A 55,057-nucleotide genomic window follows, 5' to 3' on the forward strand; every position below is an offset into this window, starting at 1 on the left:
TTCTTTTAAAAAGCTTCTGTTAATGTCTTTTGCCCACTTTTTTATGGGGTTGTTTGATTTTTTTCTCACTGATTCGTTTGAGTTCTTTGTAGATTCTGGTTATTAGCCCTTTACTGGGTGTATAGCATGCAAATATTTTCTCCCATTCTATAGGTTGTCTGTTCACTCTATTGACTATTTCCTTGGCTGTACAGAAGCTTTTGATTTAATCAAGTCCCATTCGTTAATTTTTGTTGTTGCCATGATTGCCTTTGGGGTCTTCTTCATAAATTCTTTGCCTTGGGCCAATATCTAGAAGAGTTTTTCCAACATTTTCTTCTAGAATTCTTATAGTATCGTTCCTTAGGTTTAAGTCTGTTATCCATGGTGAATTTATTTTTGTGAGTCGTGAGAGGTGCGGATCCTGTTTCAGTCTTCTACATGTGGCTATCCAGTTTCCCAGAACCATTTATTGAATAGGGATTCTTTACCTGGGGTCCTTTTATAAGGGCACCAATGCCATTCGTGAGGGTAATTACTTTCCAAAGGCCCCATCTCCTAATACAATCACATTGGAGGTGAGGATTTCAATGTACGAAATTTGGGAGGACACAAACCTTCAATCCATAACACTTGCCAAATTTGATTTCTTAACAATGAAATTCTTGTGCATTAGGGAAAAGCCAAAAATCAAGGTAGAAGATGAGTGACAGAGTGGAAAATATTTGCAATCCAAATTAATTGAACCACAGACCAACAAGAAAGCAATGCAGATCCCAGGAGGAAATGGACAAAATATATGAACAGGAATAAATAAATGTAATGAAAAAGAAAGTCATAAGAAACAAAAGTTGCTCGATGGCACTTATGTTTCAAGAAATAAAAACTTTTCAAAAATGCGGTGTTGTGCTTTGGCAAACAGATGGCTAAAAAAGAAAGAAAGAAAGAAAAAGAAATAGAGGGAAAAAAAATCTTAAAACCCAGGGCTGACAAAGATGTAAGGAAATAGACATCCCCAACACAGTTAGTGGGCTGTAACTTGGTGCAAACTTTTTGGAGGGAAATTTGATTCTTCCTTCTTGAAATGAAGATATCATGTTTGCCTGGTTTGACTGTTGGGTCAGAGGTGACACCAAGATAGAGAGCAAACACTTTGCTCCTGGGCCTGTGGGTCAGGTGGCTGAATCCAGCCCCGAGGATCCCAGGAGGGCAAGGTTGGTGTGTGCAGAATGGAGGGGGTGGGTAGGTGGGTGGGGGCAGGTGGGGGTCGGGAGTGAAGGGGGGTGTACAGCTAAAGCCCACATCTATTCTTGGCCACTGAATGGGCAAGAAGGGCAGAGCTCTCCTCTTGTCCCATGGTTGAGGGGGCTACCTCTAGGGTGTTTTCAGGAGCACCCACGGAAAGGCCCTGGGACATTGGGGCTGCCTGGGAGGAGCCTTCTCCTTCACAAGCTAATGTTGCAAATGCTGAGACAATTGCAGCAGTCTAAGAGGACAGGACTTCCCTTCCACAGAGGCTATTCACATCCCCAAGTGACTAGGAGGAAACTGAGGCTCAGGCAGGTGAGGACACTTCTGAGGACCACCCACTCAGTAAAGAGCAGACCCAGTCCTGGAGCAGGAAGGGAACCAAGGATGTAAGCTGACTGGAGCCCCCTCCATTCCACTGGGATCGTGCACACGTCCCCACCACACACACACAGGGCCAGGGCCCTGCTGCTCTAGGGGGACTGTGCCCAGGGGTGTGAGGTCCTGGGATCCAGCCTCTCCTCTAGTTCTGAGCTGTGTGCCTTCTCCAGCAGGAGAGGCAGCCCTCGGCTCCCGGCTTCCTAGAGGCCCCTCTGGGAAGAGCGGGGGTCACCGCTTCCCCAGCTCCTTCGGCAGCCCCTGGTCCTGCCCCCCACCTCAAGGCCTCTGTGCCCCTCTTCAGGCCACCCCATCATGGTACCTATGTCCCTCCTCTTGCCAGGAGGTGGGGTGGGGTGGAGGCCTCTTGACAAGTGTAGGTGACCTAAGTCTGTTCTATCTTCATCCCTGCGCTAAGGGAAGCCCCATAACATCCTCCACGGGGCGACCCCACCCAGCTGACCTCGCCCCCCAACCAGGCCTGCTCAGCCCCTCCCGGCAGGTGCAGCCAGGCCTCTCCTCCTCCCTGCACTGAGCTCAGAGAGGCCGTTCTGAATATTCTTTACTCTCCTCTGTCTTTGGTTTTCTACTGGTTCTCATCTCCAGCTGCATATTTCTGCCTCGGAAGGAAGGAAGGAAGGGAGGAAGGGAGGAAGAAAGAAAGGAAGAGGGGAAGGAAGGAAAGAAAGGGACCACAGAAGAAGTGGGTTCGGTAGGGGGTTCCTTAGAGGGCAGGGTGAGGGTGACTTTATTGCTGCTGTCCCCCCACCCCTCTCTAGTGGTGGTCGGACCTGGTTGCCAGGCACAGGTTCAGTTCTGGTTGGAACCAGGGTCAGTGACCTCAGAGTTTGGCCCGGCTGGCCATGGCAGCTGCAGGGGGCGCTGCAACAGCCTGGGAAACTAGGCAGGAGCTTCCGCCAGCCTGGAGCTGTCAAATTGATGAACCCAGGACACGTGGTGGAGTTTCTTGGTAGAAGAAACTTATGATGTGAGATCAAATCTTGCTCTCCGTGGATCTCCCTGGGAGGTGATAATGGTGTCACGGTACGGGGCGTGGAGACAGTTTTCTTGTTTTTGACAGACTTGCTGAACCCAGGAAAGAAAGACCTTCCGTGCAGAGAGACAGGGACATGCTGCCGCAGTTTGGCACTAGTGCAGTGGGATGGAAAGCCCTCGTCAAGCTTCACCCTGGGATGGGTGAGACAAAAGCCCGGGAGTACCCGGTGCCCTGGGCAGGTCCCACCTGTGATCTGCAGCTACAGAAGGTGATTCAAGGCTCTCGAAGGAAACCTGGAGAGAACCGTTTCTTCTTCTCAGAGCCAGTTTCTGCCCCTTGAACTAAAGGCTCATTCATGATGGTTGGTTGGGAGCAATGAGAAGCCTCATCGTCTCCAGACAGGAGCTGCAGACCTGAGCCAAGGAATATGGAAACAGCGATTATCCCTGAGCTTCTAGACGTGGGTCCTCATGCAGCTAATGATCCAGACGGAGCATTTGCCCTCTGACCCCTGGGCATGGGATACAGCCTCCCCTGAAACCAAAGGGCCTCGCCCCTCCCTTTGTACCCCACCCTGGCCGCTAGGCTTTCCTCTGCCCTCCTCCTCCTCCGTTCTCAAAGCCCGTGTTTCCAGCGACCCAAATGTGGAGTTCATGGCAAGGAACCACCCTGCCTCCCGCCCCCTTCTCCTGGAAGCCTGGGTGAACTCCTGGGCTGGCTTCCGTGAAGGGGTCACTGTCTTCCTCATCCTTCCTGGGGGGCTAAACACTCCGACCCAGAAAATGGACATGAGCTACCTCCCAGCTTCAGTGAGCCCCATGTGACCTGCTAGTCCAAATCCCTAATCAACATGCGGCCCTGTATGATTTATTATCTATACTTGTTTTTAGTTAAAAAAAAAAACTTCTTAAAATATGTATTTTACTTTTACTCAAATTACACCCCAATAGTAGTATACACTTACAGATAAAATTTAGTAAATTGTGGTTATTTAAATTGTTCTTATTATAATTTCTAGAAAACATAAAGAGTTTATTTGAGTTTGATGACACGGGCCACTGTTTCCTAAACTGTGCTATTATCCAGGAGCAGCTCAGCCTCCAGAGACATCTGAACTATCAGAACACTTCCTCTCTGCCAGTGCTTCTGTGTTGCTTGGTGATAAGACAACGGTGAAGGTTATTTGTCAGTCTCTAGAAATGTAAAAGAATGGCTTGGCTGTGGCGAGGTACCTCATAGAGGGGAACTACCTCCTGCTCTGGGCCCAGTAGGGCTGCTGCCCTCTGGCTGTCTGGGTCCTGGCCAGGGCTGGACTGAGCTCAGCTGCTCAGGGTGGCAGAAGATCTACAGAGGCTGGGAGTCTTCAGTTCTCCTCTACCTTATCAGAGCATATGTGCCACTGGGGCCCTCAGACTCTTCATCTGGGGTGAAGAGCGTGCCGCAGTGTCACTACCATCCATACAATTCATATTCTGAGAGGCTCAGGGCAGCCTGCGCCAAGCTCTGGAGTATCTGCAGCCTAGGGACTCTGGGTTGGGGTGTGAGAGGTGCTGTTCCCAGCAGCCTGGCTGAGCCAGGATCAAGCATGTCCAGGGCTGGGTGTGGGCGCCTTGTGGGCAGAGAGCAAGGCTGAGCCCCGAGGTTTTCCAATGAGCACTCCTGGGACAGGAGACCTGACTAGGCTCACCTTGCAGAGTGACAGGCCAGGCTCAGCCCGAGCACAGCCTGATCCACAGCTGTGGCCATTGTGGGCAGAGCATGCACTGGGCTCTTCAGGGAAACCTGAACAGAGGAAGACGGACCCTGCCTTGCAGTGAGCCTGGGAGGGATGCAGTAAACAGACAGGGTACAGCTAGTGCCTAGCACCTAGCAGGCGCTCAGGGATGCATAGTGGTTCACATCGGGCTTCTTGGGGACACAGCGCTCAGCTGGCCTCTGTGGACACATAAGGATGGGACACTCAGCCAGAAGAGCCTGACAAAGGGAGGCACACACGGGGAAGACACTGCTCCTATCAGAATCAGGAGCAGTAGGGGAGAGTTTGCACGGCTGCAGCCTGGGACGCTCAGAGAATTAAAATTGTGCCTCCTGTCCTATCATGGCACGGGACACGAAGTAGCCTCCCTGATGTGGAATGAACGGACATGTCTGCACATCCCCTCGGCTGGCTGCAGCTTTTCATGCAGCCAGCAGAGGGCAGAGCTGACCCACACATTCCCTGTGGACGGAGTGGAGGCTCCCTCTTGGGAGCTCTGTGTGTTCCCATGGGGGACAAGGGCAAAGGGGCCCCCATCCCCGGCCATGGGTACAAGAGGCCATTCAGAGCCCCCGAGAGATCAAGGCTCCTTCCCCAACATCCCGTCTCTCTGAAACAGGACAGTCCAGTTGAGACAGATGTTCCTGTGCCAGTCTGACCAGGATTCCTGGGACCTTGGTGGGCCTGTGCCCCCTCTTGTCCCAGGGAGTGCTCCATCTTTTTCCTTTGTTAGGGGAGTATGTTTCTTAGGGGGAACGGATAATACATACCAATGCTATTCCATGCAGTGTACGCAACCAATGTCAGTCAGCTAGGAGCTAGCTGTCTTTATGCCCATTATACAGGTATAAGAACTGAGGCCCATTGCAGGGTCACCGTTATTGATGAGGAGCAGAGCCCAGTAGTACATTGGCTGAAATTTGGGGGGTGTGTCTGTGTGCGTGTGCTCACATTCTCTGTCTTTCCCCTGTGCTGCCTAGGTGTGCCATGGCTGTTGTCCTGGCTATGGGAGGGAAAAAGATGACTGGCCACCCTTCTGGTGGTAGAGAGAAGGGGTGGCTGACTGGCATCAGGCTCTGCCAGCCTGGGAATAGTTGTTTTTGGGTCAGAAATACTCCTCATTTGGGGAAGGGTTACAGGCTTGGAAACCAACCCTTGCATGGGGCCGTCAAGGCCCTTCTGCTCAAGGACACCAGCCCGTGTCCCTGCCATGCATAGACTCTCACTTCCCCGGGCTCTATAATGCCCTGTTCAGGACTGACCTGTCTACCTGGACCACAGTGGACATGTAGGAGGGTGCGGGCCCCATGACAGGTGCAACAGGGCCACCAGTGCTCTCTCCATTACTCCTGGGCAGGACATGGAGGGGTGTGGAATGGCTCTCTGCAGGACTCTTGCTTCCCACATATCAGTGGCATGTGCTCACGTTCCGGTGAGTCTCTGGGTTAGCCCGGTGCTCCGTTCCCTGGCTCATATGCACCTGGAACGAGTGTCTTCCGGTGGCCTGTGTGCTCCTGGAGGACCCTACAGGGAAGGGCCACCTGGCCCTGTGCTCTGTGTTGTCCCGTCTTCTGCATCCCTGTTGCTCCTAGAGCCAGGAAGTTGGCCAGATAAGATTTCACGCAGATTCCTTTTTACCCTGTGGATGTCTGCAGGGCTCGGGGCAGATGGAGCCATGGTGGGCACAGTCCCAGGGACAGTGCTGTCGGGTTGCCTGGACAAGGCTTTGTGGTGCAGCAGACGTGGCTAGTGGTAAGTGTCCCTGCAGTGGTCACTTGCCATAGTTGCTCTCTGGCAGACCCAAAGGACCCAAAGGTCCTCCCTAAAGGTCCCTCCAGGTCTGGCTCCTGGCTTGTGGCTTTGGGCAATGTGAAGCCCATGCCCCGTGTGTCCCTTCAGGTCTACAAGCAGGGTTGTGTGGCCTTGTGTCTTGGAGTTAGAGTCCCAGCTCGAGCAGAGGAGGAGACCTGAGTGAGGTTTGCAGGGGGCTGAGTTCCTTTAGTTCAGGCCACATGTGAGGTGTCCAGTTTTGTTTTTATATTCATAGCTGCAATTTTTATATTAACACTACCCCTCAGGTAACCATGATCATTTTGATCAAAGTTAGTTTGTTTTTTTATTTTTTTTGACACAGAGTCTTGCTCTGTTGCCTGGGCTAGAGTGCTGTGGCATCAGCCTAGCTCACAGCAACCTCAAACTCCTGGGCTCAAGCAATCCTTCTGCCTCAGCCTCCGGAGTAGCTGGGAGTACAGGCACGCGCCACCATGCCCGGTTAATTTTTTCTATATATTTTTTAGTTGTCCAGCTAATTTCTTTGTATTTTTAGTAGAGACGGGGTCTCGCTCTTACTCAGGCTGGTCTCGAACTCCTGAGCTGAAACGATCCACCCACCTCGGCCTCCCAGAGTGCTAGGATTACAGGCGTGAGTCACCACGCCCAGCCAAAGTTGTTTTAAGATGCGTGTTTATTGAAGCTGGGGTCTTTATTTGCTCAAAGTCAATTCCTCCCAGGTCAGCGAATGACAACTCCAGCATCCACCCAACAGGTCCTCTGGATTCAGTCAACTCAAAAGCAACAGTAACACACCAGGGGGTGGTTTCGGAAGACTCCAGAGCTGGGAATTTTGCAGGTGCACAGTGTGAACTCCCCCCAAGGCTCACAAGCCAGGGAACGCTTGCTCCCCGTCATCAGAGATTGGGTGCTGGACTGGTGTGCGGGGAGCTGGGGATTGTCACCCTGTAGATGTGGACATTCCCAGCACGGACTGAGTTTTACCCACACCGGTCACTGTGCCAGAGGCCCTGCCTGAGTTGCCGTAGTTAATTGTCTCTGTACCCAGTGAGTTAGATACTCTGGGCAAATAATTTCTTTTTGTTTTGTCTTGCCCTGGGAGCTCACAATCTTCCTGGGACAAACAGTCTGATGAAAGAGATGACACCAAAAGACGAGTGGGGGAGAGGGAGAGAAAGGAGACTGCAGCAAGCGAGTGCCGTGAAGGCCCAGTGCTCACGTAGGTCCCAGATGTGCCGGGTGTTGACTGAGTCAGCGTGGATTAGGGCATGACCCTTTTTCCAGACAGAACCCTGATGCCTGGATCATTGCAGGGTTGGGATAGTTGGAGTTTAAGAGGAGGGAGATGGGCCAGGCGCGGTGGCTCACGCCTGTAATCCTAGCACTCTGGGAGGCCGAGGTGGGTGGATCATTTGAGCTTGGGAGTTCGAGACCTGAGCAAGAGCAAGACCCTGTCTCTACCAAAAATAGAAAGAAATTAATTGGAGAGCTAAAAATATATAGAAAAAATTAGCCGGGCATGGTGGCACATGCCTGTAGTCCCAGCTACCCAGGAGGCTGAGGCAGGAGGATCGCTTGAGCCCAGGAGTCTGAGGTTGCTGTGAGCTAGGCTGACGCCACGGCACTCTAGCCCGGGCAACAGAGTGAGACTCTGTCTCAAAAAAAAAAAAAAAAAGAGGAAGGAGATGGAGCCCCTGAAAGGGCCCTTGATGTCTTGGTCAGGAATTCCCATCCCCAGCATTTGAGGAACCCCTGGTACCCCTTGTGGTGACTACAGGAGCATATACTGGATTGTCTCCTGGCATCACTGTCCCTGATACCCTCGTACTGGAAAAACAATAGGGAGAGGAAAGCCAGGTCCTCAAGAAACTGGAGATAAAAGGACATTTTGATGAATTTCTCTTGGAATTCCCTTCATGCATCTTTTTGTCCCCTTTAGGTCTCTGTTTCCAGCTGAAAATTTCTGAGAGTTCATCTAGGGGGTCTTCTGCCCTGTGGCATCCTTAGCTCCCTTTGAATCCGTCGGGCAGCACTGAAGGCTCTTCTTACATCTTCTAGAGAAACATACAATTCACTTTGTGCAACAAATAGAATTTCCAGCTGACAGAGGAGCACATCCTCAGCCCCTAACTGTTTAGTATATTTACAAATTGTGTGACCATCACCATGATCTAATTCCAGAATATTTCCATCACTCAAATAAGAAACCTCAGACCCATTTACAGTCACTCCCTCCCCTAGGCCCTGGCAATGATTAATCTACTCTCTGCCTCTAAGGATTTGCCTAGTCTGGACATTTTGTATAAATGGAATCATACAACATGTTGCCTTCTGTGTCTCTCTTCTTTCGTTTAGCACAATGCTTCCAAGGTTTATCTATGTGGTAGCGTCTATCTGTGCTTCATTCCTTTTTATGGCTAAATAATACCCACTGTATGGACACACCACATTTTGTTTATCCATTCATCAATGACCATTCATGTCGTTTCTACCTTTTCGCTATTATTAACAATGCTGCTATAAACATTCATAGACAACGTTTTGTTTGAACACATTTGCAATTATTTTGAGTATAAACCTAGGAGTGGAATTATGTTTCGCATCTTGAGGAATTGTCAAACCATTTTCCGACGATCTTACAATTTTCACTTCAGTAGCCATGCGTGAAGTTCCCAATTTGTTCACCTGCCCTGCAACACTTATTGTCCTTCTATCTGCCTAGAGTCATCCTAGCAGATGTGACGTGGTACCTCTTTCCGGCTTGGGTTTGCATTTTTCTGATGGCTAATGGTATTGAGCCTCTTTTCATGTGTTTATTGACCATTTGTATATCCTCTTTGAAGAAATATCTACTTAGATCCTTTGCTCATGTTTTAAAATTGGGTTGTCTTTTTTATTGTTGAGTTGTAAGAATTCTTTATATATTCTGGATACAGAACTTTTATCAGATGCATGACTTCCAAATGTTTTCTCCCATTCTGTGGATTGTCTTTTCACTTTCTTAATTAATCGAAATGCCCTTTGATGCACAAAAGTTTTTAATTTTGATGAAGTCCAATTTATCTATTTTGTCTCTGTTTATGCTTTGGGGGTCATATTGAAGAATCCATCATCGAATCCAAGGTGACGAAGATTTACACTTCTTCATTTAAAAAAGAAATTTTGTAGTTTTAGTTCTTACATGTAAGTCTTCAATCCATTTTGAGTCAATTTTCGTACATGGTGGAAGTCACATACAAAAATGACTTGGGGAAGGCGTTGGTGGTATAGTGGTGAGCATAGCTGCCTTCCAAAAATGACTTGGGGTCCAACTTCACTCTTTTGCATGTAGATATCCAATTGTCTCGGCACAATTTGTTGAAAAGACTATTCTCTCCGCATCAAATGGTCTTGGTGCCCTTACTGAAATAAATTAAACATAGATGTATGTGCTCATTTCTGGACTTTAAATTCTATTCCATTGATCTGTATGTCTATTTTGTGTTTGTACCACACTGTTTTGATTACTGAAGCTTTGCAGTAACTTTCGAAATTGGAAAGTGTGAGTCCTCCAAATTTGATCTTTCTTTTCAAAGGTGTTTTAGTTACTCCTGAGCCCTGCACTTTTAGATTAACTTTATTAATAGCATCAGCTTGTCGATTGCTCAAAAATGGCAGCTGGAATTTCGATAGCGATTGCATTAAATCTGTAGATCAATCTGGGAACTTAATAATACCAAGTCTTACATTTGTACCCCCATAATATGCTGAAACAAAAATAATAATAATAATAATTCCAACTCTTCCAATCCATGCACATAGAATATCCATTCATTTATTTAGGTCTTCTTTAATTTTATTCAATAATATTTTGCAATTTTCAGTGTACAAGTTTTGCTCTTCTTTATTAAATTTATTCCTTAAGTATTTTATTCTTTTTATATTATTGCAAATGGAATATTCTTAATTATCTTTCTGAATTGTTAGTTGCTAGTGCATAGAAATACAATTGACGTTTGTATATTGATCTCGTATCTCGAAATATTGAAATATTGTTCATTAGCTCTAATAGTTTTGTCAATTCCTTACTATTCTCTGCATGCAAGTTTATGTCATCTGCAAATAGAGATAGTTTTACTTCTACTTCTTCAATCTATATGCTTTTTACTTCTTTTCCTTGCCTAAATACCTTGGCTAGAACCTACAGTAAAATGTCGAATAACAATGGCAAAAGCAGACATCCTTATCTTGTTTGTGGTCTCAGAGGGAAAACTAAGTCTTTCATCATTTTGTGTGATGTTAGCTGTGGGTTTTTCACAGATGCCCTTTATCAGGTTGGGGAAATTCCCTTCTATTTGTAGTTTATTGAGTGTTTTTTTAAAATTGTAAAGGGATTTGTTAAATATCTTTTCCATATATGTTGAACTGATCAAATGTTCTTGATCCTTTAGTCTATTAAATTAATTGTGCATTACATTGATTTTCAGATACTGAATGAACTTTGCATTCTTGGGATAAATCCCTCTTGGTTGTGGTGTATAATACTTTTTATATATTGGGGGATTTGGATTATAAACTCTTGAGGATTTTTCTGTCAATATTCATAAAGGATATTGGTCTGTAGTTTTCTTGTGATATCATTTTATGTATTGCCTTTGGTATTGGGGTAATATTGGCCTCAAAGAAAGAGTTGGACATTTTTTCTATTCTTGGTAGAGTTTTAGAAGGATTGGTGTTGATTATTCTTTAAATGTCCATTTGGTCAGCTATTAATATAACCACTCCAACTTTGTTTTGGTTACTGTTTGTATGAAATATCTTTTTTCATTCTTTTACTTTCAATATAAAGTGTGTCTTTCAATCTAAAGTGGGTCTTTTGTTGACAGTATATAGCTTGATCATGTTTTTAATCTATTCTGCCAATTTCCATCTTTTAATTGGAAAGTTCAATCCATTGACATTTAATGTAATTACTGTTAAGATAGGATTTATGTCTGCCATTTTGCTATTTACTTTTTTTTTTTTTTTTGAGACACAGTCTGACTCTGTTGCCTGGGCTAGAGTGCCGTGGCATCAGCCTAGCTCACAGCAACCTCAAACTCCTGGGCTCAAGCAATCTTACTGCCTCAGCACCCCTAGTAGCTGGGACTACAGGCATGCGCCACCATGCCCGGCTAATTTTTTCTATATTTAGGAGACGGAGGTCTCGCTCTTGCTCGGGCTGATCTCGAACTCCTGAGCTCAAATGATCTGCCCGCCTCGGCCTCCCAGAGTGCTAGGATTATAGGCGTGAGCCACCACGCCTGGCCCTCACTATTTACTTTCTGTATGTTGTGTTTTTTGTTTCTCATGTTCCATTATTGCCTTCTTTTTGTTAACAGAATATTTTCTCAAGTACCAGTGATATTTCTGCGTTTTTTCTTTTACTATATTTTTGAGTTATTTTCTTAGTGGGTGCCCTGACAATTACAATAGCATCTTAATTTATAACAATATCGTTTGGATTAATATCAACTCAATTTCAATTGTATACAAAAATTTTTGTGTATAATTCTGCTCCTCTTTTATGCTGTCATTGTCACTAATTACATCTCTATACACTGTGTGCCAATCAACATGGATTTATAAGTGCTGCTTTGTGCAGTTGTCTCTTAAATCAGATAGGAAAAAGAGTTACAAATAAAAATACATTTACACTATCTTTAAATATACCTATGTAGTTCAATTTACCAGTATCCTTTATTTCCTTTTGTGGATTCAGGTTTTTTCTAATGTCCTTTTATTTCAATCTGAAGAACTCCCTTTATTTATTGTAGGAAATTTGTTATAGGACAGGTTTGCTAGCAATGGACTTTCTTGCTATTTGTTTATACAGGAATGGCTCAATTTCTCCTTCATTTTGTGAAGGATAGTTTTGCCATATACATAATTCTTGGTTGACAGTTTTTTAATTTAATATGTTAAGATCTTGAACATATCCTACCACTGCTTTCTTTATAAGAAATCAGCTGTTAATTTTTGAGCATCTCTTTTACATGATTAATTGCTGCTCTCTTGCTGTTTTCAAGATTCACTCATTGTCTTTTGCTCTCAACAAAACTGAAACATGACACTAATTACAGAAGAGTATCTACAGTGTGATCTTATTTGTGCAAAGTGAGAGAATGTGTGTGTGTTTGTGTGCGTGTGTTTCTGAGCATGTTTCTTTGAAGACAGTTGCTGCCACCTGCCAGTTTCAATCCTTCAAGGTGGCAGAATGGGGAAAGAAAGTTGTCTCCCTCTCCCCAAAGCCTAAAGCATGATACGTTTCTCTGGAGTTTGGAAGTCACACAAGACAGTATTCAAAGTGCTCAGGGCAAAGAGGGCTGTGTTGGTGAAAACTGAAATAAAAATGAGTTATGTGAATTTTAAAACAAATTGGATGTCATTTCAAGGTAATAGAAATAGATTCATTGTGGTTTTTTTTTTAAAAATGAAATGACATTTATTGGTGAGGTACTAATGTAATATATATGCCTGTGTGTAAATATATAATACATATGTGTGTATGTATATGTATATACTACAAATATACGTATTTATTTAGTCTGCTCACTGCATTGGAGAAGAAAAGCCTCGGTTCCCACTCCCTTCGTGTTGCTGAGCTGACCCCTAGATTTCCGGAATTAGAAGTGACCTTGAAATATATATAAATTCATAAATTAATTTGGACATGCCTTTGTCTCTGGGTACAAATGGAATCCCCACATCCCTCTGACCTTGGGAAGATTATGTCAGAGGATTTAAGCTGGCATAGAGGAAATTTGGATAATTTTGGCAATCCATGCAACCCTCTCAACCTCAGCTGATTGGATTATCTAATGAGGATTTATTTGCTTTCTGTACATGTCATAAATGTTGTCGTGACAATCTAGAAAGACAGAAAAGCTCCAGGCATCCACATACAGACTCCTTATCCAGCCAGGACCCAGAGCAGCTGGGCACGGAGGAAGGGGGAGAGCCCCTGAGGGCTAAGACAGAGGTCTCAAATCTGCAGAAGTCCACGCCTGTCCTCGGAGTGCGCGTGACCTCCACTCGCCACCTCCTCCGTCTGACTCCACCCACGTGGGAGAAAGTGTCTTTCTTCTGGTTCCCATCACATTGAGTGAGGAGAGCCACAGGGGGTAGGACTCCAGGTGGAGTGAAATTGCGTCCTCTGAGGTGGTTTGGTGTGGGCTGCCAGAGCCCAGAGGATGTCCCCATGGAGGAGCCATCCACGCAGGGAGATGGCCCAGCATGGGGCATAAGAGCCTGAGGAGGGTGAGGAGGGCACGGAAGGAAAGCTGCCTCTCAGGGGTGTCAGAGCCGAGCAGGGCCAGGAGGGTGTGGAACTAACTACCTGATCTGTTTGAGTTGTTTCCAAAGATGGCGGATTTCTGCAAGACAAAGGAGTTGAGATTCCGAAGCCCCCGTATGCAGACTTCCTGACACCAAGACCTGTCCCTCACTGACGTGTCCCAATGCACAGAGCCCCTCATTAATTTCAGCACGACCTGCCCCAGTGCACACAGCCACTGGTTAGAAGCCCCTACTCTCCCTCAGTTGGGGGGATGGACTTGAGGCTGCTCACCCTGTTCTCCCAGCTGATATCATTGGCATTAAAAATTCCTTGCTTCCTTGGCAATCCTTGCTGTCTCAGCAATTGGCGTATGTGTGGTGAGCAACTGTACCTAGGCTGGAACCCGCTTGTGGTTTTGGTTACAAGAAGGCTCCGCGGCAGCACTGCCTGGCTTCCTGCCCCTAGGGGTCCATGAGCTGAGCTCCCACTCCCTAAAAGATCTCCACACTCCCCGAGGATCTCACGATTTTTCAAACCACGTCCAAGTAAGCATGGGGATGTCCCCTTGTCTTGGTCCCCCGGTGCTACCGCCCCCACAGTTAGAGAGTCTCTCCTAATCTAGTGGCTTAAGTAGGGGGTCTCATCAATTCGGGCTTCATATATCATTCGACCACTTAAAATAATCCCCGTTGCGGGTTGCCAGACATCACCCACGGCCAATGACAGAAACTGCTGCTCTCCTCTGGCCTTCCAGGCGCTGCCCTGCCTCCCGCAGCTGAGCCTCCAGGGCAGAGGGAAGGGGGACCTGTGGTGCGTTCACCTGGCCCTCCGCCCATGAGCCCACCGGCTCGGGTGCAGGCTTCGGAGGCAGGGGCCAGAGGTCTGGGGGCTCAGTGGTGAGCCAGGTCCCAGGGCACACTCTTGCTCATCCTGACCACACTCAGCTCGAGCCACAGCCTCTGCCCCTTCTGGAAACAAACCAGGAGGCAAATGCACCTCCCTGAGTGCCTGGGTGAGGGCTCTCATCTTTCACTAAGGACGAGAGTTAGGGGCAGGGTGGGTGCCCTCAGCCAGTGGGAGATTTCCCTTCTTACAGACCTCAAGTTTCTCTTTAGCAGGCTCTGTGCTCCCCTCAAGGGTCCTAAGTGTTTCTCCAGCCTGAGTGCTCTGCGGGGAAATGAGCTGTGTACACGAGACGGCTGCTTCCTGCCTTCCCTCCCTGGAGTAGAGGCCCTTATGACAGGGGCCTCTCCAGGTGGCAGGAAGCCTGGCAGTCCACGTCCCTATAAATGGTGCTGTCCACCTCGCCGCTCTGATGTGGAGCAGAGACCCACGTAGCCTGGGGGCTCTGTGTGAGGGTGAGTGTGGCCCCATCCCCCGGGTCTTCTCCAGCGCCGGGGTCGCAGGCGGTGAGAACCAGCCCGGCGAGAACCAGCCCGGCAGCCGCTGCCCTGACTGCAGCCTGGGCTGGGAGGAGGAGGCCTCCCCCTGCACCCTGGGAGGGGTTCCATAGCATCATAAATGTGGGTGCAGGAAGACGGACTTGCAAATATCCTTATACTGTGTTCCCTGGCCAGGTCCAGTCCCACGGGGGCTCAGCGGGGCCTGCATGGGGAGTGAGAGAATAGCCCCCCAAGGGGAAGGAGGAGGGGCTCCCCATTACTGACCACCTTGAGGCTGTGGGTCCTGTCCACGCTTTTTTATTCTCAGGTCCATGATCCCTTAGGACCTGAAAAGAGGGTCACTGAGAGTAGGACGGACAGACAGAGTGAGCGAGTGAGTGACCACATCCCTTCTAACAGCCTGGGAGGGACAGCTCAGGGTTGTCTCGAGAGCACAGAAGACTCAGCTGAAGTCAGAGAGGTGGAGCGAGTCTCCTGGGGCCTCACAGTGAGGCACTAACAGAGAAGAGGCTCCCTTAGAACCAGGCCCTCTGACCCCCTGAGTTCCTTACTCTGCCCCTCCTCAGCTGCGGGGGACCACACCACCTCAAGCCAGAGCGAGAGGGCATGAGACCTGTTGGATACCAGATGATGCTGGGAATTTCTGTGGGGAGTTTGGGTCTTCCCAGCAGTCTTGTCTAGACCTGCCCTGGCTCTCTGCCCTGCTCCTGAGTCCCCACAAAGCATGGTGGGACAGACATTGCAAGTGCTGCAGGTGGGCTGACAGCCCCTCCCTTCTACAGGAGAAGCGGCAGGAGCTGAGCCATGCTGCTGTGCCCGCTGGCCCTCACCCTCGCTTTGGTGGCAATTTCCAGCACTGTGTGTGATGTGAAGGATGTTTGTGTCGGAAGCCCCGGTGTCCCCGGTGTTCCTGGATCCCATGGCCTGCCGGGCAGAGACGGGAGAGATGGTATCAAAGGAGACCCTGGACCTCCAGGTACTGTATTGGAGACCCCACCCTCAGCGAAGGGACAGAGACCTATTTTCAGGAGGCCCATCTGTCCAGGACTCTAGGCTGCGACCAAGAGTCCGCTGGGTAGGACAGGGTGGGAGTGTCCTGGGGCCCTTAGGTTGAAGCATCCTGAGGAGTCCATCCTCAAAGTGCCCACAGAGCGACAGGTGAGTCAGCCCAGGTGATAATGGAGACCCAGTCTCATTAGCCCCAACCCAGTTGTGGGTGCCAGATCCCACACATCCCTGTCCCTCCTCTCTGCAGGTCCCATGGGCCCCCCTGGAGGAATGCCAGGTCTCCCTGGGCGTGAGGGGCTGCCTGGAGCCCCTGGTGTCACTGGAGAGCGTGGAGAAAAGGGGGAGCCTGGAGCGAGGGGCCCTCCAGGTGAGCAGGATGGGACAATGGGCAGTGGTAACATGGACATGGCCCCCGTGCAGTCACATGGGCACAATGGGGATCAGACAAACGGTGTAGGTCCCCAAGGACATACGGCTCATCCCAAGTCAGAGAATATGAGATTGAGGAGAGAAATCAGAGGTGTCTGGGTGGCATGGTCACAATTCAGGGATGGACAGGTACACAAAGTGCTCCATGCGTCGTGACTGTGGCCATGGAGACACCGTGCCAGGTGTGGGAAGAGGGCAGCACCGGGGCAGGGGCACTTCCTGGGGCTTTGGCACCGGGGCCATTCTGAAAGGTGCACAGGGTTTGGTGGGTCAGGGATCCGGGGAGACGGGCGATCAGGAGCCCCACACGCAGAGGGGAGCTGCGCAGCTCTGAGCGGTAACCCAGGTCCATCAGGAGAGCGCAGAGACAGCCATGTTTGCCCTTGGTGGAGGGTGGGGAGGGGGCCTGCCCAGAAGCGAGGAATCCCCACAGAGGTGGGCAGACAGCCATGCAGGGGACATAGCCGGAAGGAGGAGCCAGGAGGGACTGAGCAGCTGCAAAGCTGCCTTAAAGGATGGGAGTGTAGGGAGTGTGGAAACACACTCCAGCCTCGTGGGCCCTTTTACCCTGGGCCTAGGCAGTGGGCATGGACAATGAAAAGGCAGAGTTCCAGCTTGCAGCTGGCAAAACCCCTGCTTGACAGCAAGTGGCATCTGTGATGGCTTGGCCCTCCTCCGGGCTGGGGGTCTCTCCACAGGGCTTCCAGCTTATCTGGATGAGGAGCTCCAAACCACACTCCAGGACCTCAGACATCAAATCCTGCAGTCAGTAGGAGGTAAGGGACCCCTTGGGGACCCCACGGGGAAGGGGGCTCCCACAAGGGCCCCTCATCCTCAGCACCAGCCTCTGGAATTTAGAGACCTGACCAACTAGTGTGGGCATGCAGGAGCCGGGGAACGGAGTGAAGATTTCCTTTTCTTACGTCTTTGAATGGCCCAGAGGAGACAAGCAGACGTGATGCACTCCCGACGTCCTAGGAAAGCACGTTCCCTGCCCATCTTGCTTTGTATTGAATCCCAGGACACTGCACCATTTCTGGCAATAAGTAACTGTCAAATGGGTGCATGAATGGGTGAGAGCACAGAGGGGAAATTAGAAACTAGGATTGGAAGAGGCAAGACAGAGAGAGGCAGAGATGGAGAGAGGGAGCCAGCCTGATGGCAGAGAGCCCAAATAAGGGAGATGGACACAGGGACAGAGGTCAGTGGGCTCAGGCAGACCCTCTGCTCTTAGTCCTCGCTTTGCAGGGGTCCCTGCTGGCAGTGGGAGAGAAAATCTTCTCCACCAACGGGCAGTCGGTCAATTTTGATGCCATCAGAGAGTCATGTGCCAGAGCAGGCGGCCACATTGCTGTCCCGAGGAGTCCGGAGGAAAACGAGGCCATTGCAAGCATCGTGAAGAAGCACAACACATATGCCTACCTTGGCCTGGCCGAGGGCCCCACCCCTGGGGACTTCCGCTACCTGGATGGGGCCCCTGTCAACTACTCCAACTGGTACCCAGGGGAGCCCAGGGGTCGGGGCAACGAGAAGTGCGTGGAGATGTACACAGACGGGCAGTGGAATGACAAGAACTGCCTACAGTACCGACTGGCCATCTGTGAGTTCTGAGAGGCACTCAGGCCCCAGGACAGAGGATCCTGTCTTGCTTCAGCCTCCATCCTGAGGGTCTGCATGGTCTATGAGATGCTATAACTCCTTTCCAACAGAATGTATCTGTGGCTCTTGGAGCGGGAAGCATCCTTAGCCTCTGTCTGCATTCCCCAGATGGGCCTTGACTCTTCCTCCATAATCGCTGATCAGTCTTGACACTCCCCTTTGAGCCCCTCTCAGCTCTGCACTCAAGGCAGCCACTCCTAACCTTGGCCCTTGGCGTGAGATGGAGACCTCCTTCTCCCTCATCTTGTCCAGTTCCTTCATTTACAGCTGGCAACGGTGAGGTCCCAGGATGGAAGGACCCTCCCAAATCACACATGCCTTACTCCCTCTGCAGCCCACCTCCTGCCCAGTCCCCTCCAGAATTAGCAGTCTTGGTCAAGTGCAATGACAAAGATAGGCAGACTTCTGGGGAATTCCAAATGTGGGGAGCTAAGGACGCATTCAAGATTATCTGGCACTCTGAGGTCTCTGGGGCGTGCCTGGGTCAGCTCTCCATGAGGTCAGAACACCAGGAGGTGCCCCAGCATGGTTGTGGCTAACCCAACCCTAGTGAGTGACATGTACAATTCACTTCTTTGAATCTTTGGATGCCAGCTCAGCCCCCTGGCCTAAAAGCAGCCAACCTAGGCCTCTAAAGAATTGCTCCCCACCCCAAACATGACCCAAGTAACTTTCTGCTGATGGACATATCCATACACCACTTCAGGCCTCAGTGAGGCATTCACACCACTCACCGCACACTGGCTCTGTCTTCTCCTTTCATTAATTCATTCAATCAGATATTTCATTAAAATCAACTGTGTGCCAGGTCTTAGGCTGTCTCTTGGGGTGGACAATGAACCCTGTGTCTCTTGGGGATATTTATTTTCCCCAAGCCTATTTCTTTATCTGCGAAATGGGGATAAAATGGTTGTTGCTGTTACGATTGTTACCATCCCTCCAACTACAAAAATTATTAGCATAACTGTTACTACCAACAGAAACTATTTATTGAGCACATACTACGTACCAAGCACCTTGACAACCACTTCTAATACATCCTATTAAACATTATTTAATCTTTACACAATGTCATGGGACCGGTGTTTTTTTCCCCATTTCTTCTATGAGGCTACTGAAGTTTAGAGACGTTAAATGCTTTCAGTATTTACATAGAGCAAGTGGCACAGGCTGGATCCATCATCTGCCTGGACCTGAAACTCACGCTCCTAACCACCCCATCCTTGAACTGAACAAAGATGATTTAAGTGTAATAAATCATACGTATGCTAATATTAGTGTCCATTGCTTTTTATTCCAAGAAAAAAAATCGCATTTCTGTGTTTTTATAAATCAAATTAACTCTGGCTCTGAGTCCCCACTGGCCTGAAGAACGGAAAATTCAACCTGCGGATGTGCTTGCTTTGTTTAGTGGGAGGGGCGACCTGCTGTCCTCCTTCAGATTGTGCAGGGGCCCGAGGAGCTGCAGAAAACATTTGGCAGAACATCTGGGCATCAGTGTACATGGCAGGTGTTAAGATAACTCCTGGTCTGAGTCCTCATGGTCCATTCGTGGCTGCCGATATCACGCCTTCCATCCCCTACTCAGCCACGGCCATGTTTTCCACAGCCCAACAGCGGTGGTGGCACTCAGGGCTCAGTCCCAGGCCTTGGTGAGCCACCCTGGTCTCAGGTCTGCACAGAATGGGACCATACCTCCACACCCCGTGTCCGTGCTTGCTTGAGGAGGCAACCACATATGTGCCCCATCTCCAGGAAGGCTCCCAGTCCTCCCACCTTCACACCTTTGAATGCTCTCCCCATCCGTGGCATTTACTGCTTTTCCTGGGCAAAAGGAAGCTCTGGATCAAAACCCGCAAAACCAAATGGGATGAGGGGAACTATTTCTCATTCTTTCACGAATGTTAATTTTTAATCTGATTATCCTGCCACATGTGCTTAGGACCCAAAACACAAATTATTGAGCCTTCCTCCCAACTCCCCCCCAAAAACAAGAAGGAGAAACATACACAGATGTTCCTTGACTTACCACGGGGATGTGTCCCGATAAACACATTGTAAGTTGAAAATACCATAAATTGAAAAGGCATTTAATACAGCCAAATTCCTAAACATTATACCTTAGCCTAGCCTACCTTAAATGTGCTCAGAACACTTACATTAGCCTACATTTGAGCAAAATCATCTAACACAAAGCCTAGTTTATAATAAAGTGTTGAATATCTTGTGTAATTCATTGAATCCTGTAGTGACGGTGAATGAATGGTTGTATGGGTACCTGAAGTACAGTTTTTGCTGAACGAGTATCACTTTACAACCATTGTAAAGCTGAAAAATTTTAAGTCAAATCATCATAAGTCAGGAATACTCTGCATTCCCTACTTTATAGATGAATAGTTTAAGCCTCTGAAAATTGATATTTTCTTATCTCTCTTCTTTCTTTTTTTCGAGACAAGTTCTCACTCTGTCTCCCAGGCTGGAATACAGTGGCATGATCACATAACTCATTGTACCCTTGAGTTCCTGGGCTCAATTGATCCTCCCACCTTAGTCTCCCAAGCAGCTGGGCACGTGCCACCACACCCAACTAATTTTTAAATTTTTGGAGAGATGAGGTCTCGCTATGTTGCCCCCACTGGCCTCAAGCCATCCTCCTGCCTCAGCCTCCCAAAGTGCTGGGGCTACAGGCGTGAGCCACTGCACCTGGTCCCATTTCTTGGTGGGTTTATTTTTACCAACTTTATGGTTTTATTTGCTATTGTTACTATATATTTTTTTTTATTTCAGCATATTATGGGGTACAAATGTTTAGGTTACATATATTGCCTTTGCCCCACCTGAGTCAGAGCTTCAAGCGTGTCCATCCCCCAGACGGTGCACACTGCACCCATTAGGTGTGAATATAACCATCCCCTCTTCCCCCGCACCTGCCCGACACCTGATGAATGTTATTACTAAATGTGCACATAAGTGTTGATCAGTTAATACCAATTTGATGGTGAGTACATGTGGTGCTTGTTTTTCCACTCTTGTGATACTTCACTCAGTAGAATAGGTTCCAGCTCTATCCAAGATAATACAAGAGGTGCTAGATCACCATTGTTTTTTGTGGCTGAGTAGAACTCCATGGTGTACATATACCACATTTTACTAATCCACTCATGTATTAATGGGCACGTGGGTTGTTTCCACATCTTTGCAATTGTGAATTGTGCTGCAATAAACATTCGGAGTGCAGATGTCTTTTTTATACAATGTCTTGTTTTCCTTCGGGTAGATGCCCAGTAATGGGATTCCTAGATCAAATGGTAGTTCTACTTTTAGCTCTTTGAGGTATCTCCATATTGCTTTCCACAGAGTGCCAGGCACTCTACTTGTATTAATTCATGTAATCCAGGCTGGGCGCGGTGGCTCACACCTGTAATCCTAGCACTCTGGGAGGCCGAGGCGGGTGGATTGTTTTAGCATAAGAGTTCGAGACCAGCCTGAGCAAGAGTGTAGACCCCGTCTCTACTAAAAATACAAAGAAATTCTCTAGACAACTAAAAATATATAGAAAAAATTAGCTGGGCATGGTGGCGCATGCCTGTAGTCCCAGCTACTCGGGAGGCTGAGACAGAAGGATCACTTGAGCCCAGGAGTTTGAGGTTGCTGTGAGCTAGGCTGATCCCATGGCACTCTAGCCTGGCAACAGAGCGAGACTCTGTCTCAAAAAAAAAAAAAAAAAAATTCATGTAATCCTTATTAACCCTATTCTACAAATACATTTATTCTCCCCAATTTACAAATAAGAACATTGAGGCTCATAGAGGTCAAAATGATTTGCCAGAGATCATGCAGCCAATTCATGGGCTAATGAATGCAGGAAGTCAGATTCCACAGACTATACTATTAACCATGAACGTATTGCTGAATTTTAACAGCTAATTCTTATATTGTATTTTGCATCTGTACTTATAAATTCATATAAATTGTCTGAGTTCCCTTCTTTTGTTCTGTCCTTATCCATTCTGATTTACATGTTTACCTAATCATTCTAATTACTCTTTTGGATACAAGCCATTCCTATGAGGGAGGGATCATCTCTTTGAAGATTTAGTAAAATTCACCTTAAAACCATTTTTCGATGGGGGGATGGTTAATAATTTTCATTTCTATATCTATTTTATTATTAATGATATATCAGTCATTTCAACACTTCTTAGGCCCACGTAAGTACTTCTGAACTTTTTTCTAATGTTATCTATTTTATCTAGTTTTCAAATATATTGCTATAAAATCAATTACACATAGTGTAATTTTATAATGTCCATACCATCGATATTAGGGTAGTATTTCCTTTTCCTTTCTGATTTGTTTATTTCCTATACTTTTTCTACTAATCATCGATTTTGTTCGGTCAGCTAATGCAACACTAAATGTAATAAATCTCCATCTCAGGTGTATACAACAACAAACATTTTTATTTCTTGCTCTGGGGCTTCCAGTTTGCTGAGCTTTGGCTGATTCGGCTGAGCCGGGCTGGACTCCGCTGTGCTTGGCTGGACTGTAGGCTTTCCGATGAGTTAACGTCTGTTCCATATCATTTATTATCCTGATGTTAGTCACTACCAGGAACGCATTCTTCCTATGATTGGGAAAGAAACACAAAGGCCACGTGAAACCTGTAAGCGCATTGAAAGCTGCTGCTCCCTCTGTATCTGCTCACGTCACATGGCCCAGCCAAACACCAAAGGGACTGAAGTATTTACTCCACGTACTCCAGAGGGAGCCTCTGGAAAGTACCATGGCAAAGAGCGTGGCTATCTAACTTTCAAACAAGGAGGAAGCAAACAATTGGAAACAATCCAAACGACCATAGTCATAGTTTCCAAATTTATGTTTTTTGCAAAGAACTAGTTTTTGATTTTATTGTTAGCTCTGAAGTTACTTCCTTAGTTTGTTTATTTAATTTTTATCTATTTCTTAATTATACCTTCCTTTTAAATGGGTATCAATTTATCAGTCATATAGAGCCTACGGTCCTTGGAGGCCTATTTCTGAGACTTGTTTCTGTCAACTCTCACTCTGCTTGTTTCCTGCTATGTTTGATGATTGTCACAAGGTGACCTCGGATTCTCCTGATCTCCATCCGAGAAAATCCTGCGGTGCCTGGGCGAAGGATAGGGTTCTGCATTGTTTTCATGTCTCCGTAGTGCACTATGTTGTGACGCACTGGAATATTCTAAACAATTTTTCATCTTGGCTTAAACGGCAAAATCCAATAATAATGATAATAATAATAATAATAATAATAGCAGCATAAATTCAAACCCCAGATCTGTGAAAGGATAGATCTGTGGGTGGACGTCCTTAAAGGAGAGTCTTTTTCCCCACCAGAATCAAAGCTTTCTTATTCCTTTGCTCACAGGTGTCTGTCTCTCCCACCTGCATCACCACCACCAAACCATACTTTCTCTAAGTCTGTGGCACGTTTAGGGTCTTGGTTTTATGTAAATTTCTCAGTTTTGAATTCCCACCTTTCTGGGAGGTCTGCTTATGTCCTGTACGGATTGAATGTCCCTTGTCTTCTGGGCCTGTGGGCCCTTCAGAGCTGTGTCCATGGCACCAGGAAACAAGCCCTGAGAGGGATCTTCGTTACAGTGGGGGCCCCTGTTGGTGCCTGGCAGGCTCCCTGTGACGGGCATGGTGACATGAGTATACAGGGCTGATGACCCTTGAGAAGCCAAAATGCCAGTCACAAGACAGAGTCAAAGGGAAGCGGCCCAGCTCCGTGCCCCACCAGGGAAAAAGCAAACCTCTCGAGTTGTTGAGATGAAGTGTTTCAAAGAGTGAGTGCTAGTTTGGGGAAAGGCAGGCATCAAAGGTCACATCAGGGACTTGGGCCACTTAATCAGGCTCTGGCGATAAGAGCTGGGCACTCCTGGAAGCCCAGGCCTGGAGGAGCCACAGACTGGTCTGGCATCTGTTCAAGGTCTCTGCTTTTTGCCTCACTCTCGCACCGGATCCCACCCGTGTGCCCAGCCCAGGGTTGCACCCTGGGGACAAGGAAGTCTTGAATACAGCTGCTGCTCTAGGAAAGGAAAATCACTGGTAAAGTGGGCACAGAGGTTAGACCCGGACAGCGAGATGTCAAGATGCTGGCTCTGAGGACGCGGGGCTGTTTGTGTCTATCCATTTGTTCTATCAGTCTCTACTGAGCATCAGCTGTTTCCGGGCTCTCTTCTAGGTGTGGGAACAAGACCCTGTTCTTGTGATGTTCTCATTCCACCGGGATGGGGAGGTAAATCATTATGCAACTAAATAAACAGAACAATTTCACATAGAGATAAACAATATGCAGAACATTAGAACAGAGAATTATAACTTACTGACAGACTGGCTACTTAAAATAAAATGGTTAGGAAAACCATTTCTCCAGAGATAATATTTAAGCTGATATCCGAATGGCAACAAATAACTACACAAAGACAGAAAAGTCCGGACAGAGGGAGCCACTGGTACAAATGCCCACATTCGGCTTTGAATGTAAGTCATAAATATTCCTCCCCCTTGCGCCTAGCCCTGTGACGTGCCCAGAGAAGACATTTGACAAATGCCCTGAATGAGAAAGGAGGAATGAGGTGACGCAGTGTTGTAGGACTTTCCTTTCTCCACCCCAGCCCTGCAGTAAACGGAGCACAAACGGAGCTGGTTGGAACAACTGATACAAAGGCGTGTGCTTGTGCGTGTGCGCGCGCTCGTGTTTGTCCGGTGGAATGTCTAGGCGTGTTTCTTCTGAAAGTAGATATCTAGAGAAAACCATTCTGAGAAGCTGAGATGTTAGAGGCTCAGAGGTGCTGAGCCGTGGAGAGGATGCCTGGGAGGGGGCAGGCGCAGGGGGAGTTTGGGGCACTGCAGTAGAGAGTGGCCTGGCACTGTGCTGGAGACCCCGCCAGCAGCCCTGGAGAGCTTCCCAGTACATGGCAGTTCCAAGGGTGGTTGTTTATTAATCTGGGGTTGAAGGCCAGGCCAAGTGCTGTCCCTGGTCACCAGGCTAACTGGGCCTGACGTTACCAAGACATCTGCCAGCTCGCCTGCCACTGCCTCCAAGCTCTGCGGAAGCCCTAGTAAGTCATTTCTGGAGGAAAGGGGCGGGGTTCTGGGCAGGGCTGGCCTCTTGACTTGATCCTGGTGAGTTCCAGGCAGGGGCTTTAATGGGGTCGTCAGGCCCACCTGGGGCCTCTGTCTCTATCGGACCTGGGGCATCTGTGTCCTTCCTGGATCTACTTGACCATCAGCAAACTAAAGGGCGGTCTTTTCCGTGGAGAAAAATAGAAGTGGGGTGTGTGTGCCAGCAACAGGTACAGGCCCTGACCGTGGCCTCCAGCACCACCAGGGGAGGTTTTAAAAAAAAAAAAGGCACACAGAGCCCCCACTGGGCCTGCCTTTCCTGGTGGTTTTGCAGGTTACCTTGGCAACATGTATATTGCTTCCTTTTGCTTGTATTGTACAGTCAGTACTATAAAATTTGTTTTGAGTTTTGTAACTTTGTAGCATTTTAGATAACATTGTGTTTGTACTTGTGTAGAGTGAAGGAATTGTGTTAAATAAACCTAGGATTAGAGTGCAAAAAAAAAAAAAAGGCAAAAAAGACAGAAAGAGAAAAAATGAAGAAGGATATGATCTCGGAAGTTCCCTTCCAACTGAGCACCTCTCACTGAGTCCTGGAGGAAGGGAAGGGTTGAGGGAGCTGACAGCCTGGGCAGACGTGGCACTTACACAGCAAGGCCCAAGGACATTGGGGTAAGAGGCTGGAGCGGAGCAGAGGGAGAGCCCCATGGGGGCTGGGCTGCCAGGATGTCCTGGATGAAGGGCCAGCTGGGCACAGGCTGGATGGGCATCTGACAGCTGGGTGGGGGCCTGCAGCTGGTGGAGCTGGGAGGCATCTGGCAGCACGCGAGGATACTAGCAGAAGAAGGGACATGAGCTGGTTCCCTGCCAGGCCCAGGGTGAGCAGAAATTTCACAAGCCTGGGTTCTACCTGGCAGAAATGGCCTCTCAATAGAAAACCTCAAACCAAAGGAAGTCTCTTCTGGACAGGATCAATAAACAAAGAAGGTTCCACTTTGAGAGTCACATTCCTGCCTTTGGGCACTCTGGGTCCTGAGCCCCCAGCAAGTGCCTGTCACAAAATAGAGACTTTATACAAGTCTCTACAGGTTGCTGGGGAAACAGCTGCAGTTCTGAGGGTGTCTGGGGCCCCAGCGTATAAAACAGGGATTTTTATATGAAATGAGAGAGTGGCTATCATAAACCAGGTCTAGCCAAGAAATAGACCTTGTGGGACCTCAGGTTACCTGCTGCGATCTGAGTCTAGCCCCAGGGCCCATAGAAAAGGGAAGAAAAGGGAAACCAAGGCACCCTTGACCCTCAAGAAAAGGAGGTGAGAAATCCAGGCTTTGGCCAAAGCTTACACAGGCAACAGACTGTTTGCCTGTGTATTAGGCCACCAGAAACAGGGCTAGTTTGTAATTTTTGGGGTAGGGGATGCCTAACCATGAAGCCTTGTGCTCACAGGTGCTCTGGGACCCCAGGGAGAATGGGCCCCTATTATTCTTGTACCCACCTTCATTTTAGCACGGATCTAAGGCTAACTTTTTTTTAACTTCTCTCTCCCTAGTAGCCTGGGAGTAACTCAGAGCCAAGGGTCGTGATGTTCCCCTCTGTGTCTGCTGTCCCGAACACAGGGTCCGGCACAGCACAGCTGCTGGCAAATGTTGACTAAACAAGAGAAGATGGAATTATTCTCCTTGACTTTCTCCACTCCCAGGTAAGGACTATGCTCCTGTTTCCATCACTCCTCGTCCTCCTTCTGCGTGTGGTGATAACATCCTGCTCAGATGCAAAAACCTGCGAGGATGCCCAGAAGGCCTGCTCCCTGATCGCCTGTGGCATCCCCGTCACCAACGGCACCCCAGGCAGAGATGGACGAGACGGACCCAAGGGAGAAAAGGGAGAGCCAGGTACAGGACACGCTGCTCTGTCTTCCCAAATCTTTACCTCCAGCAGGAGACTGTTCCATATGAGGGCTCCAGCACAGAGACTTGGGGAGGTCACCTTTCAGTATGATGGATGCTGGTCCACTCAGAATAATACCTGTACAATGTCACTGCCTCCAAAGCAAAAATGCTCTCTGACTCCCCAGGAGCCCACATTTCCACCCAGGAATTGGTGACGTGTGGTTGTCCCTGCAGAGGGGGTGTCCTGCCTGCTTCGGGAGCTGGCCCTCAGGACAGGCCTTCCCCTGGGATGCTGGAAATTCTTTCTTCTTTGGGTCACCACTAGCTCTCTGGCTGTTTCCTGGGGTCGATGTGAATCGAGTATTGAGCTTTTGGAAAAAGAAAATGAGTGACAGCCATGGGTCATGTTTCCTTTTTCTTCCAACAGGTCAAGGGCTCAGAGGTTTGCAGGGCCCTCCTGGGAAGATGGGGCCTCCGGGACAGAGAGGAACGACTGGGCCTCCAGGAGCAAAAGGCTCAAAAGGAGACTATGGAGATAATTCGAGTAATGGGCACATCTTGGCATGGTCTTGCCTGAGGGGATCCAGGGCCCTGGGGACTGGAGGGCCAGGAGGGAGGTGCCCCTTCTGCTGCCTCCCTGGAAGATGCTAACTCTGCTTCCCGGCCCAGCGCCCTCCACCCTCTCAGCCTTAGTCGCGGCCTGAGGGGATTCCCATGGGTGCCCAGTACAGACTTCCCAACCCTGCAGGGCCACTGCCTCGTCAGCCCTTTACAGGAGAGGGGCTCTAGCTTTTGTTCAGCCGACCCTGTCCAGTGTTGGCTCCAGGCTGCGAGGGAGGAAACGAGTCCTTTCGGGTGTTGGGTTTATGTCTATTGTCACAAGAGTGGCATGAAAATGGTCTGCCTCGTAGGACGTCTGGATAACGGGGAACATCATAGCAACCTAGTTCAGTGTAAAATAAAGCAATAAGAACGGTAAGAACAAAAGAAAAATGACAACCCTCTTATTAACATTGGTCTGCCCGTCGGCCAAAATAGTAAAAGTATTAAAAATTTTATCCGGTCTGATAAGCAAAAAAGTATTACAAAGAAAATTTTTCAAAAGAGAGAGAAATGAATTTTTTCTTATAAATTATTATAACTGCGATATTTAAACAGTATGTGAAGACAAGGTCTAGAACTGTAGTTACAAATTGTCAAGGGATACCAAGATATGTTTGCAGAGGCAGGAATATAGGGTTTTTTAATCCTTTTATTTCTTTTTGCTTTCTTATTTTTCTGGAATAAGCATACTTTTTAGTAAGCCAATTATTTTTTAATTTTAATTTTTTGCCAAATGCTCTGCTCTCCGATTTAAGGTCTTCTCCGTTAACTTCCTTCTGCCTGTTGCCTTGCAGTTGCCGAGGCTAAGCTGGCCAGCTTAGGGAGAGAAGTGAGCAGCCTGAGAGCAGAACTGGACCACTTCAAAAAGTGTAAGCCGCTTCTCTGTCCCCAACGTGTCCTTGGCTCTCCTTTCTTCCGAGTGCCCTAGGTTCCAGGGAGGGCGGAAGAGAACTAACATCACCCACACTTATTACACCTGCCAGGGCCTGTGCTGGGCGGGCACTTTCTCGGAACATGGTTCCTTCAATCGTCTCTCCAACCCCAGTCGTGGTTATTATACTAGTTTATTAGACTAGTTTCATTCGCGGGGGCAGGAAGTGCAGGTCACTCAGTTGACATCACAGCGCTGGGAAGCCGCGGAGGAAGGACGGGATGGAGGTCTGTCGTCTCCAGAGTCTTTGCTTCTTCCCCTACACCCCCTGTTCTCAGATGGCTGTTCCTGCCTCCTCACCTTGGTGCCCAAGCGAGACTGTGAGGCCCAAGCGTGTCCCCTGTCTCCACCTCTGCTGGCGCAGTTTCTAACATGTTTTCCTCAAGGGTGGCACATCCCGGGAGAGCGCAGGCTGCCTGCCGCGGGCTGTTTCCCACTGCTGGCTCTGCGACTGAGGCCGCCCCCTCCCCGGGCTCTGGCCTCGGGTGGGTGGGCATGGGCTGGTTTCAGAGTGCGGAGTTCCCAGAGAAGGGCATTTCTGACTACTGTCCTGGGCGGGCTCCAAACCCGGTCAGCCGCACCCTCCCTTTGTGATTGCAGTGCAAGCCTTCTCCTTGGGCAAAAAGCATGGTAAGAAGCTCTACGTGACCAACGGGGAAAAGATGCCTTTCTCCAAAGTGAAGGCTCTGTGTGCTGAGCTCCGGGCCACTGTGGCTGCCCCCAGGAATGCTGAGGAGAATAAGGCCATCCAGGATGTGGCCAAAGACACTGCTGCCTTCCTGGGCATCACCGATGAGGCCACCGAAGGCCAGTTCGTGTACTTGACGGGAGAGAGGCTGACCTACAGCAACTGGAAGAAGGATGAACCTAATGACTTCGGGTCAGGGGAGGACTGTGTGAGTCTCCTCAAGGAGGGGACCTGGAACGACATCTCCTGCAAATCCTCCTTGCTGGCCGTCTGTGAGTTTCCTGCCTAAAGAGGCGTGTGCTCCGCCCCTCCCTGGCTCCCTGCTGAACTCTCTGCAGCTTTGAAAGAGAATTCAGTGCTGGTTTTCCCTGCCTGGTGTTGAGTCCTTCCTTCGTGGGGTTGGGAAGAAAATGAAGGGGATATATTCGATTGTGGGGTGAGGAAGTGAGAAGAGGCTGACTGTGGGGCACGAGGGTTCTGGTCCAGCCCAGGGCAAAGGACACCCTCCGTCCTGCCAGGAGCACAGCACTGAGCCCGAGTCCACCATGGAGATGGCCAAGTCTAACCTCTCCTTTCACGGTGAGGACACTGCAGGCCCCCAGAGGAACCCAGGAAGGGCCACACCTGTGTCAGAGTAGGCAGTGAATCTCAGCCACTGAGACAACTAATTCCTTTTGTCCAAAAATTGCCATTACTTGATGCCAAACTCTCACCCTGAGCTCCTGCCCACGGCCAGCCCAGCCTCTCTAGGACACAGGTGTTGTTTCTAGTAGTCCATGAACTGCCCCACCCACCCTGTCCCTGCCTGACTGTGATACCTGGCAATATCCTACTAGATAACAGTTATTGGTCCTAGGAATCCCCTCACCCTGCCCAGGTAGCTGGCCCCCCACCCCCTAACATCAGTCACTAGGGTGACCTCGAGGGCAAAGAACAGCCTTTCCTCCTGCATAATTTTAGGAGGCTGGTTCAATATTGTGGTGTATGTCAGGGGCGTGCGAGGAAGCAAATGGTCCTGCAGGGTATGTCCTTCTCCAAGGGCCTCCCGGGTCTCGTCATCCACTGCTACCCAGCACCCCCCCCAACTGTGACATCCTCATCCTGCTATAGGTCATGGGCACATTATCAGTACAGACAAGAGGAAAACCTCCCCAATAGTGAGCTTCACACCCTATAGGTCAAATTATGAGGCTTCAGACAGTCAGCAAATGAAATGTCCTTTCTGAGCAGGGTTCTGACCTGGTCTCAGCCCACAGCTCTGCTCACGACCATGGATGTTTTTCAGGCGTCTCAAGGGGAGTGGATCTGAGATTACACAGCAGCAAACCAGGGGAAGAGGGTGAATGCCACTCCAGCTGTATGTCATTCACACAATGAGATTGGAACATATTTTGTGAATGGGCCAAGTGTCACTTTAACTTAGTGAAAAGCTTTGGTTAACCTTAGTTTTCTGTTTTATTTCTATTTGTATCTGAACTACCAGGAAAAGCACCTCATAGTTAATAAGTACTCGATGAATGTTTGTTGAAGGGATACGTTGAAAAATTACAAGTGAGCTGGGCATGGCGGCTCACACCTATAATCCTAGCACTTTGGGAAGCCCAGGTGGGAGGATTGCTTGAGATCAGAATTTGAAGACCAGCCTGAGCAACATAGCAAGACCCCATCACTACAAAAAATACAAAAATTAGCTAGACGGGGTGGTGCATACCTGTAGTCCCAGCTACTTGGAGGTTGAGGCAGGAGGATGGCTTGAACCAAGGAGTTTGAGGATGCTGTGAGCTATGATCATGCCACTGCTCTCATGCCTGGGCAACAAAGCGATACCCTATCTCAAAAAAAAAAAAAGAAAAACACAAAAAATAAACAAAGGAAAAAACCAAAAAAACTCAAAATTGCAAGTGGACAAATGGGTTGGGTCCTGGGAAGCGAGTGCTGGGCAGAGCTCTCTCCCAGATGCGCTCCTTCTGCAGGACTATCAGGACAGGGCTGGGATGTGCTGAAGACGTGGGGGCCCATGAGGTGAGGGTGGCTGGACCTGTATCCTTGGCCTCTAGTGCACCTAGAGTGTCACATCGCTGAATGTTCAATCCTTCGAGGCTCTTCTTCGAGCGCTGCACTCGGGGCAAGGAGAAGAGCATTTTTGCGATGAGGAGCAAAGCAGCTCGCTACTTCCAACTCAGTTCCAGACTGCTTGCTAAGGGAATAGGAAACTGCTTAAAATTTCGAAGCACAGATGAAGCCTGGGTTATGGCAATAGAAAAAGGAAAGACCAGAAACTTTTTAGAAGGGAGAAAGATACACGTGTAGGGTGTCCCAGAACAAGAGAATTCCTGTAACCAAGCACAACAGTGACACCCAAACTCTCTCACGACCGAGACAAAAATGATAAAACTAACAGTCACTATTATATAATTCTTTCTATTTTGTGGTAAGAGGGTTGTCATGGTCAACACTGAGATGAGTGGGCCCTTTTTCACACTGTGAGAAGGACAGTAAAATTGCAGAAGATACAGTTACCGGGCTCCACACGGATCGTTTCCTGGCATGTAGCCTTCACCCCACCCCACTCCCCGCACTTTGTTTTTTTGTTTTGTTTTGCTTTTGTTTTGAGACAGAGTCTCACTCTCTTGCCTGGGCTAGAGTGCCGTGGCGTCAGCCTAGCTCACAGCAACCTCAAACTCCTGGGCTTAAGCGATCCTCCTGCCTCATCCTCCTAGGTAGCTGGGACTACAGGCACGCGCCATCACGCCTGGCTAATTTTTTCTATTTTTTTTCAGTTATTTGGCCAATTTCTTTCTTTCTATTTTTAGTAGAGATGGGGTCTCGCTCTTGCTCAGGCTGGTCTTGAACTCCTGAGCTCAAACAATCCTCCCGCCTTAGCCTCCAGAGGGCTAGGATTACAGGCATGAACCACCACGCCTGGCCAGGTCCCCGCACTTGGAAGCTTCTGGTTGACTCTCTCCTTTCTCGGCCACTTTACAGGGCAGGAGGCTTCTCCGTGGGCTCCCGGGTAGGTGGGGCTTGTTCTCTCCCCATACAGCGCCCGGCCATCTCTCCAGAGCTCCTCTCTCTAAACATAGCCCTTGCCACCATCTTCCCGCAGTCCAGAGTTGAGACAGACTACCTCCCTGTGTTCATTTCCCAATGTTATCAGCAAGCAATGGGTGCCCGGTGCAAGTTTGCTTGGGAGAAGGTGAGCTGAACTGAAGATACAGGATTCTCGTGAGGGTCTAAAGATAGATAGAAACTGTAGTTCATCCAGGCCTCCCAAGACCTGGAACAAGAGGGAAATTATGGATTCAAGGTGACCCTCCAAACACTCAGTCTCTCTCTCTCTCTCTCTCTCTCTCTCTCTCTCTCTCAAAGGCTGAGGGCAGGCAGTTTCCTTTACTAAGGGGCATGTAATGATTGCCATCTCTTGCACAGTGGACTCAATGAGGACAGGCATTTCAAAGACAGACCTTATGGGCCACAGGCAGCACATTCCCCTTGAGACTTTAGGAATGGGGACAAGTGTGAGCAGCCTCTTGGGTCCTGTTGTTGGTCCTAATGGAAAAGGTGTCTCTGCCATTCATGCCCCAGGCTGGTTTTTAGACCAGGGAACTGGCAGACATCTCTGAGCTGCAGTCTCCCTTTGCTGCCTCTTGCATGGAGTAGGTACCTGAAGGTCAAAGCATTCAGGCACCTCAAAGCATTCCAGGAAAGGAAGCTGCTGTTCAGAACTCTGTGCAGCCTGGGCTCAGGCTCTGGGGCCATGCCCAGGGGGAGAGGAAGCGCTGGGTCTCTGTGCACCATGTTAGGGCTAGAGAAGAGATGGTTTGGTGGGTGGGAGGTTCAGATTTGGGGAACAGGAGATTGCGGTTTGCGGTTAGCTCCCTGACTAATGTACTGAGTGACATGTCAGCTTCCTGGGCCTTAGTTTTCCTGTCTGTAAATTGGTCTCCAAAGACTTCTCTCTTCTAAAGTTGGATGAATCAATGGTTATGCATGGATCCAGACTGCAGGGCCCAATTCAGGAGCTAAGATGCAGGATCTGAGAACTGTTTTCAGTTTTAGTTGCCTGGCAATTCTGTCCAAACTAATTATGGGTTAAACACTTATCAGCTATTACTGAAGTCTGTAGAAAGCCAGTTGGGGTAAGTTAGAGTGGCAAGTGTTGCTTGCCTTGAGATGGGGACTTTGGATTTAAGTTATGCCTATAAGTCAATGTTCTTCTGCCAAAGAATAGACATAGCCAATGTGATTGTGATATGCTGCCTGTGTCAGAATGAAAACAGCTACCAACGCTTGTGACAGTCAAGGCTGCAGCTCCTTCCTGTTTGGGTCTAGATCCTGGAATTGTAGGGCCTGTTCCTGCAGGGCAATCTTTCTTTGAAGCACTATAGCTCTGCTGCTGTCGCCTTAGCCAAGCCGGAGCCAGAGGATGGGGACTTAGGGTCCCAGCTGAGGACCTAGCATTCACATCCTCAAGCTTCCTTCTCTGTGGCTGGCAGAGATGGACCAGTGCCAGGGGTCATATGCCCCAGACTCACCCGCTTGGGATATGTGTGTCACGGCAGTGCCTCTGACCTGGAAGGCTGTTTGCTTATTATTGTGTAACTCATCAGTGCTTTGAAGCCTGCCAGGAATCATGGATTCTGTGGGTTTTTTCATTAACCAGGAAGGGATTGGATGTCATCAGGGAGCCTAGGCTGGAGATGCCGGGAAGTGGATTTTGTAAAGTGATGTTGTCCTGGTAACCCCGAGTGGCTGATGGGCTGCTGGGAAGAGGGAGGTGCTCAGGGCAGGGGACCCGTCTGGGAAGGGGTGCTGTCAACACTGGCAGCCATCTGTGTGGGGATGGGACAGTGTCTACAATTGTGAACCAGTGGTTTGTCCATCAAAAACAGGTGTCATGCTTAAAAGAAGTGGGGTGCAAGTAGCCATTTATTAACCGAACAAATACCGCGGGTGAGGCTAGCCACTGCCAATCCATGGTCCAGCCTGCTGTTCTGGCTTGTGCTTGTGCCACCTTATGCATCTCTTCAGGGTAGTAACCAGCAAAAGTGACTGGGATGCTTGACAAAATCATCTTGGCCCCAAGAGGAGTGTGGGTACTTAGTCGTGGACAAAAGGTCCACAAGTGGCCTTAAGCTGTGTTCTAGGACCCCAGAGGCTCAACAGAGATTGTTTGGACACTAATAAGACCCTCTTCCACTGCCAGGTCTTGGGTCATATGGCACCATTGTACCCTCACCTGAGTCCTCATCTGACCATGGACTCTAAGGTTGCTCCAACCCCAGACACCATTACAACACGCTGTTTTATTTTCTTCTTAGCAATCAGAAATTTGATATCCTCATGGCCCTCTGCTTGTTTAAAGTGGTGCAGTGTAGCAAAGTCATTCAGAGTGAGGACTCTGGAGCCAGACTGCTGGCATCCAAATCCTGGCTCCACCGGTTTGCAGCTGTGTAATCCTGGGCACATCACATACACTCTCTGTGCCTTAGTCCTCTTCTTGGGAAATTGGGATAATAATGGTGCCCACCCCAGAGGGTTGTTGAGAAGAATAAACAAACGGTACAAGTAAGGCAATTAGGACAGCACTGTCCTGCAGTAAAGGCCATGCAAGCATTCGTCCCTGCTGTTGCGAGTAGTGCAAGACCACATCTTTCACCTCTGCAGTCCCAGTGCTCATACACACTCAATTAGTAACTGTCGAAAGGATAAATGAACGAACAAATGAATGCATGAATCGGAGTCCTCCCCCAGGATGTGTGACCCCACTCCCCTTCTCTGGAGCTTAACTAAGCTTCAAGGTGGATTCGAGGGAGAAGCGGCAAAATTCACTGGGTATCCCTGGCCGGGTCAGCCTGGCCATGTGCACAGGTGCTGTGGCCTCATGCTGCCCTCTGCTGGTCTACTCTAAGACAAGGCCTGCAAACGCAGAGAGGCTCACAGGCCGGGCCAGGTGAGCGGTGGGGGTCCCACGAGCCCCTCTCGGCTTTGTCCTGGTTGCTACACCCACTCGTGTTCTGCCCTCACCCTGCAGGGCCAGAGCCAGACGCGCAGTCCCTCTAGATGACCACAGGCCTCCAGCACGCTGCATCCCGACAGCCCTCCCTGTCCTGCAAGCCCTTGGGACTGGTGGGATTCTCGGTTGCTTGTCGATGTGTCTGTCTCCTTTCCAAAACTAGACTGTGAGCTCTTTAGGGCAGGGCCTGCATGCCACCCCACCCTGCTCCTATCTGCGTCCTCACAGATCTCTGCGTCCAGGGCAGTTTCAGAACCCCTTCGAGACAGGCATTCGCTGCTGCTCTTGCCTGGGCCCTCTGGGGCTGGATCTGTGGGCTTCTCACTGGGCTCCCTCTGTGGACTTTCTGGGTATGTCTCTGAAATGCAATCACTTTTCCCTTTCATCAGCATCTGCAGGGAAAGAATTTGGACTTTTCTCTGAATCAGGTTCTTTTTGAGAACACTACTAAGTGCTCGCTTCTGATTTTTGTGACAACCCAATGTCCTGTCAAAAGTACAAAGGGGTTCAGGCTGGGGACGTGTAACTAAGGACACTTTGGAGACTCTGCCCAGGACCAAATAGGCCATAGCAGGGGGACCAGTGCACACAGGGGGATCTCCCACAAGTCTCAAATGGAGATGACATTGTTCCACCAGCTGTCAGTGTGTGGCAACACTGTCTTTGTTTCTTGTCCCTGAGCTGCCTGGGAAGCCCATCGGTGGAAGCACCAGGGTTCCCTCAGAGGTCCCAGAAAGTGCCTGCACTGGGCTCACGGATGAAGCTCAGGGCATCCCCCCTGTTGAGATCCTTCCGGTCCCGCAGGGCAGTGCCCTCTTAAGCCAAGGATGGCAAACATTAGTACACATACTGGCGCTCTCCTCCCCACATGCGTGGCAGACACAGCCAGCCAATCAACTACCTCCTACACAGCCTGGCCAGGACCCTGAAAGCCATTTTAACCCTGTAGTCATCACCAAGGGATCTGAGATGGTGTGTGGAAAAGGACTCATTTTCCAACCCTGCTTGGTGCTCCTGATACATCCAGCTTCCTGTTTGTGTAAGAACCTGTGGCCTTGGCAATGACAAAAATACTGCCAGATGCCATATGCCGGGTTTCACGCAAGACCCTTTCCGCTATTGAGAACATCCTCTGGAGAGCTCGCCTTGCCCAGCTGTGCTGCCTCTTCCGTGCTCTGTCTGGGAGCAGTTTTGGGGCGATCTTCTCTCCTACGCCGATGGGGTCTGGTTCCCAAGCACTCCAAGGGCAGGAGTCAGAAAAGGTGGTGTGCATTTTGGATTCCCTATGGGAAAGAGGTTTGGAGAGTCCAGATGTGGAAGCACCCACCTGTGTCTGAGCTGGAGGGGGAAGGGGCAGAGGTGGCTTAGGATCACACACACTGTCACATGGTTGTTCTTGCCTGAGACAGCAAGGTTAGAGGCTAAATTCCAGATCAAAGAAAAGTCAGTGCCACCTCCCTCCTGATTAGCCAGGGAGCTACAAACCACCCAGAGCTTCAGGGCAAGGGGTGCAGAGCAAGGCCATACAGCAAGAGCGAAGGAGGGGTGGGGAAGGGCGACAAATCCCCTGAGTCCCTGCCTCTTTCAATCCTGATCAATACCTAAAAGGAGGTGAATATATTTTACCAAAATTCCTTTAATCTTTTTCCTATCTGCGGTTAAAGTTCCTCTCTTATTGCTACTACTACACGTGTTGGCTGTTTTTTTCTTATATAGATTTATCAAGATATATTTTTCTAATTTGAGTTTTTAAAAGTCTAGTTTCTGGGTTAATTTGTCATTTGTATTATTGTTATTTGTTTTACATTTCATTAATTTCACTTTTATATTTATTTGGACCTTTATTTTTTGTTTTAAAATTTGTTTTGAAAGATGAACACTTAATTCAACTATTTTCAGTGCATGATTTTAATTTTTTAATTAATGATGAAAGTAAAGTTATATACTGTGAGTATATCCTTAGCTCTATCCCACAGGTTTTGGAATACTCATTACCGTTTGATTCGAGTTTCTTTAATTGCTACTAAGATTGTGCATTTTTTTTTCATGTTTCAGTACTATTGGTCATTAGTATTTCTTATTTTATGAATTTCCTCTTCCCATTCTTATTCCATTTTTTTCTGTTTAGATATTAATCATTTTCTTATTTATTTATCTGTTAGGTACATTACAAATACATCAGCTTTTTTTTTCCTGTTGCGTTTTACTTTTCAGCAGAGAATTTCTTATGTAGTCAGATGTGTCAGTATTATCATTTTGGGTTTCCCTCTCTAATAGCATTCTCAGATAGCTCTTTTATCCCTCCAAGACCAAGTAAATCATTATTTATATTTTCTTCTAATTTTGATTTGTATATGTAATTAAAAGAATCTAGGCTGGGCAGAGTGTCTCATGCCTGTAATCCCTGCACTTCGGGAGGCCGAGGTGAGAGGATCGCTTGAGACCAGGAGTTTGAGACCAGCCTAGGCAACATAATGAGACCCCCATCTCTACAAAAAAATTCTTTAAAAAAAATTGGGCAGGCATAGTGGTGCATGTCTGTGGTCCCAGCTACTCAGGAGGCTGAGGCAGGAGTTCACCTGAGCCCAGGAATTCAAGATTATAGTGAGCTGTAATTGCTCTACTGCACTCCAGCCTAGGCAACAGAATAAGACCCTGTTTCTTAAAAAAAAAAAAAAAAAAATCTGATTTCTCTTTTCTTTTAAATACTTAACCATTTAACTCAGCATTATTAATTGACAAGTCATTGTCTTCCTATAATTTTGGTATTCTATTTTTATTGTGTGTATATGATATATATGTGTATGGACACATACTTGAGCCCATTTTTAGACTTCCTGTTATTTTTCATTATTCTGTCTATTCCTATGTCATTAATACAGTATTTTAATTATGCCAGTTTTATAAAACCCAAGTCCATTTTAATTATATTATGTTATTTTAAGCAATTTTCTTGACTCTTCCAGGACTCATTTTTTCATAAGAGCTTTAAAGTCACTTTATGAAGTCCTCGCAGCTTCAATCACTTTCTCTTTTTTTTTTTTCTGTGAGCATTTTATAGGGAATGCAGTAAGTTTCTGGATTCTTTGGACAATTCCCATCCCTCTTTCTGTTCTCTCAGGCTGTCTCTCCACTCAGCGGCCAAGCATCCCAGGCTTGCCCAAAGCCCACCACCTATATCCTCCCCTTCCTGCCCTCATCTATCCCTCTGGTCTCAGAAAGTATTAGCTTGGCCTGAAGTTGCCACCTGACCATTCAGCCCTGGCCTGGCCCCAGCCACTTACACCTGAAATGAAGTATTAGGGGAATTAAAAATAAATATGCAGAAGGGCTGGCAGCAAGGTCACTGCAATTTCCTTGGATCAAAGGACGTGGAGACATCTTAAAAACACTTTATTCAGCCCTACAAACAGGACTTTAAAAAGTACCAGTTTGCTCATGCAAGGCCCTCAAAAGTCCCTCTCTGTGGCCCAGCGGCGTTCCAGCCAGGCAGTCTTAGAGAGCCCACAGGCTCTTGAGTAAATGAAAGTCAAACATGATAATTCTAAATGTATCCAGTAAAGATGGGCTGTGGGCGCTGCGGTAACGGCCCCCAATATCACTCAGAGTCCAAGTGGACCCAGGTGATCCCCAAGGTCAGTTGTTTCCCATGCGTTTGTTCAGGGTTCCAGAATGCCAGATCGTACAGCTTTATATCCACCAATCCTGCAATCACCATGGCAGCAGAAGAGAAGGTGCAGAAATGTGCACTTGCCCTTGTCTGCTTCCACCCATAAATGACCCACAGCACAGGATCACGCCTACTTTCAAAAGGTCTCTCATCCAAATACTGGTGAAAAACAGTAAAACCTACCATAAGATGCCTGCTATCACCCATACAGAGGCCTAATAGTCACAGACAAGTAGAGTGGACAGTAATAAAGGGTGTCTTGGTCTCTGAGTGGCTTGGTGATTGCACAAGGAGATGGCTCTCTTCTCTTCTCCTGGTTGAAAGCTTTTATAATCCATCTATTCATTCTATATCCACTTGTTGAGAACCTCTCTTGTCCATTGCTGGGACACAATCTTACCACTTACTTCTCTGTAATGCTAGGGACGTGCAGGGCTGCTGGATCTATGAGGGCATGGCTAGCCATTTCCATCTTTGTGTCCAGTGCCTGGACAAATATTTGACATATAAATTAATATTGTATTTCCACTAATAGATACCCAGCTTCTTTGCTCTAGTATATAAAACGTAGGTAACTTAAACAGATCAAGCACATCATTAAACTTGGATTAAAGTGAACATCCGGAAGGTGAGAGTGGTTGAGAATGCTCTGAACTTAAGCAACTCAATTGTCAATGTTGTACAGCAGGAAGATTCAGAACAAAGATAGGGTCCTGGAAAAGCAAACATCACAGGGCTCCCCACTGGCTGTTCATCATGGGATGTGGATTGGTTTGTTGGAAACCAATTGGTTTGTTCCAACCAAACGTGGAAACCAAGAGGAGACATGAGAATACACTATTACACTGAGCAGGGGCTTCCCTAGGAAACTGCTATGAAAGTTCCCTCTTCCAGACGTGGATGGATTTCAGTCTCCTGCCATGATGTCACCTGGCATTGTTAGGGTCATAACACCTCCTGAAAGTGCGAGAGTCACCCACCCTGGCTTAACTTGACACCTAGGCTACTAAACCCTGGCTGCTATGGCTGAGATAGAGCAGACACTGAGATCTGTCTTGACCTTCACCCGTGTACATCAGTGCAGGAGAGGCCTCTGTGCTCAGAAATGCGAGTCAGGACTTGAAGTGATGAATTGCTTCAGTCCTCCACTTTAATCGGGCTGTGTCTACAGAGCCCATATGGCCCTCCTCACTTGTTCTCTGTGCTGGGGAGCAACCAGACCCCTATACCCCATGGTGCTGGCAGATCTGAAGCTTCTTCTTGGGGTTTGGGGGTCTCAACATTTCAGGCCTTCAACACCACAGGATATGTTTTTCTCTTCACCTGGTTCTGCCACTCATTCCTCCCCCTTGTCAATAAATAGGCTTAGCTTAAGAATTGGGGTAGGTAATGCACGCTTTTGTAGAGTCTGCCCAGACCACCATGACCTTGCATGGATCCTGGTGACCATATTGTACTGTGTGGTCCCACCCCTCAAGTATAGTTGATTGGACCAAGGGTGGGCATCTGAGACAGGTGGACTCATTTCCACAGGAGTTTCTAATTGATATTAGGTGAGGGTTTCTGATCTCTGTGCAGCAGTCTCCATGACAAGATTCCTTATGCTCGAGCAATCAAGACACCAGGAAGCAGAGAAATCTGGTGTGCAAAGGAAAGAAAGACGCAAAGATGCCCAGACAGAAGCAGAGCCATGGAGGTGGCATGGCATTGCCTATGCTCCCCTACTCCTTTTTGAGCCCATTCAGAAACCTCTGTTCTTAGTAAAAAATATTTCTCTTTGGCTTAAACTAGGTCCAGTTGTTTTCTCTTACTTGCAATTTTAAAAAGAAAGCCTTTTTAAGCTCCCTCAATGAGTGTGTCCAGGTGTGGCCTCTGTACTAGAGAGCTGTTTGCTTATTATTGTGTAATTGGCTTGTATTTCAGAAACTGACAGGAATTGGGGATTTTGTTTTCTTAGTGACAGAGAAAGATCTTAGCAGAGAGCCTGGACTGCATGCTGTCTGAAGTGCAGCTTTTGTTTTATAGATATGCTGTCCTGTGTATGAAATGTGCCTGCAGGAGAGCTGGGAAGAGAGGTGGGGTTTGGAGGAGTCTCGTCCAGGAAGGACAGTACCCCTGGTCCCTGTCAACAAAGGGGAGAATGGCTGGTTTCCTGTCTGGGGGAGCGAGTATTTGTTTGCCTCTCTTGCAGGGCTGTGGTTCATTTAGGTGCCATTGCCATTTTTTGAACGCAGGTGTCGTGTAAATCATTTTTGCAAGTGTTTCGATAAAATCAACTAAATATACAGGGGTCTTTGTCCTGTATATTTACAGGCAAAAAAAATAAGCTTCGGGGTCAGAATGACCTTATTGATGACCCATCTCTAACGCTGACATGCCCTGTGTCCCTGCACAAGTCCCCCCTACGCACACTGTGCCTTGGTTTCCATACGTGGAAAATGAGAAGGAGGCTATAACTAGATTATCTCTGAGGTAGAGTGGGAAAGAACATAGCTGGAATCACCAGGCAAGAGAAGGTTTGGAGGTAAATTTGAGTTTGGTCAGACACCCTTTGCTCCAAAGTTCCCTGAGATTTCAGATGGCTTTAGAATTATGCAGCTGATACTCCTCCCATGAGCCAAGAGGCAGTTATATTGACAGGGATGGAGATAGGTCCTGGGCAGTCCAGGGATGAGGAAGAGTCTGTGGGGTGCAGAGCCATGCAGTCTGGCTGGGGAGGTAGACATTCCCTACTAGGTCACCCTGACAACTCTGCAGCTTCCTGAGCTCAGACCTTGAAGCAACAGACATCCATGGGGACCACCCAGTCCTGGGGCTGTAGCCTGCGTTGGCTAGAGGAGTCCGGGTTCAGTGAGAGACCTGAACAGGGGTATACACGTGGGAGCCATAAGCCTGTAGAAGGAATTTGAAGTCAGGGGACAAGATGAGCTCATCTCTGGAGTGAGTATAAGGACAGAAGAGAACCAAGAGTTGAGGTTTGGGCACTCTGCCATTAGGTGATCAAGTAGAGGAAGAGGGACAAGCAAAAGGGACTGATGAGGAGCTGCCATAAGGTAAGAGTCAAAGCAGGCAAGAGCGGAGTCCTGGAAGCTGAGAGGAGGAAGTTTTTGAAAGAGGAGGGAGTGATCAGCGGGGTCGAATGCAGCTGATAGTTTGAGAAGGAGGGCTGAAAAGCAGTCATTGGATTTGGGGACACGAAGGTCACTGGACACCTACTTTTTATCCCCTTGCAGGGGATAAAAGCCATTGTAGGCTGGCCCCTTCTTCCCCTGGCAGGTCTTCCAGTGTGTGAAGGCAGTCTCCTGTCTTACTCTGAGAGGCGTTCTGCAGTAGCCCTACCTTTTGGCTGCGTTCCGTAGAGAAGCCCTGGCCAGCAGAGGCGGTCACCTTTTTATTAGGATGTTGGCAGCACTCAGGTCTGAGCACTGACTTGCTAGCCAGCCTCCTGGGCCAAGCACCGCCCCACCCACCCCATGAGGCTCAGAACTCGCAGATCACGAGGCGCTGCTCTGCACAAGCCTTGTCGTTCCACTTGCCATTGGTGAAGATCTCCACGCAGTTCTCTGCCCCGCCGTCATTGTTGGGCTCCCCCGGGGCCCAGTTGGAATAGACCAGGGGCTCCCCTGTGGGGTAGGTGAACTTGCCCTCTGTCTTGGTGTCAGTCATGCTCAGGAAAGCAGCCTTGTTCTGGTCTGTGACCAGCTGTTGCAAGGCTGCATTCTCAGCCGCAGAGCGTGGGGACGCCAGCTGTCCGCCAGCCTGTACGCACACCTGCTGCGCATCCTCAAAAGGCTTTTCCAGGCCTAGGGTCTTGAAGATCTTCTCCCCTACACTTCGGCCATTGGGAAAGAGCTCAACTAGGAGAAGAGGAGAGTCAGGTTGGGGTTGTGGCAGAACCTGGCCAGAGCTCAGTGGCTCGGAGACCTCTGCACTCCAACCTGAGCTTCCTATACCTCCTATACGGTGGGTATCGGGGCACCAGAGAGAATGCAAGTGAGACACTTGGTTCCAGAACTGCCTCAGCTCCCCTGTAAGACGGTACTATTGTTCCCCATTTACTAGAGCTCAGAGAGGTTAAGTAAGAGGCCCAGAATCATGCAACCATCAAATATGCAGTTAGGGATTAAACCTCGCTGTCTGACACCAAAGCTCAGACATTTCTATTTCTATTTCAGCTCAGGTGTATGCCAGAATCAATTTCTCAATCACCATGTAGAATTAAACAACTTTTCTCAGGTTGATTACCATGTAGTTGGGCCAGTTTCTGAGAGTACAGAAAACACAATGCAGCCAGCCCACTGTCATCCCGGCATATATAGCAGGAGACGTGGGGTTGTCAGACAGGGTCTGTGCTGTGTGACGGGCTGGGGGAAGAGAAGAGGATAGGGTGCGGTGTCTGAGAGCTGTCATGTGCTCATCTCTGCTCGCTGCCTATTGGCAAGCACGTGGGTGATGCCCCAGCCAGGCGAGCAGGTGCAGGGGGAGGGGAGGAGGGCATCTGAAAGGGGCATGTGTGCATGGGGGCAGTGGTCGGGTTTGTGCTGGGGAGAGCCCTGGATGGGAATCAGAAGACCAGGCATTCAGATCCACCCTGGCAATAACCGTCTGGGTGGGCAAAGAAAGACCCTTCCCTTGTCAGGATTTCCGATTCCTCATCTCTAAAGGAAAGGCTCATTTCACAAAAGTATCACCTGTGTGACATGTCAAGTATCTCTTTGTATTCCAATTTTCTCCATCCCTGTGGCTTCTGGGCCTAAGCATGGAAATCTGCAAAGGACATTGGACCCTCAGACTCCAGAGAGGGCAATGCCCCTGGCCTTGTTGGGCTGGCGGGAGTCCAAGTTAAACCCTGACCCAATGTCCTTCACCTCTGAGCATCTTCAACAAGGGCTCAGGGGGAAGGTTCTCTGTGGGCTCAGGGTGGCATGCAGAGCAGCCCCGGACAAGGTCGGTGCAAGAGTTCATGTGCCCTTCCTGGGTTTATGTTGCATGCACCTAGGTGGCTATGCATGTGGATACATGGATACGCCTGTGTCTCCATTCAAAAGCCCCCCGGAGTACTTAGCTTCCATCTGGATGTATGTGCATATTCGTGTGTGCCTGTAGATATGAGCTCGTGTATGTAGATGGCTACGGAGCGAGTGGTGGTATTTAAGTACGCACGTGGTGGGTGCACAAGCATGTGTTCTTTGTGTTTGCATCAGTGCATCTATGAGCCAGTGAGCACATACACAAATATGTTCATGGAGAGAGGGAGATACACCAAATGCTTGACACTCTCGTCTCTGAATGTGGGTACTCAGGAGCCAGGCCTACCTATGTCTTATCCAAGGAAGCCCCTTTATGCTCTACTGCTTCAGAAAACTGCCCTTTTTGGCTCAGTGAGATTTGCCTGAAGGCTGTGGACTCACAGATGACAACAGGAAAGGCAGAGGAGTGCGAGCAGTTGGGGACTGAGGTGGACTCACGCATATGCTCCTAGAGGCCTCCGACTCCTCAGGGTTCCAGGGTTAGGGCAGAATCTCTGCTCTAAACACCCCGGGAGCTGCAGGCAGAGCCCAGCACTGGAGCCCAGAGGCAGCCTGCCTGCTGCTTGACCCAGGAGCAGGTCTAAGGTGGGATATTCACTGGCCACACACCAAGGTCAGGCCCCACCTGCCTTGTACCCCAGAGCAGTATCCCAGCCCCAGGTCCCAGGAAAGGAACTGGACTCTGTGCTATCCTGGCTGGCTGTGTGACAATGTCACTGGGCACTTCCACACTTGGCCCCACAGAGGTAAGAAATGCAGCCCATGTTGAGTGTCCTCTTGCCTGCCCCAGGGACCAGCACAGTGTATGGGAGTGAGGCTCTATTGAATTGCACTGGACTCAGGGCATCAGTTTGTCTTGGGGCACAGGTGGCACGGAGGTTTCAGGGTGTTCTGGAGCCTGGTAGCCTCAGCCATGCTTCTGCCAGGCTGGTGAACTGGTGATGTGGGCCACACACCCCCCTCCGCCCCCTGGAGATATATCCACAAAAACGAGAACAGGGCGCCCCCCCGCTAGACCCGCACACCACCCAGACCCCCACACCCCCCTGCACCCACAGCCAGACCCAGACACACCCCCACAGCGGGACACCCCCAGACCCACAGCCACACGCACACCAGCACCCCCCAAAAAACAACCACCACCACAACAACACAAAAACAACCACCACCACCAAGCACCCACCAGCAGCAGCCCCCCCACCGGCAGAACAACCAACAAACCACCCTTATAATAAGAAAAGAAGGCCACCAGGAGCCGCACCACCTCATCCAGGACCGCCACCACCTGCCGCAGAACAGCAGCAGCAGCAGCAGACAAAAAAAACAGAGCAAAGAAGACTCCACAACACCGACGAGAAGCAACGAGGAGGCGCCGCAACAAAAGAACAGCAACCAGCAGAAAAAACACGGGGGGCCCCCACCAACAACACAACAGCTGCCACAACAGGTCGCCGCTGTGCAGAAAAGACGTAGAAGATGCTACGAACAAAAAACTCGTCTCTGTACCTCACTGACACCGAACCAGACGACAAAGTCTGGGAATATAATGGCATCTCCACTTGTGGGGAGCGGGTATGGACCAAGAATACACACTCCTCGTGTTTCCCATCCAGTGGGTTCTTTGATGATTAAACTGTCTATGCATTGGGAAGGCAGCTGCAGTTTTCCAAATGGTCAGATGGAGAAAGTGCCCAGGCCTTGCCGTGAGTACTAGGTGGCCAAGACCAGAACCTAATGCTCCTGCCTTCCGGCCTGGCAGCCTTTCCTGAGTTCCATCTCCCACTTGTCGTTAATGGGGCACACATCCCAGAGGATGGGCTGTCCTGGGCTGAAGAGGCCTCCTCTCCCCCGAGCCACGCCTAGTGGGTGTTCCCAGGACCAGGAGCTGCCACCTTACCTGGAAGGCCACTTTCTCCCTTGGCTCCTCTGTCTCCAGGAAGACCTCTGTCCCCCTTCAGTCCCGGGGGTCCCCTGGCACCTGGAGCTCCCTGCACACCCACAGCTCCAGTAGGCCCTGGGGTCAAAGAAGGGCTGGCTGAGCTATGTACCCATTTTCCAGCATTGTCACCTTCCCTGACAAAGACTGTCCTTATTACCCAGCAATACATTCTCCCCACAGATAGCCTGTTCCCAGAGCCCAACCACATCCCCTCTGGACACTGACCATCCCTATCCCCTAGCAATCAGCACCCACTGAGTATAACTGTCCCCATCACCCAATGAATAACCTTCCCTGTATACGGATGTCCTCATTGCTTAGCCCTGCACTCTTCCTGGATGCAAACAGTCCCCAGAACCCCCAAATTCACCTTCCTTAGGTATGCACCCTCCCCAATGCCCAGCAATGCCAGCTCTGACTTTACAGATGCACGTGGCAGGGGTGGGCATGGATAGTGGGCACAGGAGAACTGGATCCAGCCCTGCACCAGCTCTTGCCATCACCCACCTGCTGCCCCGGCATTCCCGGGGGCTCCACGCTCACCAGGGGCGCCTCTGTCTCCCTTAGGGCCTGTGGGGCCTCTTGTCCCTGCAGAGCCCTGCATGCCTGGGGCACCTACTTCTCCTGGGGAAGGAACACACAGGGATAAACACTGCTGACAGTGTGTTCAGCAGGGATCATTTTCTCAGCAGTGCAGCTTTTAACCCACAACTCCAAGGTCAGAGAGAGAAGTGGTGAGATTGCTCCTTGCAGCCTGGGGTTCCTCTGTGGAGGGTAAAAGGAGAAAACTGTGAATGTGGAGGTGTGGGGGAGGGCTGCATGGCAAGGCCTTCGCAGAGTTGATGGTCTGGGCTCTTCCTGGCACTCTGAGCGTGCCTCAGGTCACATCATGGATGCCATCGTCATTCCTCCCTCCCCGCTCAGACTGGCCACACTGTCCACCTACCTTTGGGCCCAGCCTCTCCTTTTGGGCCTGGTTTGCCTTGAGGGCCTATGTTCCCCTGCCTGCCCTGGACACCTTCTGTTCCAGCTGGACCAGGCACACCTGGAAGTCCTGGAGGTCCTAAGGAAAAGGACCAGCCCAGTCAGTGACACCGGATCCTCCTGGCAGGGGACTGCGTAATAAGGTGAGGGGTCGAGAGGTGGCATTGTCATTCTGCCCAACAGTAGGCCCCGTCTGTCCTGAAATAACCCAGTGCCCAGTGCTCCCTGGGATGGCTCTGTGCCTGCCTACTGGCATAACCTAGCAGCAGCACCACCCGGAGACATCTGAATGCCATGCTTAGTTGCTCACCACTTGGTCCAGGGTCTCCCTTTGGTCCGGGTTCTCCAGCAGAGCCATTGTCCCCTTTGGGCCCAATTGCGCCAGCTGGTCCAGGCATCCCTGCTTGCCCTACAGCTCCTGGCAAACCTGTAGCAGCAGAAGAAATTGACAAAAACCTGGCCCTAGGCCCCGGAGCAACCAGCTGCCTTCAGGGTCGGGTCCCTGGCATTCCCTCAGGGTTCTGCAGAGTGTGCATGTTCCACCTTTACACATTCTGGTCCAGTGGGGATGCAGGAAAGGGTGTTGGCACACCCATTTCACAGGGAGGAAACAGCTTTTGCCGAGTCACAGGAGGACGTGGGCCAAGCCCTGTCTGACTTTCCATGCAGTGCTCCTTCCCGGCCCCAGAGCCACAGTTGTGACAGCAGGCAACCTGCCAGTGCTTACCTGTGATTGTGGGCTTCCTGCTTTCCCCTTATATGTATCAGGGGAGCCAACATTGGTATCAGAAAGGACACCGGACAGTTGGTGCTAACTAGTTCATTCGGTTATTTGTCCATTCGCTCATCATTTGTTCACTAAGAACCGATCTCTGCAGCATCTACTCTATGCTTAGCAACAGGCCAGATGCCAGTGTCAGCCTCAGGTCCTGTTCTACAAAGGACTCGTGATAAACTGTGAGACAGGGTGACAGGTGAGGAAGACAATGCGTGAGATGTCCCTTGTCCCATCACAGCACACACTCCAACCCCAGCACACACACACACACACTCGGAGCCGTCTTCCTCAAGGAGGAAGTGGGACTTGAAGGGTGAGGAGAATTTAGAGTGACTTGCAGAGAGAGGTGACATTTCAGACTTGGGAACCATGCTCTCGTGACAGGAGAGGCCAGGCCTTCCTGAGTCAAGAGTGTGGTTGTGGTGGGGGTGACTGTGAATTTGCTGGGTGGATGACAGATTCCGTGCTGGCATATCCCAGCAGCACCACCACCTGGAGGCATCTGAGTTCCATTCATACCCAGTGGAACACCAGGCCTTGTGCCCTGCTGCTGTTTACACTAGTTACTAGGGATGAAATGGAAGCACTTCCCACACCTACAGGCTGAGCCTCGTGTGGGCCTCACCTTGGCCAGGCTGCAGCAGGCAGATGGCCCAAAAGAGGAAAGTCACTCTCTAGAAGGGAGCATTAGAGGTTGCCCATTCTTGGTGCACAAACCATCGAGGCCAGGAGAGCTCTGCGGTAGAGATAGGGGCGCCATCCTCAGCAGCAGAACTTGTGCCTTCCAAAGCACTCATTTTGTATTCTAGTGTCCCCAGAGACCTAGCCCTGGACCCTAGTGTCACCTGAAGCAAAGCTTTATGGCCTGGCATTTTGGCCACCTTGGCTACTGAAATTCCTCTCTCCTTCCATTTTGCATTCATTTATTCATTCATTCCACAAATATTTACTGCACTTCTCCTACATACCAGGCACTGTCTACGGAGCCTGTCCTATCCTAAATGCTGGGAATAAAGTAGTGAACAAAGCAGACAAAAAATCTCTCCCTCCTGGAGCCTCAACTCTACTGCATGGAAACGGGTAATAGGAAATTCAAATGTACAACATATGATGTATTTCACAATGCTGAGTGCCACTGAGAAAAAATAAAACACAGAGCGTGTTGGACAGTGGGGTCTGTTCTAAGGAAGGTAACAGGGGACGCCCCACCGAGAAGGTGGTCTGAGAGCAAAGCCCGAAGGAGATGAGGAATGAGCCTCAGGAACGTCTGTGAGAACAAATGACGAGGCTCTGGGGAGGGAGGGCCCGAGTGTGGTCAGGGACCGGCAACAACCAGCGTGTTGGAGTCGAGTGGGAGGCCCTGAGGTCAGAGGAGCAGGCAGGGGTGGGGAACGGTCCTGCCAGGCTGAGGGCTGCTGTGAGGTGTGGAGCTTTATCCGAGGGAGGTGAGCACCCCTGCTGCTGGGTCTGTCTGGGCAGGAATGCAGGGGGTGCTGAGGAATAAGGAGTTGTCCCCCCAAAGCCAGGATTTGGGTCTTGTTTGCCCTTCATGACATGTCTGGGGCATCACCACCGTGACCCCAGCTCCACCCTCCACCCCTGCTCAAGGGTCTCTTCTCTCAGGCCCACATTTTCTTTTTAGCAGGTTCTGGGGACCACATGCTTCAATGTCTGCAGGTTGTCACAAGTGCAGACTTTGGCCCCACACAGACCTATTTGGGTCAGGATGCCCCAAGCTCCCCACGACATTCCCAGACCCGTAATGGCCGAGTGACTGGAATTGACAGCAGAGGAGAGCCTCATCCCTCAGCCCCACTGTGCGCGGTCCTCTGAATGGGGACCCAAAGCCAGGCCTGGGATGTGCATGGGGTGGGCACGTGCACAGGAGAGGGAGGTCTCCGCCACGTTCCATGCAGCAAGCTCTGAGGGCTACTGTGGGAGAGGCCCCCTGGGATTCAATCCAGGGCCCCTCTGGGAGCCCGAGCGAGTTGAGAATCTCAGAACTGGTGTGGCGAATCCCACGCCTCTTCTGAGCTCACCCCTGGGTGGTGTTCCCCAAGCCCCGTCTCATTCATGTTGGGAGCCACTGTCTGCCAGTAAGGTGCAGACAGATACTCACCTGCCCCTTACCCCACAAAGCCTAGGGATGTTGCTTAATCTTTCCAGCTTAAATGTCATTAGCTTCCTTCCTCCTCAAACAAAGTGCCAGCTCCAGAAAGTTAAAGCATATTTGATCCCTTTGAAGCCCTGGCCTGGTGCCTTGGTGGCCCCTTGCTTCATGGTGCTGGTTAATCGAATTCTCCTTTCTTGCCAATCCAACCCAGATCCTCTCCCCCTGGGTGGGCGACAGTATTTCCAGGGACAAACCCCTTATTCATCAGTACCTCTGGTAACCTCAGGAGAATTCACCTATTTGGCACAACAGGAAGATGCAACTTGGTCCTGAAGATTAAATAAAAAAATAAAGCCTTTGGCTCAATTATTCATCTCTGGGTGGTTGATATTATTTCTGTTTGCAGATAAGCAAAGTGAGACTCAGTGTCACTGAGTGGCTTGCCCCAGGGTCCCAGGTGTGCAGATGAAACTAGCAGTCGAGCCTAGACCTGCCTAATGCAGACACCCATGTCCTTTCTGCCTTCTAGATGGCTTGCTGTTTAGCTCTCTGCATCACAGTTTTCTTACCTGTCAAAGATTAATATGTCCCTTGCAAGACTTTTGGGTGGAGTAAATGAACTACTCAAGTGAATGTCCAAGAGCAGGGCTGGACAAAGAAATGTGAGCTCCCTTTCTCCCCCTGTAATGTATTAGGGCACATCCTTTTGATCAGGCCTGAGTTTGGAGCCATGGAACCTCATCTTTTCCCACCCTTCATTCAGTGCAGTTTAATTAAATATGAAAAATATTTAACACCCTGCATAGGCATCATTTAATCAGAATGAACAACTGCTAACTGCTGGCACAGATTCTACAAGGTCCCAAATATCAGTAATTTATCTACTATTTGCTTGTTCTTGGGATGGGAGGGATCCTGGGATCCCAGGGAGAGGTCAGGGCAGTTGGGTGAAGGAGGGAGGCACAGGGGGCTCAGCACAGCCATTCCTTGGCCACCTGGTGGAGCAGCACAGGCTGAAGGTCAGGGGGAAACCCACCCCCTTGGTAGGAGGAAGCCCATCTCCAAGCCTTCCATCGCAGAGCATCCAGAGCTGCCGGGTCAGCTGCAATACCAATGTCCACCCGCCCCGCCAGGACAAGCCCGTAGTCCCGCTCTACCTGGATCCCCCTTCTCGCCCCGAGGGCCCTCTCTCCCATCCCGTCCATCGCGACCAGGCAGGCCATTCTCCACGGAGCTACACATGACCAGGGTGCAGGCGTTGGCCACTGTTCTCTGGGAATAGGTCTTCATTTCTGCTTGCAGGTACCCCAGAGGCTGTGTGAGCAGGACCAGCGCCGAGAGAAGGAGCAGCATGGCCTGGGGAGGTGAATAGAGAGAGAAAGGACATGCTCTCTGCTCAAGGACATGGGTTAGGGCTTGGCCCAGTTCTTGGAGGTCAGAAGATGCTCCCATTCCCACCTTCTCTCTTCCCTGCTGTGGGGCCCTGAGCCAGCAGGACTCCAAAAGCAGTTTAAGGACAAGGTGGGCACATGGTCTGGCCTTGGAGGGCATGAGTTACCCAGCTGGAGCTCTGATACAGGTTGACAGCAACATCTCCCTATTCCCAAATGACCCATGTCCTTTCTTGTGCCTTCCCTTGGGCCACTACCTTTGGTATGGTGGCTAGGAGGTGGCATTCCTCACTGAGGCCATCTGTCACAGCAGGAAGGATTCAATGAGTGCCTCTGGGCAGGACCCCTCCCCTCCCCGGACCTCACTCTCTCTGTCTGTGCCATTGCAGCCGTTGGCTTAGCTGGGACAAGGCAAGTCTGTTTCTTCTCACTTGCCACCTTACACGGCCCAGCGCTGGTGCCCACAATGCTGGTCTGAAAATGAGCCAGAGTCCTGAATGCTTAGTGATGTCTTAGAGACGTCCCGAGCACGGCTGGGAGTGCGGTTGCGTGTTTGCTGGGGGATTTGCCATTGCCGGCCCAGACGCTGTCTCCATGAGAAAAGTCCCAGAGGGAACCCAAGGGAAAGTTGAGCATCAGAGATACCAAAGTAGCAGCCAGAGAGACCTGAGACACCTGTGGTTCCTCCCAGACCACCTGAGACGGCTTGGAAAAGAGGGGGAAGGGACATGCCAGGAGGGCTCAGGGAGGTGGAAGGCTAATTTTGGGGGGAAATGAGGGAAACTATCTAGTCGGGCATCCAGTTACCATCCGAGAGGCTCACAGGAACTGAGGTCAGCGTGGATATAGGACCTGGGTCACTCCCTGTGTCGGGCATTTTTCCTCTCAAAGAGAAACTGTAAAGTTATGAGTGAGAAGAGCTGCTAGGAATCGTAGATGCTGGGAACAAAGCTGGAAGGCCCTGTGCAAAGAAGAGGGGGGTCCCCAGGCCAGCTGGGGTGGTGATTAGGGGAGGGGCTTCCTGGCCAGAGAAGTGCCCTCTTCCCGACTGCTGGTGCTTCTGAGCTGTGGACGACCCCTATTTCGCACTAGCCTCTTTCAATTTTGAAGTCACCACTTCTCCAGGTATCCTGGGAGTCTCTAGAAATACCCAGGTGAGCTCACAGCCTGCAGCAGCTGCCTCGTAGCCCCTGTTCTGGCAGAGGCTCGGTCGTGAGCACCGAGGGCCAGACCCAGGCCAGAGCGACCCTGGGGCCCTGTCTGATTCGGGGGAAGAATGGAAGGCAGTGGGCACGCTGCCCGCCAGCTCGAGATGGCACAGCAGGCACCACCACCCACTGTAGCATGAAGGACCCTTGGAGAGAGCAGACTCCTAGGCTTTTGGACCCAGGATTCAGACAAGGTGTCTTAGCTGGGGCAGTGGATGGAGTGGGCAGAGCCCGGGCCCCCTCAACCCAGGCAGGGTCCAGTTTATGCTAAGCTTTCACAGTAAGACTTTACAAACATTGGTTGGGAAATCAGAGACCTAATCCAGGAAATATATTTTGTAAGTATAGACTTGAGGCTATGAGAGAAACAGGTTTGTTCGTGTGCCATACGCAGTTGGCACCAGGAGGGTTTAGAACCCAGGCCTGTGAACACCTAGTCTGTCCCCCACTGTCCTTTCTGAAGCAATCAGGGACAGAGAAGGAGCCAAGAGAGTAGTTGGAATCACGTTTCCCACCCGAGGCTTCCACACAGTGGTGCTTGGGGTCTGGGTATGAGCCACATCCCACTCCTCCACCCTCCCCCAGCTCAGAAAGCAAATCTCCCACTGAGCCAAGGCCCTGAATGAGGGGCAGGGGAGCATCCCGTTACCCCACTGCTCCCCGCCTCCCACGCCCACCCCTCCCAGACCAGAACAGCCGCCCACACCCTCCCCTTCTCCACGCCAGTAGGATGAACGGCCCAGATGGGCGGGGAGATATTCACAGGACAGGGGGAAAACAAAATGAGAGGCAAGAACGGACACACTCACAGGTGACTTCTGCTAGGGCCCCAGGAGCTCCAGGCAAACTAGCTTTTGCCTGGCAGGCACCCACTATTTATGCCTGCCCCGTAACCTGAGCCGCCCAGCCCTGGACTTCTGAGAACTCCCTTCAAGAAGTGGGGCAATTTTCCTCTTTGTGACTCACTCACTCTTCTCCCCACCTGCCTTCTGGAAACCTGCCACCGATACACATAACGCTATACACATCTATCACCTTAGCGTTTGTGGAATACTCTCAGTCCCTTCTCTCGTCTGCACCTCACAGCAGCCCTGCGAGCTGAGTGGCATCATCACTGTCTCTATTTTACAGATGTCCAGGAGTTGGCAGTCCGCAGACCAGTGAGTTGCACAATGACCTACGGCTATTGCAAAAGCAACTCATATCTGCAGATCTCAAGAGCCAGGACCTGCTGTGTCCACTTCTCCCCTTCCTTTGTCCCAACAGCTCTGCCCAGATATTGGGAAAGAGCTGGGAGCTGCTTGGCCTATCCGGGCAGGGGTGGGGTAGTTGGAGGAGGTGAGGGCAGCAGCAGGGGGTGAGCAGTGCAGGGCAGAGGTGGGGAGCTGCCACCTGGAAAGGGTTGCTCTTTTGTGTCCTGCTCTGGGCCTCGGAGAGCCCCCCACTTCCCTTTTGTGGGATGGACTTCCCTTAGCAGGCCTTCGCTTTGCTCCCGTTGGGCCTGTTCTCTCCACCTTCTTAGCCGGTGTTTGCCTTGCACATTGTTCCAGTGACTGGTTAAGATCCCTGAGCTGTTCATACTCTGTTGCAACCACCCTCAAGACAGCCCTTATTTTCCAGTGCCTGGGGGGCAGTTGTCCATCCTACTGCCACTGTGATCATCTCTGCTCACTTCTAGGTTCCTGACTATCTCTTACATCAACTCTTTGCCTAAGTTCCCAAACCAGCAGACCCGTGTCTCCAATCCTGTCCTCTAGTCACCCCATTGGTGGTGCTGACTTACTCCTGGCTTCTGATAACTCCTGGTGGCAACTTCTTGCATATTGTCGAATCTACAATGCCAGGTCTCCCCAGTTGATAGGGAAAGGTCTGTTTCTCCTATTGCAATTTTTTTGAAGCAAGATCCCATGCAAAGCCACCTGGGCCCCTAATAGGAGAGCTCTTTTACTATTAGCACCTAGCCCTTCCCATTCTAGAATGTTCATGTCCCCTGGAGATCTGGGTCGGCATGGGGGCTGCACTGAGCCATTGCACTCTTCTCCCTGCAAAGCCTAGTTGTCAAATCTTCTGGTGGCTGGTCAAACCTTTCTTATTTATGATTACCTTGAATTCAGGAGTCCTAAACTTTGTCTCTTTTGCAATCTGGCTTCCATTACCCTTTCAAAGAAGTCTCCACAATGCTCTGGGACCCCAATATAGCACGGAATATGATATTTCCTTGGTCTAACTTCACACTCCAACAAAGCCCATTTTAGTACAGTCATAACCTTTGCTTTCTTGAGTTACATCGATATTGATGAGAAGAATCAGACTTTGAATGGGGATCAGAGTGGCCTTCACCCAGAGAACCTCTGAACCACCCTGTCTTCCCAAGACAAGCTCTGGGATGACCACGTGGTTTCCTTGGTAGCGAGCCACTGGCGCTGTACTGCAGCCTCACCAACACTGGCAGCCTCTAGTGGACTCCATCAGCTGCACTTTTGTCGGAGCTAAGCTGTGACCTCTGATACTGGTCTTGCAAGCTGCTTGCTCACATCACCATTGAAACTCCCAGATCAGGGGGCCACGACATGCCTATCACTGCTAGACCGTAAGGGGAACTTTGCACCTTAGCAGGCACTAAAGACAATAGTTCTGGACTCGCTGCACTAGCTGGGCTTGCTTTTGTTTGATCTTGGTTCCTGGCTCCAGACTCTTGGCCCTGTGATCGTGACTTCAGTTTTGGCCTCCAGGTGCCACAGTATCAGTACTCTCCCTTG

General features: G+C 49.7%; 3 protein-coding genes across 11 annotated transcripts; 2 read left to right on the forward strand and 1 right to left on the reverse strand.

Annotated features, from left to right (window-relative positions):
• The first annotated feature begins 14,770 nt into the window (after positions 1-14,770).
• Positions 14,771-17,932, forward strand: LOC105825461 (pulmonary surfactant-associated protein A). 3 transcript variants are annotated; one of them, XM_012663243.1, is made up of 4 exons: positions 14,771-14,804; positions 16,105-16,224; positions 16,985-17,062; positions 17,521-17,932. In XM_012663243.1, exons 2-4 carry the CDS (start codon positions 16,110-16,112, stop codon positions 17,895-17,897), a joined length of 570 nt encoding a protein of 189 aa, XP_012518697.1. In that variant the 5' UTR covers positions 14,771-14,804; positions 16,105-16,109; the 3' UTR covers positions 17,898-17,932. The 3 variants fall into 3 exon arrangements, with proteins under 3 accessions (XP_012518697.1, XP_012518695.1, XP_012518696.1); XM_012663241.1 differs by lacking the exon at positions 14,771-14,804 and adding an exon at positions 15,630-15,825; XM_012663242.1 differs by lacking the exon at positions 14,771-14,804 and adding an exon at positions 15,654-15,738 and having other exon boundaries at positions 16,165-16,224; positions 17,521-17,918.
• Positions 17,933-24,345: 6,413 nt separating this feature from the next.
• On the forward strand, positions 24,346-29,535 carry LOC105825519 (mannose-binding protein A-like). Of its 7 annotated transcripts, none has more exons than XM_012663353.1 (5): positions 24,346-24,473; positions 26,758-26,950; positions 27,375-27,491; positions 28,345-28,419; positions 29,082-29,535. In XM_012663353.1, the coding sequence occupies exons 2-5, from the start codon at positions 26,767-26,769 to the stop codon at positions 29,456-29,458; spliced, it is 753 nt and encodes a 250-aa protein (XP_012518807.1). In that variant the 5' UTR covers positions 24,346-24,473; positions 26,758-26,766; the 3' UTR covers positions 29,459-29,535. The 7 variants fall into 7 exon arrangements, with proteins under 7 accessions (XP_012518807.1, XP_012518809.1, XP_012518811.1 ...); XM_012663355.1 differs by lacking the exon at positions 24,346-24,473 and adding an exon at positions 24,643-25,054; XM_012663357.1 differs by lacking the exon at positions 24,346-24,473 and adding an exon at positions 25,087-25,118.
• A 12,690-nt stretch (positions 29,536-42,225) lies between these two features.
• SFTPD (surfactant protein D) lies at positions 42,226-51,052 on the reverse strand. Its single transcript, XM_012663239.1, has 7 exons — positions 50,857-51,052; positions 47,119-47,235; positions 46,771-46,887; positions 46,332-46,448; positions 45,782-45,899; positions 45,107-45,189; positions 42,226-42,712 (listed from the first exon to the last, which is right to left on the reverse strand). Exons 1-7 carry the CDS (start codon positions 51,050-51,052, stop codon positions 42,336-42,338), a joined length of 1,125 nt encoding a protein of 374 aa, XP_012518693.1. The 3' UTR covers positions 42,226-42,335.
• Positions 51,053-55,057: the final 4,005 nt, after the last annotated feature.

This window comes from Propithecus coquereli, unplaced genomic scaffold (genome assembly GCF_000956105.1).
Source record: "Propithecus coquereli isolate 6110/MARCELLA unplaced genomic scaffold, Pcoq_1.0 Scaffold80, whole genome shotgun sequence".
Classification (NCBI taxonomy): domain Eukaryota; kingdom Metazoa; phylum Chordata; class Mammalia; order Primates; family Indriidae; genus Propithecus; species Propithecus coquereli.

What these genes read in the sequence shown, in the direction of transcription:
- SFTPD (XM_012663239.1), bottom strand. Translation starts at nt 51,052, where the DNA reads ATGCTGCTCCTTCTCTCGGCGCTGGTCCTGCTCACACAGCCTCTGGGG. An exon ending in GGGAGACCCTGGACCAAGTG is followed by an intron (nt 46,888 to 47,118) that starts GTGAGCAACTAA and finishes CCTTTTCCTTAG; the next exon opens with GACCTCCAGGACTTCCAGGT. An exon ending in CGGGAATGCCGGGGCAGCAG is followed by an intron (nt 45,900 to 46,331) that starts GTGGGTGATGGC and finishes CTTTGACCCCAG; the next exon opens with GGCCTACTGGAGCTGTGGGT.
- LOC105825519 (XM_012663352.1), top strand. Translation starts at nt 25,142, where the DNA reads ATGGGGTCGTCAGGCCCACCTGGGGCCTCTGTCTCTATCGGACCTGGG. An exon ending in GGGAGAAAAGGGAGAGCCAG is followed by an intron (nt 26,951 to 27,374) that starts GTACAGGACACG and finishes TTCTTCCAACAG; the next exon opens with GTCAAGGGCTCAGAGGTTTG. An exon ending in ACTGGACCACTTCAAAAAGT is followed by an intron (nt 28,420 to 29,081) that starts GTAAGCCGCTTC and finishes TTGTGATTGCAG; the next exon opens with TGCAAGCCTTCTCCTTGGGC.
- LOC105825461 (XM_012663241.1), top strand. Translation starts at nt 15,654, where the DNA reads ATGCTGCTGTGCCCGCTGGCCCTCACCCTCGCTTTGGTGGCAATTTCC. An exon ending in TGGAGCGAGGGGCCCTCCAG is followed by an intron (nt 16,225 to 16,984) that starts GTGAGCAGGATG and finishes GTCTCTCCACAG; the next exon opens with GGCTTCCAGCTTATCTGGAT. An exon ending in AATCCTGCAGTCAGTAGGAG is followed by an intron (nt 17,063 to 17,520) that starts GTAAGGGACCCC and finishes CTCTGCTCTTAG; the next exon opens with TCCTCGCTTTGCAGGGGTCC.